This window comes from Papaver somniferum, chromosome 7 (genome assembly GCF_003573695.1).
Source record: "Papaver somniferum cultivar HN1 chromosome 7, ASM357369v1, whole genome shotgun sequence".
NCBI classification, from domain to species: Eukaryota; Viridiplantae; Streptophyta; class Magnoliopsida; order Ranunculales; family Papaveraceae; genus Papaver; species Papaver somniferum.
In genome coordinates this window covers 187,516,574-187,588,662 of record NC_039364.1, presented here as the reverse complement: position 1 = coordinate 187,588,662, position 72,089 = coordinate 187,516,574, and the positions used below count along the sequence as shown (strand labels likewise).

General features: G+C 37.2%; 4 protein-coding genes across 5 annotated transcripts; 2 read left to right on the top strand and 2 right to left on the bottom strand.

Annotated features, from left to right (window-relative positions):
• The first annotated feature begins 17,177 nt into the window (after positions 1–17,177).
• On the top strand, positions 17,178–19,473 carry LOC113299204 (plastid division protein PDV1). Its single transcript, XM_026548180.1, has 2 exons — positions 17,178–17,645; positions 18,657–19,473. The coding sequence occupies exons 1-2, from the start codon at positions 17,310–17,312 to the stop codon at positions 19,179–19,181; spliced, it is 861 nt and encodes a 286-aa protein (XP_026403965.1). The 5' UTR covers positions 17,178–17,309; the 3' UTR covers positions 19,182–19,473.
• Positions 19,474–20,113: 640 nt separating this feature from the next.
• On the top strand, positions 20,114–23,407 carry LOC113299203 (myosin IC heavy chain). Of its 2 annotated transcripts, XR_003334740.1 has the most exons (5): positions 20,114–20,431; positions 21,477–21,795; positions 22,123–22,281; positions 22,547–22,605; positions 23,103–23,407. XR_003334740.1 is itself a non-coding variant. In XM_026548179.1 (4 exons), exons 1-4 carry the CDS (start codon positions 20,188–20,190, stop codon positions 23,132–23,134), a joined length of 654 nt encoding a protein of 217 aa, XP_026403964.1. In that variant the 5' UTR covers positions 20,115–20,187; the 3' UTR covers positions 23,135–23,407. The 2 variants fall into 2 exon arrangements, 1 of the variants encoding a protein (XP_026403964.1); XM_026548179.1 differs by lacking the exon at positions 22,123–22,281 and having other exon boundaries at positions 20,115–20,431.
• Positions 23,408–23,726: 319 nt separating this feature from the next.
• Positions 23,727–27,533, bottom strand: LOC113299202 (probable inactive receptor kinase At4g23740). Its single transcript, XM_026548177.1, has 2 exons — positions 25,634–27,533; positions 23,727–24,643 (listed from the first exon to the last, which is right to left on the bottom strand). The coding sequence occupies exons 1-2, from the start codon at positions 26,871–26,873 to the stop codon at positions 24,003–24,005; spliced, it is 1,881 nt and encodes a 626-aa protein (XP_026403962.1). The 5' UTR covers positions 26,874–27,533; the 3' UTR covers positions 23,727–24,002.
• A 42,873-nt stretch (positions 27,534–70,406) lies between these two features.
• Positions 70,407–71,209, bottom strand: LOC113299201 (eukaryotic translation initiation factor 1A). The gene has a single exon (XM_026548176.1). It carries the CDS (start codon positions 71,049–71,051, stop codon positions 70,614–70,616), a length of 438 nt encoding a protein of 145 aa, XP_026403961.1. The 5' UTR covers positions 71,052–71,209; the 3' UTR covers positions 70,407–70,613.
• Positions 71,210–72,089: the final 880 nt, after the last annotated feature.

Genomic DNA, 72,089 nt, shown 5'->3' with positions numbered 1-72,089 from the left:
CGAATCCACGACTGGTCCCATGGAATGGCAATAAACAATTGTTCTGATTCTATGATCGAATCCACGGCTTGATCTCATAGAATAACAATAACTATATTATCTCATTACTCCGATTTCATGATCGAATCCACAACTAGTCTCATAAATGGTAATAGATAAATCTTAATTACTCTGATTCTATGGTCGAATCTACGATCCCATGGAATGGTAATGCTCACTTTATTATTCTGAATTCGTAGTCGAATCCTCAGTTGATCCTATGAATTAATAATAAACATCTTATTACTCAGTTTTGTGAATTATTCTCCACTGAATTCCACAATTAGTAATAAATAATTAACAATCGAGCGTCTGAGCTACCTCTAAGTAAGTCTCGATTCAAATGGTGAAAGTGTATTCAACGACGATACACTAACAGTCACCGCACAAACGAGTATTTCAAAATACAACGAAACGATGAACCTATGCAAAATAGGGAAGAAAATAATAAATAATTAAAATATTGACCAGGGTGCTGGGAGCACAGACACACGAACAACCGACCGTGTCGTGGCCAATCTCATGCCAGATTTATATTTTTAATGCATTTTTATTATTTTCCATGATTTGATGAAAATTCTCTCATTTTATCAAATCTCCTTCGTCTCGAGGAAACTCCTCGGTTTCATGGTATTTTAATAAATTCATAAAAAATAATATAAAACTAAGAAAAGAAGTGTGGGGAGTGACCGTTGTTCAACCGGCCATGCATTGGTCCCAGCCGGCCCCAAACCTCACGGTTCCTTATTATTTTATTATTATTATTATTTCTCTAATTTCATGAAAAAACTCCTTGATTTCATGGTATTTTGCACAAATCATCAAATAATAAATAAAATTATGAAAACTTGTGGGATCGGGCCACTAGCCGGCCGACCATGCCCTAGACGGTCCCACATGCCCCTTTTTTTATTATTTTATTTTATTTTTCCTTGAATTCATCAAATTCCTTGATTTCATGGTATTTCTCTCAAATTAGGAAAAATTCCCACAAATCATGAAAAATACTTAAAAAATATAAAAAATTATGAAAACTCGTGGGACCGGGCCCCTAGCCGACCGTCCAGCCCCCATGGTCTCACACGCCCGTGTTTTTATTATTTTAATATTTTTTGCTTCCTTGAACTCATGAAAACTCCTTCAATTCATGGAAACTCCCTAAATTCATCAAATTTCTTAAAATTTTTCATAAAATTATCAAAAATATTATAAAATTAAGGAAATGGCACCACGGGACCGTGGTCACGACCGGCCCACCATGCCTTGGCCTCGGTGGTCCCACGCCTCCTTATTCCTTATTTTATAATTATTTTCCATCATCTCATGGTGTTTTCCTCAGTTTCGTCGAAACCCTAATTTTGGCGTATTTTCTCGAATGGATGCTCAATTGCACGCCAGAAAATATTAAAATTCTCAGGACTGAGACGCAGACGCCTTGGGGACACGAGCACGCTATCTTTACCGACCAAGATTGGTTCTTTGGCTTATAGAAGCCGGTCCCATCAAGTTTCACAGTTTTGACCTAATTTGCACAATTGCACGTATTAGGTCCAAGACTCTTCCAAACACTTTGGATTTTCATGAAGTGATCATCAGGCGGTCATGTGACTACCCAGGGACAGTTTCATGACCCCATGGTCAGTCCCTCACGTCATAATTAATTAGGTTAACTCACCTAAGGCTCAGACGAATAAATGATTAAACCAGCATTTAATCATTCTTTCACCAACAAATCGTCAACTCTTCAGGAGTTCTTTGTATTTGCTCACGTGAGCATATGGACACTACATGGTTGATCCACGGTCCCATGTAGTCGTTCCCTCTTTCGTCCCATGGTTAAACGTCTGACGAACCATGAATTGATCATCAATTGATCAAATTAGGGTTTCTGAATCCAAGGATCATCATTCCAGATTCCAACCTTGATAATTTTACGACGACCTCATGGTCATTAATTTTATTAATTATGCTCGGTTCAACGACCAGTATTCTAATTAATATTTTTGGTACGCTGCCAATAATCCATTAGATGAGCAACACATGCTCAGACGATCAAATATTCAACAATTCATCACATGAGCAACACTTGCTCAGATGATAAATATTTGCTCAAACCAAGGAATATTGGTTCAACAATCAATATTCAACGGTCCATCGAATGAGAAATACTTGCTCACTTCATCGTAAGAACTATACCTCTGTCTCATGACATGTTCAATTCATGAGTTTCAGAACATCATGTTCAACTCAACAACTACATGGACTCATCGTCCCATCGAACCACGAAGTCATCAATTGACTAACAAACCACGAGACGTCAATCGTGTCACTTTGGGGGGATATCACTTAGGGTTTTGGTATGGAGGTCTACGGCACGTATGTTCAAACACATGATGGAATGTGAGCAAGTCGTGCAATCAGTTGATGGAATTCACGAGGTAGTGGGTGGAAAATCGACCAAGTCTCCACACGTTGAGCAACTGGTTTCAAACACGATCTCCACTTCCCCACTCCTTGATTCCATCAACTGTCACACTTCATGGGGTAATGGTGTCTAAAATTCCAACAATATAAATAAGTCTCTGAATCATGATTGAAAGATCAACATCAACAGTATCATCAGTCTCACGTCTCATCGAAAACACGAGATCATCAACTCATCAATTGAGCAACTACTCTCAATTGAGCAATTTCAATCATTCAGAGCTTATCATATTCAGAATTCACACACCCACAATCTGTGATTACCATTGATTACACACATTTCCCAGCTTCCCTCCTACAGATCAACCCATCCTCTCTTGTGACCGAATTTACTATGGAACGGTCATTGTCTTGATTTAGGCCGGAGTACTACAGATTTATCTCTCGAATCTAAGGCACCCCCTTTGCAGCGGTGCATCTGTGTGAGGTTTAACATTTCGCTCGGTTTGAGGAGTCTCATCCGTACGGTCGTCTCCTCAATTCCTTAAAAACCAGCAAATCGTTTTTCCCCATCTACAGATTGGCGACCACAATGGGAGATCTTTCTCTCGGTTGCAATCTCACAAATCCACAAGATGGATGGTCTTAGGTCTGCGTTAGTCACAGGTTCCAACGCAAACAACGCTAGCACTAGCAACAACAACAACGACAACGAGGATATCCCGGGAACGATTCCAGCCTCTAACACTGACGGTGGTAATGTTACTCCCCCTCACGTCAACGCGAAGGGTCATCCTTTTTTCGGACGACACCCTGAGGAAGTCAGAGGAAATCCACCACCTAGCATTGCCGATCTCATCAAAGTGCAAGAGACTCTCGCAAAGAATCAAACCGATATGGCTACAACACAGAAGGAACTATTTAATCAACTAAAGGCTCTCACTGATACAATGACAGGGAAGACCCAAGGAAAAGGAAAAGAGAAGGAAAAATCCTCAGACGTTGATCCTGAGGTAATTCTGATTCATACAGTAGATGATGAAGTCTGCAAAGCTGCAGACGATCCATCAGCGAAGGAGTCATCAAACTTCATCACTCCGGAAGATTTGGAACGTCTCTTGGAGAACCGTGGAAAAGACAATACATCACATGTCCATCGTCACCAACCTCCATACCCTGCTGCTACGCAAAGGATTGCTCTTCCAAAAGGTTATACCTCTCCAACCTTCACTCTATATGATGGAACAGGTAATGCTCGAGAACATGTCTCTCGGTTCCTGGAAGCCTTAGGAGAACATGAACATAACCATGTTATTCGCCTCAAAGAATTTTCAAAGTCCTTGAAAGGCAGGGCATACACCTGGTACAACAACATCGCATCAGGAACTATCAACAATTGGGGAGAAATGATTAACGCTTTCTACAGAAAGTACTTCTTTGTGTCAGAGCAAATTGCTCTCACTGATCTTGGAAGAATGTTTCAGAGAATCAATGAACATCCCGATGACTACGTGAAAAGATTCAGAGTCCAGGCCCTGGACTGTCAAGATCCAAATGTCACGGAGCAACAACTGGTAGACTTGTGTATCAACGGCATGATCCCGGTCTACAGAGCTTTATTGGAAAATCTTCGTTTCCATACCTTCTCAGAGCTTCACGAAGCGGCAAAGAGATCGGCAACTACTGCACCTGCTTTACTGGAAAGAGCAAAAACTACAAAAGTTGAGGAGCCCCGAGAGACCCGAGGTAGCAGGCGTCTGATCAACTAGAAGTACAACCTCCAACCTTCCATGAACATTGTTGCTGAAGGAAGCAGAAGGAAATCCGAAGCACCACAACAAAAGCATACTTCTCCAATCTCTCAGAATCTTCAGAGGTGCAAAGAAAGGATAACCAATCCTGAAATGCACAAACCTCAACCATGCATCAACAAACAAGGAGATGCACGACTGGGGACTGATTACCAGTCCATCTCAGAGGAAATGAATTCGAAAGAATGTTGATCTATGTTGACACCGTCATCAACATCATTCTACTGAAAACCCTCGGAGTCGCTGCCATCACTCTACAAGAAGCTACTTGTCATCCCATCATTAGAGCACTTGGAGAAATTTCGAGCTTTGACGAGGTTGAATCAAGAACCTGCAAAAGATGCATAAACATTCATCAAGAGGTTCTGCACTCAGGCAAGTCTCATTCCTTCCATGTCTATGTCAGTTATTTCCTCACATGATATCCTAGCATGGGGACTCAATTATGTCAGCAACTCTGCAATACGTCATGAATGGTAGCCTCACCGCATTAGTATTTCACCAAGTGGTTGAATCTGACACCGCTTCGAATCGAGCATCTCACCGAGACATTCACTACTGAGAGATGACGGAAGCATCGAAAAGAACACTTTGGGCATTTCTCCACAGACTTGTAGGAATGTCCACGAGTATCAGAAATCTCTGATGTCTGCACAAGTGTTGAATCCCTCGCAGCGGAATACTGAATCGACAGAAGATACACTAAGCCGAGACGATCAAGCATAAGAAATTCGACGCTTCAACGCTCAAGCCTCCAAGAATTCTTCAAATTGTACTCCCAATCAAAGAGTACACCCTTTTCATTGGCGCCTATGGCTTCAGCACAATACCTCGACGTGACACACTGGTTCAACACCGAAACGATCAAAGTATAGCTGAATTACAATCGATAAGCCTTCACTATCCTATGATAAGACTTCTGAAGCAAATGCAACATCATTCATCAATGGATGCTACAAACTCCTTCAACTCTGCTAAGTGAATGAGGGATTCACCGAGGACTTGATTTTATTGGAAATATCAATCCAATATATTTCAATAAATGTTATCCACATAACAAGTCATTGCAACCTGATGTGATTCCATGAAAAGTCGTCAAACGGAACCTCTGTACATCAAAAGCCCCTGCACGACTGGGGAACTTCCTCTCTTCACCAGTCATATCCGGAATGAAGATTGTTTCTGCTATCTACCGCGCAACAACATCGATTCCATGACGAAGCCACTTCACAGTAAAGTCATATTCAGGAGGATTTGGGTTGAAATCCTAGTACACCTTCATCTAAGGTATTCTCAACTCACTAATTGGTTCGTTCATGTAAAGGGTCACTGGATGAAAAGCAAAGACTTATCACTTTCAGTCTCTGGAGCAACTCCGTCCATGGTCTCAGCATCAGCAACTGTCTAAGGAGCAACATCACCGGCTTCATCAACTATCCATTCTATGAAGCGTTACTCTATGGATCATAATTCTTCAAGCCCTAATGATTCATATCAAGATGTGTAGACATGAAAACATGCTATCCAAAGCTTGCACGACAGACGAGCACAAACCAAATGCTTCTACAAGATGTTCTGATCACCTCTACAAATGAGGCGCAACATGCTTTAGGCCATGGGATTACAAAAACGTACCAATGGATGAGGAATGGGACAATGCTTCCTCAACAAAATATGTTCGTTTATGTCTCTTATACAACATACCAAAAGGGCGCATCAATCGGACATACGAGATGAAACATATGGCCTTTACCGTCAGGTCTACGACATCTGAAAAAATTGGACGGGATTACAGAGTACAAATGTGCACGCTTCGTTGGCTGACCTATGCAACTCCAAATTGAGTGATTATTTGCTTATGTGATAACTCAGTCTCTTAAATTCGAAAAATTGGGGTCAAGCACCAAATTCCGACGTCGTATGAGGTTCCTACAGCTTCCAGAGCATACAACATGCAAGCAGCGATTCTTAGATGGGATTCATAACCTCTACAGTCGATCAATGTCCACCATGTCCTTCCGCTAAATCCTTCATCAAGGTACCTCCAACTTCGACCACCTAGGTATTTACATCAATTTTTCTACATGGGTTCTCTATCTACGTCTCACCAAAAGAAGGGAAACGAAAGGGGGAGACTTGACAAAATACCTGACGGTCCACTGGTCAAGACGATCGATTTCACAAAGAAAACTAAAGAAAGTCAGCAAAATAAGGTTTCTGCTTTTCTGCATCCTCCAAGATTTGAAAAGCAGCTTTCTCCGCCTCCACCTTCTTGGTCAGCTCAGCAACTTCATTCATCTTCTTCAACACGGCATCACTGGTGGTGAAAGGAGTGTCACCTTCCACTGCTTTCCTGATAGCATCAATATTTTGATGAAACCACTTCAGATTGAAGCCAAGTTCTTAAGCTTTCTTCAAGTTGTACTCCCAATCAAAGAGTACATCCCGGGTGACAGTATTTCCAGCTGCGATACGGATATCATTTATAACACGCAAGATGGCTTCTACTTGCCTCATCAAGAAATAACTATGCTCCGGATCCTTGGAGTATCTCACCAAATGGAGGAGTAAAAGCAGTCCCTGCATTGGGATACTCATGCACTATTATCCGGTTCTCAGTCGTTGGAGCAACGTCAGCAATCATTGGAACAACTTCGGTTGGAGCAGCTTCTTCCATTCCCGATTCGGGTTCCACCATCTCACGCAAAATTGGAGTTTCGGTCACCTCCACGACATCAAAAACAAGTGTTCCATGACCTTGAGGTACAACGGTGGAGGTATCATTATCAACGGCTCCATGGTTGCTCAAACCATCATTGTTGGATCCATTATTCCCAACTTCAGCATTTGGCACCTAATGTGAAGATTACATGGAATTAGAATGATTCAAGCGTGGAAACCCAACACAACCATAAAATTCAGAATGTAAGTGAACTAACATCATATAATTTCCTTATTATGCACCCAAGACATGCGCAAATAGTGTAGAAGTCATGAAACACGTTTTCAAACAAGCTCAGCTGAAGAGATTTTACACTTCCCTGTATTCAACGGCAAACTGGGAGCAATTGGTAAGGAATTTAAGGATTGATCATATACCATTCTCTTTGTATGGATGTTTTCTACAACATATTGAAATTTCATAGCAATCGGATGAACGATCTAACAGAAGTGGCCAGAACATCGGACAACATGCAATCTGGAAAATTTCTGAAGGTCTCCTGGAAGTTCACTATTTCGCCTTTTTCAGGCCCTAAACATGCTCAAACTTCAAAGAGATTCTTATATAAAGCTTGTAAATTTCCTGGGCTTGAAGACACATATGCAAACCGAGAAAATCTGACTTCGGACAAGGATTCTACAGCGTTTCTAGTAAAATCTGAAGTCTGAAATTTTCTGGTGACGTATTTCGGCAAAGTTATCCATAAATTCACATGGATTTTCATTCATTCATTCAAGAATCAGCGATGTAATACTTCTTTGAATAAATTACAGGAGATATACTTACTAAGGGAGTCTCTAAATCATTCGAAGCCTCGACAATGCTAGAATCTCCATTGACAACACCGCTATCTCCATTCGGTTCGGGATTTCAGGAATTCTCCATATTCCCATGTCCCAAAGAAGAGTGCGCTTCATCAACATGCTTCTTATCTACAATGGTTTCTTCCTGGATTCATCAACAAAATTATTATTATTTCATTCAAGGAGATGCCGCGGTCACCTGCACGAAAGAGATATTTACATCGACTTCTTCATCAGTACTGCATTCCTGAATTGTTCGCATGGGAACAAGTTGAAGACCGTCAATCGATGGAGAAAAGGTCTGAAAAGAAATAAAAAAACCTTGGTCTCGTGATCCTAATTGCACGGGCAGGAAAAAGTCATGACACAAGGAGCGCTAACAACTCACCAAAGAAACGGTTGGGGACTGCACGTCATTTGCTAACATCTTGTAGTCCTTACTTCTGGGTGCTCCGCCCCGAAAACTTTCTTCCATTTCCGAGGAGTCTACATTGATCTGAAACCTCACTACACGGTCATCCGGTGGTATAGTTGATGAAATAACCAAGAGTACAACTCAGTATGAAGGATCTCTCACCATCATTCAGAGGTCCCAGAAGTACCATTTCTTGAAGTTGCACCCGCGGAGATGTCATCCCTGGAAACATCTTCTTTGAAAGTGTCATCATGGGAGTCAGTCATTCTTGCAAAGTGGCTGTGACAGATGCATAACATTCAGTGCATCATTCAAAGCGCAGGATTCAACAAAACAACGAATCATGGAATAAAGCTGCTCACATCAGCGTCTGCAAAAATGGTAACTTTCAACTCTTACATGTTTACGATTCCACTAACAGTACATGAGTTAATACTTCAAATCTTGTTCGTTTCTTCAAACCTGCTAAGACGAGCAAAATTATGACATGATTTTCATAAAATCGTGAACAACCCACGTAAATTTTACAATGTGAACATTCACTGGTTTCTCAAAATCTGGACAGACATCCATTCTACGATTGTGAAAACTCACATATAGACATTATTTTACCATGTATAATGGTCTACATTCAACAGTTGTTCAAAATCAAAACATGATTTTACAAACTATATAAATATTTAACGTGAAACTCACGTAAATTTGGAAAATATATCTATATATTTTTGCTCCCTCGCACGAGCATCTGTCTCTGAAGCGAGAGTATATTCTCAAAGATTTATGAAAGCTCGAGATAAAAAAATTTCATGAAAGCTCATAAACAAAATTTTATTACTAACAGACGCACGTCTATTTTTTCTTAAAAAAAAAAAAAAACTTTTCTCTCGTACGAGCATCCACCTTTGAAACGAGAGTTTATTCCACTTTGTGAAATCTCACATATTTATAAAATAAAATTTTGTTTTTCGTGAAAGCTCATAGACAAAAATTTTATCATTAGACTCAGGTCTATTTTGTTGTTTCTTAAACTAACGAACGAACGAGCGTCCGTTCTAAAACGGATTCCTTTCTTGGGCCCGACCCCCGAATCCTAAACGACCAAGGTTTCATCACCAAATCAGCGGTGCTACCACTTTATGCTCATCAAACGACACTCTAATCATGACATCGAATCCTTCATCAAGTCGTGGTTTTCTCATGCTCTCTAAATCCGGTAACGTCTCAACTTACGACTAAGTTCAATTACTGGTATTGTTATTTATGGCCGGAAAATCACCATTTAATGCTGACTGAGGAACACAACTTTCCTCAGTAAGCAGGGGACTTAATGTAGATGGTGGATTTTCGACAAGGGATAAAATCGTAAACTCATAATTATACGAAGCTCTGATCCAGCAATCAGACGTGAGTATTGAGACACGGGTCTCTCATCGAATTCTCAACGGAGAGTACTTTCTCTCGGAGTACATGTAGATATGTAGTCTCACGACTGGAAAACGGCATATCTCATGAATACTGAACACTTTCAGTGATTATTTCTATATAGTATCACGAGATGGACGACTCCTAGACAACTTGCTCTGCTAGTATAGAGCGATAACGTCTTCAGGAAAAAACAACGAGTTTACCCTGACTATATAAAGGATATGACTTACCGACAAGCTCATATCGGGATAATTAATGCTCCTAGACATCTTGCTCTACTAGTATAGAGCCATAAAGTTAATTATTCCTAATTAAGATTAATTCTGCCGTGACATTCACTACTGAATTCCCAGAATAATCTATTATTGCTCCTATTCCATGGTCGAATCCACGACTCGTCCCATGTAATGGCAACAAAAATTGCTCCTATTCCATGGTCGAATCCACGACTGTTCCCATGGAATGGCAATAAACAATTTTTCTGATTCTATGATCGAATCCACGGCTTGATCTCATAGAATAGCAATAACTATATTATCTCATTACTCCGATTTCATGATCGAATCCACAACTGATCTCATAAATGGTAATAGATAAATCTTAATTACTTCGATTCTATGGTCGAATCTACGATCCCATGGAATGGTAATGCTCACTTTATTATTCTGAATTTGTAGTCGAATCCTCAGCTGATCCTATGAATTAATAATAAACATCTTATTACTCAGTTTTGTGAATTATTCTCCACTGAATTCCACAATTAGTAGTAAATAATCAACAACCGGGAGTCTGAGATCCCTCTAAGGAAGTCCCGATTCAAATGGTGAAAGTGTATTCAACGACGATACACTAACAGTCACCGCACGAACGAGTATTTCAAAATACAACGAAACGATGAACCTATGCAAAATAGGGAAGAAAATAATAAATAATTAAAAATATTGACCAGGGTGTTGGGAGCACGGACACACGACCGACAGACCGTGTCGTGGTCAATCCCACGCCAGTTTTATATTTTTAATGCATTTTTATTATTTTCCATGATTTGATGAAAATTCTCTCATTTTATCAAATCTCCTTCGTCTCGAGGAAACTCCTCGGCTTCATGGTATTTTCATAAATTCGTAAAAAATAATATAAAACTAAGAAAAGAAGTGTGGGGCGTGACCATTGGAAAACTAGCCATGCTTTGGTCCCAGCCGGCCCCACACCTCACGGTTCCTCATTATTTTATTATTATTATTTCTCTAATTTCATGAAAAAACTCCTTGATTTCATTGTATTTTGCACAAATCATCAAATAATAAATAAAATTATGAAAACTTGTGGGATCGGGACACTAGCCTGCCGGCCATGCCCTAGACGATCCCACACGCCCCTTGTTTTATTATTTTATTTTATTTTTCCTTGAATTCATCAAATTCCTTGATTTCATGGTATTTCTCTCAAATTAAGAAAAATTCCCTCAAATAATGAAAAATACTTAAAAAATATAAAAAATAATAAAAACTCGTGGGACCAGGCCCCTAGCCGTCCGGCCACGCCCCCACGGTCCCACACGCCCGTGTTTTTATTATTTTAATATTTTTTTGCTTCCTTGAACTCATGAAAACTCCTTCAATTCATGGAAACTCCCTAAATTCATCAAATTTCTTAAAATTCTTCATAAAATCATCAAAAATATTATAAAATTAAGGAAATGGCACCACGGGACCGTGGTCATGACCGGACGACCATGCCTTAACCTCGGCGGTCCCACGCCTCCTTATTCCTTATTTTATAATTATTTTCCATCATCTCATGGTGTTTTCCTCAGTTTCGTCGAAACCCTAATTTTGGCATATTTTCTCGAATGGATGCTCAATTGCACGCCAGAAAATATCAAAATTCTCAGGACTGAGACGCGGACGTCTTTGGGACACGAGCACGTAATCTTGACCGACCAAGATTGGATCTTTGGCTTACAGAAGCCGGTCCCATCAAGTTTCACAGTTTTGACCTAATTTGCACAATTGCACGTATTAGGTCCAAGACTCTTCCAAACACTTTGGATTTTCATGAAGTGATCATCAGGCGATCACGTGACTACCCAGGGCCGGTTTCATGACCCCCATGGTCGGTCCCTCACGTCATAATTAATTAGGTTTTCTCACCTAAGGCTCAGACGAATAAATGATTAAACCAGCATTTAATCATTCTTTCACCAACAAATCGTCAACTCTTCAAGAATTATTGGTATTTTCTCACATGAGCATATGGACACTACATGGTTGATCCACGGCCCCATGTAGTCGTTCCCTCCTTCGTCCCATGGTGAAACTTCTGACGAACCATGAATTGATCATCAAATTAGGGTTTCTGAATCCAAGGATCATCATTCCAGAATCCAACCTTAATAATTTTATGATGACCTCATGGTCATTAATTTTATTAATTATGCTCGGTTCAACGACCAGTATTCTAATTAATATTTTTGGTACGCTGCTAATAATCCATCAGATGAGCAACACATGCTCAGACGATCAAATATTCAACAATTCATCTCATGAGCAACACTTGCTCAGATGATAAATATTTGCTCAAACCAAGGAATATTGGTTCAACAATCAATATTCAACGGTCCATCGAATGAGAAATACTTGCTCACTTCATCGTAAGAACTATACCTCTGTCTCATGACATGTTCAATTCATGAGTTTCAGAACATCATGTTCAACTCAGCAACTACATGGACTCATCGTCCCATCGAACCACGAAGTCATCAATTGACTAACAAACCACGAGACTTAAATCGTGTCACTTTGGGGGGATATCACTTAGGGTTTTGGTATGGAGGTCTACGGCACGTGTGTTCAAACACACGATGGAATGTGAGCAAGTCGTGCAATAAGTTGATGGAATTCACGAGGTAGTGGGTGGAAAATCGACCAAGTCTCCACACGTTGAGCAACTGGTTTCAAACACGATCTCCACTTCCCCACTCCTTGATTCCATCAACTGTCACACTTCATGGGGTAATGGTGTCTAAAATTCCAACAATATAAATAAGTCTCTGAATCATGATTGAAAGATCAGCATCAACAGTATCATCAGTCTCACGTCTCATCGAAAACACGAGATCATCAACTCATCAATTGAGCAACTACTCTCAATTGAGCAATTTCAATCATTCAGAGCTTATCATATTCAGAATTCACACACCCACAATCTTTGATTACCATTGATTCCACACATATCCCAGCTTCCCTCCTATAGATCAACCCATCCTCTCTTGTGACCGAATTTACTATGGAAAGGTCATTGTCTTGATTTAGGCCGGAGTACTACAGATTTATCTCTCGAGTCTAAGGAACCCCCTTTGCAGCGGTGCATCTGTGTGAGGTTTAAAATTTCGCTCGGTTCGAGGAGTCTCATCCGTACGGTCGTCTCCTCAATTCCTTAAAAACCAGCAAATCATTTTTCCCCATTTACACTCCCGGGTATCACTGGACACGGACCCTACTTATAAAAGTCGGGCCCGGTTCCTGACTGTTCCGGGTCTGGTTCCTAAATTTGTGGACCCAGAACCGGACCCGTTAAAAATCCCGAGCACCCGTTGGTTCTGGGTACCCATTGGGTATCAAGAAAACTATAAAAAATACTTCAAAAACTTGATATTTTTCTCTTTTTGGCTTGAATCTAAATTTTTTTTATAAAAAATTGTTATTATTTCTTCATGATGTATTAAATAAAGATTAAATGTAAGAAAAAAACGAAAAATGAAAAAAAATCCAAGCCAAAACTAACAAAATAATTTTAATTTTGCTAAAAAGATGAATAAAATTTAGAATAACCGAGTACCCAATGAGTATTACCCGTCGGTTCCTAAGTTGTTAATGGGCCCAACAGTAGGACACGGAACCGGAACCGTTTCTACAGGGTCCGGTTCCGGGTCCGGGTAATGGGTACCCATTAACAACCCTAAGAGCAGTTCATATGGACTCAACAAACTTGAAGTTCGTTGATTTTGCTCCCACTATGGACTCAACAAACATGAAAAAAGGATGTTCAGACCAACAAATTTGTTGGTTTGTTGAGTGAGTTGGATCATGTAGCGCGCGCTTGATGAAAGGCCAAGCGATCTTGTCTTTAACGTTGGTGCTTGAGCCAAAGACGCTGGCGCTTGTCGTTAAATCGCCCGTTCTTAGTTCAAATGCTAGCGGTTTTAGTAAACGCGTCGCGTTTTTCATAAAAGCGCCAATGACTCCTTCCATCCAAGATTTAAAACTCACACCTTCTTCATCACTACCTCAAGATTACGCAATTTCATACCATCTCTAATTTTTCTTTAGATTCAAACAAAACTATTCATATCAACTCAATCTACCACAAAAAAATCCAATTTCTATAAATTTCATTTCTAACAAATATGGCATCCTCACAACAACGATCACAACAACAAACACCACAAGAAACACCACAACAATCACAACAACAATCACAACAAAATACACCACAATCACAACCAAGAAACACAAAAATTCGTGGTGTCAAGTATACGATGGATGAAGACGAGTCACTTTGCAGAAATTATGTATTATATACATTGGATGAAAACAATGGTATTTATCAAGAAGAAAAAAACTTTTTATGATAAGATTTTACCAAAATTTTGTGAAGAAACAGGTAACCCCAGTAGACGTGATGTCGATGGGTTGTCTCATCGTTTTCACGTAATTTCAGCAGCCGCTAGTGAATATGTAGCTTTGATGACTCAAATGTGGCACAACAGAAAAAGCGGTGAAGGCGAACCGGATGTGGAACGAAGATGTCGGGAAGAGTGGAAAAGATCCCACAGATTAGGCTTCCAATATGAAACTTGTTTCACCATTTTGAGGGTGCTTAACAAGTTTAATCCATATGCTGGAAGGTAATCAAGTGCCTGCAAGATCACCACATGGTCCAATCTCGCAGGATTTTCAGAATGGAGGGCCTGCTTCCTCACCTGATGGAACTCCAAGTAGTCAGGAACAACACAACACTAATCTAGACGTTAACACCAACGTCAAGAGAAGAAGAGGAGGGGGTCAGAAAGCTGCAAAAGCAGCGAGAGACGCAGCCTAACGAGCATTAGAAGGAGGTTCAAGCGAGTTCAACTATGCTGATCACAAGGAATTCGAGATGCAGATAGAAGCAGATAGAATCAGGAACAGTGTCATTATTATAAATAATCAAAAAAAAAGTCGTCTTTCGAGAGAACAATACTACAGGGATTATAATTTAAACAAGTTACTTTTCTTGAACACTTCAATAATGAATGAACGACAACTTGCTGCATGGACTAAGGGAATGGATGCGGCCGAAGATCAACAAGTCGTGGCCGAATAACAACAAGTCGCGGCCGAACAACAACAAGTCCCTGAACAAGCCCTTCCTCAGCAAACCGACCAATATGTGAATGTGGAAGAAGACGAAGATGATGCCTCGGAAGAAAACGAAGATGACTACAGTCTTGCTAACTGATTTTAATATTCTTGTTTAGCTAAGTTTAATTTAATATTCTTGTTTAGCTAAGTTTAATTTAATTGTACTTGTTTATTTAAAATTATTTTTAATATAATTGCCTCAATTTTAATTTTAAGTGTATTCGTTTAAACAAACAAATTTAAATTAAAAAACATATTGATTAAAATAAACAACAACACTAAATTGAAAATAACACTAAATTGAAAATAACATCTATCTAGCTCTCCCTCTGCCTCTGCCTCGCCCTCCCGCATCGTCTCTAGCTCCTTTTAAAGCCCAAATGTGCTTAGTTAGATCTTCTCTTAGTTGTCCATAGATTCCCCGGTTTTGGAGTCTGTCAGTGGCAAGTCTATATTCTCTTCCCGGTCGCCCATGCTCCACCACAAGATCCGACACCAAATCTTCATCTGGAAAACTCGTCCAAGTTAGGTCACGCCTGGTTTCTTCAATGACCATGTTATGCAGAATGATACAAGTCAGCATAATTTTGTTCATTTCTTGAAAATCAAAAAAGCGTGTCGGCCCAGCTATGATGGCAAACTTCCTTTTCAGTATGCCAAAAACGCGTCCAACATCCTTTCTGCATTTCACTTGTTGGGTGTCAAAGTACTTCATATCCTTCGAAGTCGTCGGTCCAAAACCTATTTGTTTATAAGCTTGAACCACATTTGACCATTCCGGATAGATTCCGTCTGCTAGATAATAACCCTGAGTGTAGTGATGACCGTTAATGGTGAAATTACAGTGCGGCGCCATCCCATTCTTAAGATCTTCAAACAATAGTGACTTATACAAAACGTTGAGATCGTTATTTGAACACGGGAGTCCAAAAAAGGCATGCCAAAACCAACAATCATAGCTAGCTGAAGCTTCCAAAATTACAGTTGGTTTTGGAGAATGACCCTTATATTGACCTGCCCATTCAACTGGACACGCATGCCACATCCAGTGCTTGCAGTCTAGACTACCTAACATTCCTGGAAAACCCCTCGCGGTGTTTTCTTCAGTTATTTTTTGAACATCTTCCTGAGTAAGCTTTCTTAAAAAGGTTGGACCAAAATGCTCGACTATTGTTTCGCAAAACAATTTGAGATACTTAAAGGCGGTTGTTTTCCCAATACGGATGTAATCATCCGTGGAATCCGCTGGTACCCCATAACATAGTATACGGAGGGCCGCAATGACCTTTTGTTCGGGACTAAAGCCTCATACATGTTGTGCATCATACTGATAATTAAATAAAGGTTATACCTGACAAAGCTCGGCAATAATCCTTTGCGTCAAGTTGCGGCCCATGCGGGATCGTAGCTGAAAATCCTCATCGGAATAGATACAATCATGACTAAAATAATCATGCATCATCTTTTCGTGGTAAAAATGTCGATCTCGCCATGTCCATCTTCTAGTGCAACTTCATATGGCTCTAAAGGCTTTGGTATGATCCAAGATTGTAATTGCAACATAAAATTTCGCCTTTTTATATCTTGATTTGCATCTTCATCCATTCGATGCAAAAACTCCATACACATTTCTTCCTCTTCTTCGTACAACATTTCATCCATCTCCATATATTCCTCAGAAGAATCAAAATCAGAATTCATGGTTGAAAGTTGAAAGAAATTGAAATTAAGAAAAGATTGATCGAATGAAATTTTTTTGTGAATTTGTGAGATCAAACTCGAGCCGTATTTATGGAAGTAGAAACTAACCGGTAGAAACTAGCCGTCCCGATGACCGTTTAAAAGTAGTCGTTGGCGGCCTTGGTTCAAACGCCGGCGTTTCAACCACGAGCGTCAATGCTTGTCCCATAAACGTCAGCGTCTGCACTTCCTTCTCGCGCTTGCGGTCAACCGCCCAGTGTTTTACCATAGTAGAAAACCAAACTTGGCCATCCACCTGGCTCAACAAAAAAATGGATTTGAACATTGCCATAGGAATCGCACTGAGTAGTACCGTTCCCAAAATTTCCTTTCCATATTATAAATAAAAAATAAATAAAATAGACCCTGCTTAGTTATTTTCCCCTAATTGCCTCCCTCAGAAGCCAAGGAACAAACAAAGGTCATTTTTCTTGGTTCTCAGAGAACCGAAAGTCTCTGTCATGCTCTCCTCTCTTATTCTTTCTATTTGGAAACCCTAACTTAAAAAATTTAGGGCAGAAATCGATGATGAAATGGGAAATGGAGATCGAAGAGATAGAAGCAGTATTAGAAAAGATTTGGGATCTACATGACAAGCTAAGCGATGCAATTCATTCAATCTCGAGATCACATTTTCTTAATTCAATCAAAACCCTAAAGAAATCTGATGACGTTTACTTTGCTCGTGACAACAACGAAAAGAAGAAACCAACTAATAATAACGGCAACGAAGAACGGAATGGGTTTGTTTTCATGAAAGAATATCGACTTGTTGATGATGCAGCAATTGCCGAAGCTAAAAGTCTTAATGCCATTAGAGCTGCTCTTGAGAACCTTGAAGACCAGCTCGAGTTCTTTCATGTAAGTTCTTTTTTTTAAGCTGTTCTGTTGTTATTGTTTTGAATTTTGATTGCAGGTTATGGTTTCTTAGGGTTTGATTAGAGTGTTAACATGGCCCAACTAAGCATCTAAGACTTGTTTGTCTCTACTGTATCATATTGCCTTTCAGTGTTTTCTTAGCTCTTCAACTGGTGATGGCTATGTTACTGACATAAAAGAATTGGAATGTAAAGGTACCAAGTATGTTTCATGATAATTGGTTGTGTTCAGTTTACCTCGAATTTTGAAACATTTTATAACTTTGGTTAGGAAGTTTTGTTCAACCGTTAGGTTTAGGGGGGAAATAGGGATGCCCTGACTCTTACATGTCTCGTGGTAGGAGTAACTCTAATTGTACACAAAACCAAAATGCAACGATAATCTTATTAACTTTATATGTATTAACATTGATTTTTTTAAATTTTTATGTGGTACTCCTAAAGATATCATGCAGTTCTGTAACATAATTAATTTTATGAGATATTACATGTATCTCAATCTGGATGGAAAAACTAAGAGGTAATCGTTTAGTTTTTGTCCGTCCCTCACTCTGTAGCATTCAGGTCTTTTCATGTGTTTTCTATTTAGATGAATACTAGCATATGCTTTTCCTTCTGAGTGCAACAATTTAGATTGTGGTAGTCGCAAATAATCTGTTTAGATATGCAGTCCCTTCATTTGTTAGCAGTACCAATCCACAAAATCATTGTTTCTTTTTATTTCAAGATTGTTATCTTCATTTTGTCTGTTTGTTCCATCTGATAGGCCATTCTTTGGTTGTTCGACTTCCAGTTATTTCTCTGATTTTCTTTCCTATGAAATTTACGAAGAGAAGGTTGTTCTGACAATGTTCTCTGTATATATAGATATATAGAAAGAACTGAAAATTTCAGAAGGAACAAAAACTAATACAGACAATTAGGGTCTTATTGTACAGATGGCAGCTACATTTTTTCCGACACTTTAATTTGAATTTTTTTCACTGTTCCGCAGACTGTACAAACACAGCAGCGAGCTGAAAGAGATGCTGCAATTGCACGAATAGAGCAAAGCCGGGTTGTTCTCGCAATGAGATTGGCAGATCACCATGGTAAGCAATACAGAGTCATTGAAGAGGCTCTAGCATTCGTTGGTGGTGTTCATGATTCCACTCGCTTTGTCACACCTGAAAATCTGTTTGGGTCACCAAAAAGTCGATCTGGTGAGAACTTGGTGAATCATGAGGGGAAATGTTCGAGTATTGTACTCCGTATGTTATCTAGTTTTGTCTTCGTCAAGAAATCTCTTAAGTTGGACCAAATGGGTGGGATATTAGGCAGCGCTGCTTTGGTAGCGGGTAGCATGCTTGCTTTGCTGCATCTGCATCAGGTAAACTTCAAGAATAATTTTTCTGTAGAAATACCACAGTCGCAAGATGTTCTCTCTTATGGAAAACGGAGCAGTAAGAAATTTTCAGGTGAAAATTCTTCATCCAATGGTCGTGCCAGGGATTTGGATGTTTTTGCTGCTAGGGGTTAGTTGATACCTAAAATTTTTTGGTGAGTTGTGCATATTCATGTTGTTTTGACTGTTTAGCTTTAGGGTATTCTGTTGTAAGGGATTTCGTCGGATTGTGCTTCCACGTATTGTACGAAATCTGGACGGATGCAGGGCCGTATTAGGTCTATCACATTTCAGGTCATCTTTTTGCAATTTGTTTGTGCCTGAGCTCTGTCATTCAAGTTTACTGACCGCTGGCTGAGTGAATGTATATTCTGTATTTGAATGTTTAATTTTTTTAGTTCTATTTTTCTGAAGGAGAGCAAACCCATGTCTCTACTCTCTACATGGCACCACCATAACTGAATATATGAAGTTTTATTTATCTTCGTGGTTTGTCAACTTAACTAGCGGATAACCCGTGCCATAATGGCATGGTATTGTTATAAAAAAAGTTATAATTTCTTACAACCGTATTTTTGTGGTGGCGGTGGTGTGCTGGTGGCGCTATATACTCACTTTCCCTCCATAGCAGCATCAAAGTGTGGTAAGTTACCATCGGGAAAAAGGGGTAACGTGTGGTTATGTACATATGATATGCTAGGAAGGATCGGTTTGTCACATGCGGTTCTCTGATACTCAAGCTCGAGCACCACCCACCGTACTACCTTTGTTGGGATTAACCTTATACCTTCCCATGTAATGCTTCATTTAATTCACCCCCATCGAATTAGTTCTATTTGCTACTCACATCTGCGTATGCTACCCTTGCTTAAGGGTATTTTTAAGATCCTAATAAAGATGAGGGGTATTCTTTCAAATGTCTTTTGTCGGTTAATTTTTAACTCCAAGCATTATGATGCGCCCCTTAACAAGTTAGGGGTGTGTCAATACAACATCCCAAATCCACCAACCAAACCCAGACAAGCAGCCAGGTTGTCGACGTCAACATAATGACTAAAATCCCCCCAGCTAGTCTAGTTTTGTCATCCCCGTTATCAACAACTAAGTTTTCAGATCCGGAGAGTTTTGTTATCAGATATAAATGGATAAATTCAGATCGAGAAAAGTTCAAATTCAAACACCTGAAGCTGATAGAAATAATGGAGAAACAGAAACCCTTGAACCTGAAAACCGATCTAGACCATCGGAGAATAATGTTTCAGAAGATCAAGAACCTTTTATGGGTATGAAAGTTCGTAGAAGGGCTTCTTTACATAGAGATTACAGAGGGGATTATCTCGATGTTCCTTCTCAGTATGCACTCATGAAGATCTTGGATAAGCAAGGTATTATTTATTTATTTTCAGTTGGATCGCAGGTATTTTTTTTTTTTTTTTGAGTTGTTAGAAGCAATTTATGGTATGATTCTTTTGTTGTTGGATTGAGCATCAAGATTGGACTTTCCTAGCGTTTCAGGTCACAATGATAGGTAATTAATTGATAAGAAGAAACGCAAATATTTATAGGAACACCAAGATGTGATAATACCACTGTCTCACTATAGGATTTTTTTCTTTTCTTACACACACATCTATGTTGTAGGCAACATTTTCCACATATTTCTAATAATTCAATCAGATGGGAATGTGTTCATGATACAGTCTCGGCCCTAAGGTAACAATAATTATTAGCATATCAGAGGTTGTGGTCAAGTTGGTATTCTCCGGAGAAATTATGTATGTAGTGGAGGTTGCTATTGCATATCATTAGATGATGTTAGTCTTAGCACCTAGGCCTTTCCCGGGGAAACTATAACTTTGTCCAAGCTTGTGTTTTTGCCATCTGCAAGTGGGAAGTTGCATATCTACTTTATGTCCAGTCTGACTCTAGGTGGAATGAACCAATTTCCTGAGAGTGGTGTAACTGGAGATGTTGTGGCAACTTCTTGTATGGTTAATAGCATGGATTGAGATGAATGATAGCAGAGAATCACAATTTGATTTAAGATGGTGATTACTAGAAACTCTTGGATCAGATGGGTTGGGAAATTTCCAAAATAAAATTTAGAAAGTGGATCATGTGTGTCTTTTAACGTATTAAAATCTGCCCCTCATTTATCTTGTGTTTTAGTCACTGGTTATAAGTATGACGGGTTTTTCTTTGTTTTGTCTTGTGTCTCATGACATATTTGTCGTGTATATTGATTAATATGCTGTTCTTTGGCTTGTAAATCTGTAATCCTTTTGTTGGAAATACATTATCATTTATCATTCCCAAAAATAAATAAATTATTCCTGTATTTCTTCAAAGGATGCTAGCAACTCTTCGCATATGCTGGATGTCTTATTCTATTTACTTCATGGTTCTAATCTCTAACTTCTATTTCTGCAGGTGATCGGAAAGTTCTCTTTGCAGATAAGGTTTTGAAGTTCACTGGATCAGGGAAGATGAAGCGGCGGGTTCTGTTGATTACCGAATCCACTATCTACATTGTTAGCCCAGAGACTGGTGCGCTTAAAAGACGAATAGCACTTAATGCCGTTGAAAAGCTTTGCTTGAGTGAGCTAAGTGACAATTTCTTCGCAATTGTTATCCCTAGTGAGTTTGATATTCTTATGGCTAGCACTCGAAAGTCAGAGATTGTCACCGTGTTAGTAGATGCTATCAAAAGTTTATCAGATTATGAGCTTGAAGTGGCTTTTTCCAACACGTAAGTTATTCAGAAGGCTTTATCTATTCATGTGTTTGAAATTGACGAAATTCCAAATAGGGATCAGCCTCATTTAGTTTGCACCTTGTAATTATAAAAACAACGAAATTCATAACATAAGGTGAAGTTGTTGACAGAAACTGAGATTAGTACCCTGAAAGCAGTCCAAAATCTGAAAGGGGAGAAAATCCATTTTATTTTTCTTTAACTAGTTCCCTGATTCTGCACTAGGTTTCTAGTACTCTATCCACAGCACAATTCAATTGGTCTTCACTTTTATTGTATTTCTCTTGGCCGTACTTGAAAATGTACGATGCGCTTTTGCAGGTACAGTTGTTTGGTCTATTGACTTCATGATGTGTTGTGCGCCATTTATTATGTATTCTGGCTGCTGTTGTACCAAATGTTAGTTAAGGACCACCAAGAAATTGAACCCTTGTGTTTCACCGGAGTAGTTGGCGACTTTTGTGTACTAAAGAAACATATGTATGCCCTGAGGTTTCACATTCCTCTTTATGATAATGATTGCCTCAGTATATACAATTATTCTATCTTGAGTATTTTCATTTTTTTTTGTGTTTTAAACCCTCTCGGAAAAGATAGTCTTTCTTTCTTTGGTTAGCTGTTAACTGGAGATGGGTATAACCTTGTTCAATTATGATAACGTATATCATAACATGTTAATTTATAATATGATTTATTAAATACGTTTTGAGTGTTTGTATTGACCTTAGTTACACTTACTTTGCAGGTTTGAGTACCATGCTGCGGCTGATCTGATTAAAGAAGTGCTATTTGAGGAAGTTGAAGGTTTGTCATTACCTCTTTTCGGGATTACCATTTGTCTGCTGGTTTTGTATACACACTTACTTTGCAGTGAGCATCCGACTGTATCTAACTTTTGATTGCATGGTGCCTAAAAACAAGACCCATCTACTCAAGGAACAACTTTCCAAACATATTTGAACACTAGGGTCTAGAAAAGAACTTCAAGCATACGAGTCATCCAACAAGTTCCAAAGCTTAGTCTGAAACAACTGTTCATTAAGATATTGTTACTACCCTTAAGACCCTGAGCACATGCATTTTCGTAGCCTAAAGTGTGACTTTTTAACGGCCCTGTTGAGGCCTTAAGCTTCATGCCTGGACGGGTTGGGACCATCTCCAATGATAGAGAAAAAAAACTCGGTATCAGATATAAATTAGTCAGTAGGGTTTCATTTTATTTAGGCCTGATCTAATTTCCATAGGAAGTACCCATATTTGTGACTGATTACTAAAGCTGCATATGGTGTATGTAATTTCAGGTGGCATCAAGACAAGGATAGTGGTGAAGTGAAACACCAGATTCTCTTGGGGTGGTAACAATATGCGGTTAGGTTATACATGGGGTTGCCATTCTAGAAAAAATTAATGTAAAGGTAATCAATTCTTTATACGAAGATATAGCGATACACTTGTCTTCAACAAACAATCCCCCAGAGAAGTGTATTTCTAGTGTGATTCTGATTTCTGTGTGTGTAATACTATAGATTTCTGTGAGCTGAGTAATTTTGAGGTTGAAAGTTGAAACACTTTTTTATGTGAAAGATCCCAGAAGCTGGTTTACTTATCCAACATTTCCCTGATCAAATTAGGCAGTAGGCACTTTGCATTCGCAGTGTTGCACATCTGTGAAAGAATCCCGCCTACAAAGTAGCAACAAGTAGATAAGAATTTTGCAAGTCATTCGACAGTGTCAGCCTTAAAAGTCGAAATGACAGACCGAACTGAGCTGAACTGAACTGAAATTTGAATAGGAAAAGAAGAGAGAAAAAGAGAGTGGCAGTTGAGTTTTCTTTGGGTCTGTGTTAATATGACTGATTGGTGGACTGGGAAAAAAAGACTCCCATGTCCGCAATGAACGAGCGAAATTGTGGGGGATAATGAAATTAAAATCTCAATTGAAAATTTTCATATCCTGACTGAATACACGAGCAATCAGAACTAAATACAAAATAAATTATCACCAGAATCTCCTAATTTCATCCATGTAAAAAAAGATACAGAAACAAGCTGGCGTGAGCGTGAAGAATGTGTAAATTGCCAGACCACAAGGCAAGCCTAAACTAAAAAACTAATAATGAACAGGGTTTAGCCTCAGTGAGATGGATGAGGTTTCCATCTCAACCAATAGGATGATGATGAACTAGTACTTGAGTTTTATTTTAGTATCCACCAGCTGGTGGTCGTGGTGGCGAGCTCTCTGATTTGGTTTCTGACGAAGTTCTGATATCTGTATCAGCCCTTCGAATATCTTCCACCATTTTGACAACTTCCGACATTTTTGGCCTCTGCTCTGGCGTTCTTGCAACACAAGTCATTGCTATCTGTAACATTTCCACCATTTCTTCCTCTATATTAGGGTACCTCATTAGTTCGATATCAAAAACTTCAGCTGTCCATTCCTCGCGAACTACAGATTGTACCCAGCGAACTAAGTGAATTACCTCATCGCCACCTGTTGTGTGAACGGGAGATTTCCCGGTAAGGAGTTCAAGTAGTAAGACTCCGTAGCTGTAAACATCTGATGGCTGAGCTGCTTTTCGTGTGTCTACAACCTCTGGAGCTCGGTATCCGGCGGCGCGTGATATAGGTGGGGGAACTGGGTTCATTAGGGTTGTTAAACCCAAATCAGATACTAAACCGTAGTTTTGAGAGTTGAGGAATATGTTGGATGATTTAATGTTTCCATGAACAAGTTTCCCGTAATTCTGTGTGTGGATATGAGCAATCCCTCGTGCTGCACCAATTGCAATTCCAAGACGTGTATTCCAGTCTAGAGGAACTCTATCTCCTCCTCTTTTTCCTACAATGTTAGAAATTACAAAAACAGATGAGATGCGGAACTAAACTATAAACAGAGTAAAAGACTTCAAAGACAGGATAACTAAACCCTATGTATTAAAAAAAAATAACTAAAGGAACCAGGTACTAGTTTTCAGGGAAAGCAAGTTCTGTTTGAGTTACCTGCAACAACTGTTTTGGGTTAATTTTGAAGTAATACCGACTACCAATACCCAACAGTAAACACACTACTGACCAGTTCAAAGTTACTGACAAAAAGTACCTTGTGTGAATACTTAATTTGAAACTAGCCATTGTGTATATTTAGTGAGATCAGCTTACAGAGAACAAATGCTTGCCCATTGCAATACAGAAATTTCCATACAATCACCCATGGAATACTTGTCCAGGAAATTTAGAGCACTAACACAAATACGGAGTATTGAGCATTTCTAATAATGGAATTAATATATTGAGAAACCTAATAATACCATTGAGAACACCTTGACAATTTGTTAACCTTTTTTCTTCAGAAATGGAACACCTAAGTAGTTGCCAAAAACATCCGAAATCAACAATGAGTAACACCTAAGGTGAAGAACTCCGCCCTAGTTATAGATTTTCAGGCATCCAGTTTCAACTACGTCCTAAAAAGGGTCATGGAGTACTAAATTCGAACAATTACCACAAATGCAGGCTTAATGACCAAATGAAATAATATAGGGAATATAACTTCTATGAGAGCAAAGTTAACTATTGAAGATACAGAAGATTTCTTAACTTGTTTAACATTTTCAACAGCAAAATAAACAATAGTGGAAGTTGTGGAGCATATATTTAAATCATATGCAACATGCCACACTCAATGATTCAAAGAGGGCAACAAGATTAGGAACTGAATATTAGTAGGGTGTGTAGAACTATTCCTATTACAGAAGCACTATGCGTGTGTGTGTGTGTGTGTGTGTGTGTGTGTGTGTGTGAGAGAGAGAGAGAGAGAGAGAGATCATACCATGTAAGAGAGCAGATACACTTCCTCGACTGTAAAAATCATACACCATAAGCCTCTCATCCTTGGAATAATAGTAGGCTCTTAGTTGAACAACATTTTCATGGCGAATTCTCCCAACAACCTCCAACTGCTGCTCAAATTCTCGCTTTCCGACACCCACTTCCTTCAGTCTCTTCACAACAACAGTTGTTGCGTCCTCAAGCACTGCCTTGTAAGCAGTACCAAATGTGCCTTTCCCAAGAACTTCAGCTGAAGCTGTTAACAAATCCTCTAAATCAAACGCATAGTTACAGCCTTCAAAGAACACAAGTCTGACATTTCCATCTTGACTACCTGGAGCCGTAGTTTTCCCTTGAGATTTTAACCCTTTGTGCAATTTCCCTGAAAACCCACCACTTTCATCATCTCTTTTGAAACAGCAAACAAACAGCACAAACCCAAATACTATCAGAATCAGCAGAACAGAACCGCCAATTATAATTCCAAGTAATGCGGTTTCACTAAGCTGTCTTGAATTTGTTGACTTTGGAGGAATTGGTATAATGGGTGATTGATATGGATCGATGGGTGTGGATGAATTACCATAAGACACATTATTACCATAAAATGAATACTTAGGAAAAGCCTGCAGAGATTTTGGAATAACTCCAGTCAAACTATTATTAGCCAAGAGTAGTTGCTGAAGATTTGGAAGATTGAAATCAGGAATTTCACCTGAGAGAGAATTATTAGCAAGATTCAGAGCTTGTAAATGAGTAAGATTCGATAGTGAAAAAGGAATGCTGCCATCAAAACTATTATGAGAAAGATTAATAATAGTAAGATTCTTCCAAATAGAAAAATCATTAGGTAATGAACCAGAAAACTTGTTAAACTGAAGGTAAAGAAGAGACAAGTTTTTCAAGTTGATAAAATCAGAAGGAAAAGACCCAGTAAGACCATTAGATCTGAGACTTAAGATCTGAAGAGCAGTAAGTCTACTGAGTGTATTTGGTGGAATCTGACCGTTTAATCCAATCCCAGGTAATCTGAGGGATATGATTCTTGACTTATCCGAATTACAATTGACTCCAGTCCAGTGGTTGCAGACACTGGAATTCTTCTCCCAATTTAAGGTTCTTGAATGAGGGGTTTTACTTAGAAAATCTAGTAAAGCTTGTTTATCTTCAACTGGATCTGAATTAACTACAACTAATACAAAAATGAAAATCACAGAGACAAGAATGGAAGAAGTTTCCATTCTATCCCTTCTCTCTCGAACGAATGCTGATGAAAAATAACTGAGCTGGTTCTTTTTTTTCTGTCTTTCACTCGATAAGCCTACTCCAAAACCCCAAAATATACAGCAGCACGTATTTCAAGGCAAGTGTCGGTTAAAGTTAAAGCTTTACTGCAAATTTTCTCTTTGAGCTTTATACTTTAAACAAAATCGGGTCAACAAACGAAGGAGGGAACCTGCACAAATTTCACTAGAAATACATCTTCTTTTTGTTTTTTTGCTTTTGCTTTTGCTTTTGCTTTTCTTTCTTTATCCTCCCAAATCGCTAAATTTTGATTTTCAAATACTCAACACTGTTTGTTCCTCGAAATGGTAGAATTCAGATCGAAAAGAACTTCCCAGTTTCCTAGTTTAACGGAAGAAGAAGCACTAGCTAGGCTATGGAGGGAGAGAAACTTCAAGGATCAGTGGTGATTTCTATTGCTTTCTATTTCTCTCTGGAGAAGACTTGTATCCAGGTTGTGGTCACTGAAGAAGCATTGAGTAGTTAAGAATATATCCCATAACTATCTATCCGTCATTTCCGCCATTAATATGGACACTAAAGAGATGGGGGAGATATATAAATAATAAATAAACCAGAAAATAGCTTTCTTTATCTTTCTTTTTTACTTTATTTATCCACATCGGGTTTTTTTTAGGTTGCGATGACTTGGGATTCTTTTATCGGTTATGAATCTCATGATGAGACCATGTTTATGAACAGATCATTGTCGTATCATTACTCGCTAACGGTTATTCGCAATTCGACGCGTGGGAGCCTCCAGGAAGATGGACAGTTTTGACCGTTAGATTTTCGGTGGACAAGATGGGCCGGACGTATAGTTTGGAAACTCTCCCTTTTAAATTCGGGGTAGAAGAAGAAAGCTGAAAATGTTAAAGGCGTTTTTAAGCAACTGCCCGAAGAAAGGCTGGAACAAGGTTTGAAAAACGGGTCACGGTTCAGGTTACGGGTATTAGACGCGACTGTTATAATGCGTTTTGACGGTTGTGAACACGTTTTGGGCAAAAAACGCGTTATTTAGAGGAAAAACGAGTTTTTTGTATGTTTTTTCATAAAAACGAGCGTTATAACGGTTAAATAGAAAATTAATAAAAATTATGATCCGAAATTCGTATGTAACGGTTATAACGTGCGTGAAAACGTTATAACGTATCTAAAAAACGTTGTGAGTTAAAAAAAAAACTTTTTTTTAATATTCCCTCCGTCCCTAAATAGATGACCTATCCATTTTTAAATTTTGTCTCACTAATAGATGACCTATATCATTAAAAAATGGGATATTTCTAAAACTACCATTTTCATTGATTATCGTTAGTATAAGAAAAATGTATAATTCCATAGTCATGTTTATATTCCTTACATAGGTGTTATAAAAGGCTTTTCATTATACAAATTACGAAAGTGTGATAAAATTCATGACGGTCAATTACAACCACTAAAATTTTGTCGGTAGCAATTATGCAATACATGCATAAGTAATATGAAGAAAGAATCAAAGAATCATCAATCCAATTTAAGAAAATCCATAACCTAGCTAGGTAGACTTGCCCCTTTGTTAGATGGCAAAATTTCCATCAGATGCCAACAAGTAGGCAGGGTTTTAACTCGTCAATAGGGTACTAATTTCTAAAACTCAATCACTGAATGCTTAAAAACAAAATAAGCTAGGCATGTGCATGGTTAGTCGGGTAGAGTCAATCAAACCATTAATAGATTCAACTAAAATTCCACTTCTATTCAAATGATATGATTATTACGTCCAAGACTCCCAAGTCATATACCTCCACTACCACTGGATGATGATGCATATATAATTTTTTTATCTCACTTTAAGTTTTAACTTTTAACAAAGAAATGGACTTAGTTCACTTGAAAATTAAAGTTGATGCAATTAGGGGAGGCAACGAATACTTTGGTGTTGAGTATCCATCCCTCCAGAAGATTGCAATAAAGATATCTTATGGTGCTCAGTATCCATCCCTCCAGAAGATTGCAATAAAGATATTAAGTCAAACAAATACATCATCTGGATCATAGAGGAATTGGAGTGTGTTTGAAAGAATCCACACCAAACTACGAGAATCGTTTACTTTCATCGAGAATAAATGATCTGGTGTATGTCCAGTACAATTTGAAGTTGGAGCAACAAAGAATTAAAGGTAAAGCAAGGCGACATAACATTGATGTTCACGACGTTCATAGTCTACTGAGGGATGACAATATGCTTGACTGGATAGCGGGGGAAGACGAAACACCAGTTTTACCTCAAGAAGAACAATGGTTAAATATGCTGGAAGAGGAAGCCGTTAATATCCAGAGCATGTCCCTCTACCATACAACTGGCATGATCCCGAAGTTCAAATCTCATACGAAAGGTTACCAGTGAGTGACTTTGTTTATGACTTTGGTAATCTTTCATTTGGAGACAACAAGGTTATGAGAATGTGAATCAGATATATGATTCTCGTTGCACTTCTGATCGCTCTGACCATGGTGTTCAACATATGAACGAAGGATATAATTCTAATATTGATAACAATAATGAAGTGGGTAACAATAATGTTGAAGGAGGTTATGATGACGATAATGTAGTCTATTATGATGATGATACTTATGCGAACGAAGATAGTCAGTATCCCCACGACGATGACTATGATGAGGAAAGGAACCACCGAGAAAATGAAAAATACATGAATAAATCAAAAAAAGGTGGTGGTCGTAGTTGGTTCGCGTAGCTTTTTAAATGATGAACACTGGTTTAACGATCTTATGTTTTTTAAATTTGAAGTTTTTGATCATGTAGTTTACTTTCCCTGTATTATTTAAAAAAAAAAAAATTCGAAATGTTAAGCTTTCAATCCAGAGAAATGAAAAAAACTCAAAAAAATGGTAAGAAAGTTATTTACACGATTATAACGTGCGTGATAACGGGAAACAGTTCTAAAAAACGCACGTTAAAATGTTATTTAGAAGAAAAAACATTCAATCTAATTTTAGAAAAACGGTTATAACGTGTGTGAAAACTGAAAAACGGTCTTAAAAAACTGCCATTATTTCCTATTTATCGACATTATAAAGACACGGGGTTCGGGGACCCTCACAACCACGGTATATGGGTATGACCGTTTTAACGGCCGTTTTTCGGTAAAAACGAGTATTTTTCAAACCTTGGGCTAGAGATCGCTTCAAAAGTTGGTATGTGCCAAACTGAAGGTTTAGATAAAAAATAATTATTATTTTTTTTGAAGGAAAAAAAACGAACTTTTGATTAATAAACTGTAAACAATTCGTACATCAGATTCAAACAAAAAATACTAGTACAAGTGATGATGAAAATTCATATCACAAAGGAACAAAAGTACACCATACATACTAATTGTATGTAATTCCTCTTGGAATTACGACAAATGTTTTTGAAATTAAATTCAACCATTTTGATTTTGATTTGTGAGTCTTGAAACTCTGATTCTCTATTAAAAAGAAGAAAATCGCGCATGACTTGTGTGTCTTCAAACTCTGATTCTCCATTAAGAAGAAGAAAATCGCCCATAAAATTGTAGTTACAACCAGCATCCATTGATCTTGTATAAAAGGATTCACACCATGTTTGAATGAAGTATCTCCTAAAATATACTTGAATATATACCCACACTTGAACAAATTGTTGCAGAATATATCAAACATCATTGTTAATACAGATAGGAAAACAACTAAATGGCCAATATAAACCATTAGCGATGAAAAAACATCTAAATAGCAAGAACTACATGCCATTGATGATTGATTATTGAAACAAACTACAACCTAAATCACTTAAGAGAGTGATGGTTTATTTATTCATAATTTACATAAGATTCTGATATGCCTGGCAGATCTGAAATATCAGATCATACCAAACAAATCAAGGAAAATCAGGAAGAAACTGGGGAAATTAAACACTGTTTTGGGAAGTTTCATAGAGAAAAGATAAGAAAACATAAAAAAAAAAAAAATTATTAGAATCAAGGGTGGAGGCAGGAATTTTGAATAAAGGTGCAAGAAAAATACACAGAAAAAAATATTTCATGGCACATCAAAGATTGTGTAGTGTGTATACTAGTAATTTGATAGTATGTTTTCAGATAGTTATTTGCCGATTGTCGTCTCCTCCGGTAAGATCAACCTACCAGTCAAAAATACATGCTTCTTCGACCAGACAATATGAACTAAATTTTTATATATAAAACATTTAATAATAAAAATAATGGAACAGATTTCAAGAGCTATGTCATAATTAACGAACTAACAATTACTTGAAGCAATAAAAAATAGAAGAAAAAAAAGTTCATTGAAATATTGTATTGTAACACCTGGTAGTGTGTAATAATAAAAAAATATACACCGTAAGAGACATGTCATCTAGTTAATTCCTGGATCATGTATTTCTCTCTATTTTTTTTATACGCATCATGTCGAAATGTCTCAAATATCCACACAAATAAAATCCCGAAAACCACCTTATATGCAGTATTATTATCCAAAAAAGCGGCTTGTATGATTTACCAATATAAGCCAACTGTTATAATATTCAACAATGCCCGTGACGTGTTGCCATACCTTGAAATCATGTTCTAATCATGCCATACTGCGAAAATTTTCTTGTTCAATATATGTGATCAAACAGTTATTCAAATACTCATCACTGATATGGCTTCACTATCTTCATAACGGAAAACACTCGCTCAACGGTAGTTGTAGAAACCGGCTATATCAAAGACAATGTGACAATAAGTACACAAGAAGATATTATTTTATCTGTTTTTGTCTCAATAATCTTCTTGGCAAGCCCACTAATTTTAACCAACTCAAAAAAAATCACCACTAGAAAGCACATCACGAAGAAAGGTGTCTTGTTGTTGTTCAAGAATCATGAGATACATTCAGAAAAATCAGATGGTTATAGTTTCGCAAGACGAATTAACGCACTTGTTAGAGCATTGCTTGGTCGAACTCGCATGCGTTGTTATCTCAAGCATGTTCGTCAATGTTAGTGATCAAAACTATAAGTCTTGATTTCCAGTCTACTATAGCTAAGGTCTCGGACTAGGATCGAAAGTGTAGTTGAGCTCAAGAACTTCATGGAAATCATCATACAAGACGAAGGACTATTCAAGGAACCGGTGGATCTTCACCGACTAAAAGGTACGTGGAGACTTGAACTTATCTATCACTCAAAAGTCTATTTATCTCTTATCCTGAGACAAAAGTCATTTTGCTATATAGACTTAGATTATACACATTTGCTATTTCGAGCCGAGATTATCTCTCCTATCTATTTCTCGAAATATGTGTTGGTAAGCTTTCGCTTTAGCCAAGTTCATCTTTACCTAGTGATGAAAGTCGTGACAAGTTTCAATCACTTTGAAAATTGCTTACTTTGACGAAAAATAGTTTGTGAATAACAACTATAGAATATCAACGTCCTATAAGAATGTTTCAATGATTGAAATGAGAGTTTAGATAATATAAACATTGGAGGATATAAGCATTGTTGTGGAAACAAATATATGTATAAGTCCTTATTCCTTGAACCGAAGTTTGCGAACTTTGTTGATCAAGAGAACCGGAATAGTGGCGTGAGCTAAGTTCGCGAACCTAGTCCGCGAACTGGCGAAAGTTCTCGACCCGAGAAATTTTGCTGGAGTTTGTGAACTCCGTCCGGGAACTTAAGTCCGCGAACTTGAGTAGGTTATATCTAAAAACGATGTTTGTGAACTTATTCTTATATAAACTAAGGAATGCAAATTGCAAATCGTGGCTATATAGTTCATAAACCGGTTCGAGTGAATCAAATCGTTTTTGCTTCGATTGTGTCTTGTGTAGTTACATAAGATTTCCTTACAATTGAACAACTCTCTAACTAGTTCATTTGAGTCACTTGAACTAGTTATGGTGAAGAAGAATATGGTTGATGTGAAAGTGATCATATGGCTAACCATTTGGTTAACTATTGTTGAACCAACAAATGTACATGTTTGGGTACGGTTACACAAACCTAAAATCGTGCATTTCATTTGTTTGTAACAAGATAAGTTTTCGATCCAACGGTTGAAAGATATTAGCTTGAATCTAATCAGGTTTTCATCTAACGGTGAATATTGAATGCTTTGTTACCAAGCTAACATTGATTACAAATCCTGATTTGAAAGACTATATAAGGGAGAACTCTAGCAACTGGGAAACCTAATCCCCACACCTTCTGTGTGATACTAGTTGTGCTAAGCTAGAGTCGATTCTCCTTTAACCTTTGGTTTCTTCTTCTAAGCCAGGTTAACGACTTAAAGACTTCATTGGGATTGTGAAGCCAGACCGATACTACTTTCTTTTAGTTGTGTGATCTGATCTTGTTGTTTCTATCGTACGAGTACAATTGTAATAATTGGCTTGAGATTGATATCTCCGATAGGCAAGATATAAAAATAATCACAAACACTTCGTTTCATCGTTTGTGATTCCGCAATATCTTTTTTCGCTGCGTCGATTAAGATTATTGTGAGGTGATTGATAATACTAGGCCATTCTTTGGGAATATAAGTCTGGGTTATCAATTGGTTCCTGTTCACCTTGATTTATCAAAAGACGGAACAAAACTCGTAGGTATATTCGTGGGAGACGGATTTATCTATTACCGTAGACTTTTCTAGTATGATACAAATTTGTTTATTAAAGTTTTCGACTTTGGGTCGTAGCAACTCTTAGTTGTGGGTGAGATCAGCTAAGGAAATAAATTACGTAGCATACTGCTGGGATCAGAGACGTAGGAGCATAACTGTACCTTGGATCAGTGTGAGATTGATTGGGGTTCAACTACATTCCAGACCGAAGTTAATTTGGAGTAGGCTAGTTTCTTTAGCGGCTTAATATAGTGTGTGTTCAATCTGGACTAGGTCCCGCAGTTTTTCTGCATTTGCGGTTTCCACGTTAACAAAATTCTGGTGTCTGTGTTATTTCTTTTCCGCATTATATTTTGTTATATAATTGAAATATCACAGGTTGTGCGTAGTTCAATCAATTAGAATATCCGACCTTTTGGTTGTTGATTTAAATTAATTGACACTTGGATATTGGTCTTTGGTACCATCCAAGTTATCTCTATAGTATTTGATAAAGACTCGCAGATTTCTATTTGCTTGAGTATATATCAAATCGAGAGATTGAGATATAAACTCTTTGATATACTTTTTATTTAGATTGAGTCTGACTATGTAGTTGATTCTATAGAAAGTATATTGAAGGTTGTCCATACAGATTGCTAAGCGAAATATTGGGTGTGGTTGTTGTACCCCCACTTTTTCAATTAGTATCAGAGCAGGAAAACACGTTCAAGACCTTACAAGTCTGTGTTTGTAGCGATCTGACTCTATGGACAGAGGTGATATCTCAATTAACGTACCACCAATCTTCGATGGCTCTAATTACTTGTGGTGGAAAATTAGTATGCGAGTTTTTCTTCAAGCACGTGATTTTCAATCATGGGTATATGTTGTTAATGGCTATAATGCTCCCGTCGTGGCAGTTGGAGATGTAAACGTTCCCAAGGATATTGGTGAATACACCCCTGCCGAGATTAATGTCGCAAAGCAAATTTCCGACGGTTTGAATGCCATTATACATGCCATTACCCCAAATCTTCAGCACCATGTGTCAAATTGCACGAGGTCTAAATATACGTGGGATATCTTAGAAACCGTATTCGAAGGTAACTCCAGTGAAAAGGAATCTAGGCTTCAAACCTTAATTCCGATTGGGAAAACTTTTGTATGGCAGATGAAGATACATTTGATGAGTTTAATCACAGAGTGTCTGAAATTGTTAATGCATCTTTTGCATTGGGTAAGACTATTTCTGAAAAGGACATTGTGATGAAAATTCTCAGATCGCTGCCATCTAGATACGACTCTAAGAAGCATGCCATCGTTGAGGGAAATAACCTTGATAATTTCTCCAGAAATACGTTGGTTGGGAAGCTTAAGATCTTTGATCACGAACATTCATCCAAATCTAAGGATGTTGCGTTCAAAGCATTAAAGGACGCTAAATTACTCGATAAAAGTAAAAAAGTGTACATCTCTGAAGATGATCACTCTGAGACGGATTCATCAAATGAAGATCTTGACAAGTCGGTCTCGATGATCACAAGACAGTTTAGGGACCTTCTGTTGAAGAGAAGTAAACGGTTCTCCAGAGATAAGACTAAAGCATCAGTCAAACCTCATAATCGTATTCCTCCTAAGAACAGGGAAACAGATGAAATTGATGACGAGGATATGCCTCGGTGCTTTAAGTGTAAGGGATTTTGTCATTTTGCAAACGAGTGCCCAAATCGTAGAAAATACACCGGGAACAAAGGTCTTGCTGCAACTCTTGATGAAATGTCTGACAACTATGATTCTAATGAAGACGAGAAATCAAGTGTCGCACTTCTTGGTGAAAATATTGATTTTGATAAATGTATCAATACATACATCAATCTCGATATTCTTTAGAAGAAAAACCAACTAATCTGGAAGAAAAAATTGACCCATTCTTTGGAAACTCTATTTGTAATGTTGCAGGTTCCACCATGTGTCTAGCTGTGTGCACATCTCAGAAGCCTGCCTTTTATCCTAGTTTGACGTGCTCGTATTGTTCTCTAAAGGGTCATAAACTTTCAAGGTGTTACAAGTAAAAACACCAATTGAGGCACGTCAACAAACTTCAACGAAGAGCAAATCAATTAGCAAATAAGCTTAAACTTGCTCGGAAGACCGCTGAGGTATGTAGGATTTTATCTTCGTCTAAGACGTTAGTTTCCAAGGATAAACCAAGACCATTAGAGAAGAAAGTATGGTTGATTCATTTTGATAGACAAAAGTCTGTGGATTCCTCTCAAGAGGAAAATGGTGGACAAATTGTTGTTTACCACAACACAACTTGATTGTGTTGTTTTGGTAATATTTTCTCATGTGCCTGATCAAAAGAGACAATGATTCTGTACCTCTCAGGCTTTAGGAAAAGTTTTTTTCTCTTCTTTTCTTAGTATTGTTCTTCCCTGTCTATCAACAAATGAGGGTTATTATCGACAATTATACTCTTTATAGGGTTGTGAGTTGGACGTGTACGAACCTGTTTAAAGGTCTCGAAACCCTACATTCCTTTTACTTTCGTCAAAAACTCTTTTTATCTCAATACTACTTGTTGAGTTCAATTTGTGATTTCCTCTCACAAACCCATACGTTATGGATACTCCAAGCATGATGTCTTCTAATGGAAAAGATGTTAATATGATTTTTAAGCCATCAATCATGAAGGAAAAAGAGAAATCTCCATTATGTCCTACCTTGAAACGAAAAAGAAGGAATGTGAGGAAGCAAAGAGTCGTTCCTTCAAACTCTCAGAAGTTTTCTGATGTTCTTGAAGTGTTGAAGGATATGCGAAAGGAGATTCAACAAATAAAGGCTTTTATGTATAAGACTCATGAGATTCAGAAGTCCCTGGTTCGACATCATCATCCAAGAAGGTTTATTGATATAAACTCCTAGCTTAATGAACCTTATGTCCCAATGGTTGTTGACGAAAAGGAGTTCGGGGACGATAAAGAATTCTTCAAAGGTCTTATTGCCTAGTAAATCTTCTATTTTTCTTGTTTTATTTAGAAGAATAACTAGAGTTTGGAATAGCCATTATTGTGATTACACATAGCTATGTCCAACGTTTTCATCTTCATGTTTTTAGATTTATTGGTTTAAATTCTAAATTTGTTTGGAAGATGATTTTTGCAGTATTAATCTTTATAGTTTTATATATTGCGATATTGTTATGGGGTATGTGTGTTTACGTCCCTGAACTATGAGTGTCACATACCTTGTCAAAAGTAAAGTCTTTCATATGTCGATATGCATGTATTGATAAAAGAATGAATAGACTGTTGACAAATACAAAAGTTAAGCCTATTATGTCAATTATTGATGGAAGACAGGTTAAAATCTTTTGTTTGCAAGGATTATGTCTATTGAATGTCGTTATGCGAATAGTGATGGAAAATAGAATGAATACTTGTGTATTCCGCAATATTGATCTTCCTTGATCCATATTTTTATGTATTATTGTGAGGCTCCGTAAAGTGTCTTATATTGAGCACTAAACGGCCAAGTTGATTATTTTTATTATTAGCTTAGTTGTTATTCCGTGAGGTACTTTATGTCGAGCATATTCAACTAAATTAATCATCTTGTTTGGTTATTTAGTTGTTGCTCCGTAAGTTTTCTTATGACGAGCATGACCAATTAAATTGATTACTTTTGTGATTAGTTTGGTTGTGTATTTCGATTAGATTAATTATGGATTCTCTTGTGATTAATTTAATTGTATATTTTTTGATTCTCCATAAGTTCACTTATGTTGAGCATTTTCGATTAAATTAATCATGGGTTCTCTTGTGGTTAATTTAATTGAGTATTTTGGATTCAAATTCATACTTGTATGTGATTTGTTATGTCCAAATAAATCCTTATTTTCTTTCGAAATTAAGGTCGCTCTTGTTGTTCTTTCGGGAATGACATATTATGGGGGAGAGTTCTTAATTGAACTTGTGGTTAATTGCCAAATCTTTGTGGGGAGTGCGGTTGTGGAATATTATAGGGGTTATCTTGTATCTTTATAAACTCCTTGATGAATGCATTTAGTTTTGGATTTATGATTGCATCTAAATAAGATGATATGTGTTTCTTTCTCTTGGTCATGAAATGTCTCTTTCGTAAATTTCATTAGGATCCAGTTCTTGTACCTTTGCCAATTTTATTGACAAAAAGGGGGAGAATTAATATGTAGTTCACACTACAAATACATATGGTTTTCGGATCATTATGTAAGGGGGGGTGGTTTCCATGGGAGATGGAGTATTGACTAAGGGGGAGTGATACATATCACCATAGTATTGTTGTTGAAGTTGTGATACAATTGAACTTTGACGATGTGTAATAATACTATGACACTGTATAACAATGATTGAGAACTCTTGTTTTCTCGTTGTTATAGATACGAATTTTCAACAACGATGATGCTGAACTTACCACCTTTGGGATCATTGGAGTACTTGGAAGTGACGAAGATTTCAAGTAATGTTGAAGATTAGGCATATGGAAAAGGATCTACAAAAGTTAATTTATTTATTTTTTGTATTCCATATGTATTGATAGTTTTGTCACTAAAATTGACAAAGGGGGAGATTGTTAGAGCATTGCTCGGTCGAACTCGCATGCGTTGCTATCTCAAGCATGTTTGTCAATGTTAGTGATCAAAACTTTAAGTCTTGATTTCTAGTCTATTATAACTAAGGTCTTGGACTAGGATAGAAAGTGTATTTGAGCTCAAGAACTCCATGGCAATCATCATACAAGACGAAGGACTACTCAAGGAACCGGTGGATCTTCATCGACTAAAAGGTATGTGGAGACTTGAACTTATCTATCACTCAAAAGTATATTTATCTCCTATCTTAAGACAAAAGTCGTTTTGCTATATAGACTTAGATTATACACATTTGCTATTTCGAGCCGAGTATATCTCGCCTATCTATTTCTCGAAATATGTGTTGGTAAGATTTCGCTTTAGCCAAGTTCATCTTTACCTAGTGACGAAAGTCATGACAAAGTTTCAATCACTTTGAAAGTTGCTTACTTTGATGAAAAATTGTTTGTGTCCTCTAAGAATGTTTCAAAGATTGAAATGAGAGTTTAGATAATAAAACCATTGGAGGATATCAGCATTGTTGTGGAAACACATATATGTATAAGTCCTTATTCCTTAAACCGAAGTTTGCTAACTTTGTTTATCAAGAGAACCGGAATAGTGGCGTGAGCTAAATCCGCGAACTGGCGAAAGTTCTCGACCCGAGAAATTCTGTTGGAGTTTGTGAACTCCGTCCGCGAACTTAAGTCCGCGAACCCAGTCCGCGAACTTGAGTAGATTATATCTAAAAATGATGTTTGTGAACTTATTCTTATATAAACTAAGGAATGCAAATCGCAAACCGTGGCTATATAGTTCATGAACCGATTCGAGTGAATCAAATCGTTTTTGCTTCGATTGTGTCTTGTGTAGTTACATAAGATTTCCTTGCAATTGAACAACTCTCTAACTAGTTCATTTGAGTCACTTGAACTAGTTATGGTGAAGTAGAATATGGTTGATATGAAAGTGATCATATGGTAACTATTTGGTTAACTATTGTTGAACCAACAAATGTACAAGTTTGGGTACGGTTACACAAGCCTAGAAACGTGCATTTCATTTGTGTGTAACAAGCTAGTTTTCGATCTAACGGTTGAAAGATATTAGATTGAATCTAATCAGGTTTTCATCTAACGGTGAATATTGAATGCTTTGTTACCAAGCTAACATTGATTGCAAATCCTGATTTGAAAGACTATATAAGGGAGAACTCTAGCAACTGGGAAACCTAATCCCCACACCTTCTGTGTGATACTAGTTGTGCTAATCTATAGTCGATTCTCCTTTAACCTTTGGTTTCTTCTTCTAAACCAGGTTAACGACTTAAAGACTTCATTGGGATTGTGAAGCCAGATCGATACTACTTTCTTGTAGTTGTGTGATCTGATCTTGTTGTTTCTATCGTACGAGTACAATTGTAATAATTGGCTTGAGATTGATATCTCTGATAGGCAAGATATAAAAGTAATCACAAACACTTCGTCTCATCGTTTGTGATTCCGCAATATCTTTGTTGCTCCGTAAGTTTTCTTATGACGAGCATGACCAATTAAATTGATTACTTTTGTGATTAGTTTGGTTGTGTATTTCGATTAGATTAATTATGGGTTCTCTTGTGATTAATCTAATTGTATATTTTTTTGAGTCTCCATAAGTTCACTTATGTTGAGCATTTTCGATTAAATTAATCATGGGTTCTCTTGTGGTTAATTTAATTGAGTATTTTGGATTCAAATTCATACTTGTATGTGATTTGTTATGTCCAAAGAAATCCTTCTTTTCTTTCGAAATTAAGGTCGCTCTTGTTGTTCTTTCGGGAATGACATATTATGGGGGAGAGTTCTTAATTGAACTTGTGCTTAATTGCCAAATCTTTGTGGGGAGTGCGGTTGTGGAATATTATAGGGGTTATCTTGTATCTTTATAAACTCCTTGATGAATGCATTTAGTTTTGGATTTATGATTGCATCTAAATAAGATGATATGTGTTTCTTTCTTTTGGTCATGAAATGTCTCTTTCGGAAATTTCATTAGGATCCAGTTCTTGTATCTTTGCCAATTTTATTGACAAAAAGGGGGAGAATTAATATGTACTTCACACTACAAATACATATGGTTTTCGGATCATTATGTGTGAGACATTTTTTTTTATTAAAGTCTTCGACTTTTGTTCGTAGCAACTCTTAGTTGTGGGTGAGATCAGCTAAGGGAATCGAGTACGTAGCATACTGCTGGGATCAGAGACGTAGGAGCATAACTGTACCTTGGATAAGTGTGAGATTGATTGGGGTTCAACTACATTCCAGACCGAAGTTAATTTGGAGTAGGCTAGTGTCTGTAGCGTCTTAATACAATGTGTGTTCAATCTGGACTAGGTCTCGGGGATTTTCTGCATTTGCGGTTTCCTCGTTAACAAAATTCTGGTGTCTGTGTTATTTCTTTTCCGCATTTTATTTTGTCATATAATTGAAATATCACAGGTTGTGCGTAGTTCAATCAATAAGAATATCCGACCTTTTGCTTGTTGATTGAAATTGATTGACACTTGGATATTGGTCTTTGGTACCATCCAAGTTATCTCTCTAGTATTTGATAAAGACTCGCAGATTTCTATTTGCTTGAGTATATATCAAATCGAGAGATTGAGATATAAACTTTTTGATATACTTTTTTAATCTAGATTGAGTCTGACTATGTAGTTGATTCTCTAGAAAGTATATTGAAGGTTGTCCATACATATTGCTAAGAGAAATATTCGGTGTGGTTGTTGTACCCCCACTTTTTCAGCACCTTTGTCAAAATCTGAAAAAATTTCACTTGGATTCAAATGCGACATACAAAGAAGCAACTCAGTGTTCACTTCATCAAATTGGTTATCAAGCGCTACAATTTACATATCAATGAAATTGTTAAACAAACCAACTTGAAAATGATGTAGATCTGTCTCTTCTTGTACATTACGTCTACCGAATCTCTTAATTTACCATACAAGATGAATTAAACTAAGCACCCATAAATTAACATAAACCATATTCTTAGTTTTGTTTAAAACTCAAAAATTGGATTGAGAGAAAAAGGTACCTGATGTAATATACAACAACCTAGTGATCAGAAGTACAAGAAACATCTAATCCTAGCTCTTATTATCGTGATGTGATTGAGAAAATAATTTTTTTCTTAAGAGAACAAGGTATCAGATCAGACTAATTAGAGTATGGGACTTATATATATATATTTTTTTTCTTCTTCGAATATAAGTCTCTCGTGTGTGAACAATTATGGGAGAAAGTCAAATTGAACTTTTCTTTTGGGCTTAGGGGTCCAAATATTGAGATTTTAGGGGTGCAGTTTTATGTTTTTTTTTTGGCTTGAAAGCTACTAGACTTCGTATTGATTCTGAAAATCAAGGGGTGCAACTGCACACCCTTGCAACGTGTTTCCTCTGCCTCTAATCAGAGTTATTTTTATCCCAAGCTGCCGGAGAGTGAGCTACATTGTTACATGTTCTTGGTTAAAAAGAAAATATGCAAGCTACATGACTAGAACTAAACAGACAAATATCTTCAAATAAAGCATTCGTTCGTTAATTGCCTTCAAAATTTCCCTGGAGAATTGGTCAATTAGATTTTTTGCATCACTTTCCACGATAAAGTGAGTACTTTGTTGTTCCAATGCTTTCTTCCAAACTGCCGAAATAACCATGGTATCTGCTTCCTATGGAGAATGGACTTCAAAAGTGATAGCAAGACAAAAAGATTGTTTGCCGGAATAGTCATGCATTATATAGCCTGCACCATTAACCAAAGATATATGATCGAAAGCACCATCAATATTTACTTTGATCCAAGTAAAAAGAGGAGGCTTCCATGTATCAGCACCAATGGCATTAGAATAAGGTGAAAGGGGTATATCAGGGTTCCTAAAAACAATCATGGCTCTAGCTCTAGAAATAACAATAGAGGGATCCTCCTTTTTCTCATTGAAAAATTAGATTGTTCCTACCATTCCAAATAGACCATATAATAGAAGAATTTTTTATTTTTTTTGATTCGTCAGAAAGAGAGGTAGTAGCATTAACTATCAAATAAGGGATAATAGGTGTTTAGTACTCAGGTTTAGACCAACACTAGGCTTTGGTCTAACATTTTTTCAACGTTAGTGCTTGGTACCTGGACTGGACGTTGACCCACGTTGACCTAATTGGTCAAGTATAATCTGTAATTCCTAATGAGATCAATTGAAGATTATCTAATATGAAAGTAATATGGGTGGGAATAATTTCTCATATGTGATTGAGAATTTAGGCTTTTCTGAATTAGGGAAGAAACTGTGGAAATTAGGGAATTTGTGGTCAAGAATCATCATCGGATTGGGAATAATAAGGTGATGATATTGAAAAAAAAAACATGGGATTCTTTGAAGGAGAAACAGATGTGAAAAAAAGATGACCACTGCCATTGAGTTTTGAAATTGAATGATTTTGTCAGATTGGGTTTGAGTTGAATTTGAAATTGGCAGTCAACTGCTAGGGTTTCGAAGGTGGTGCTGTAATAGATTAAGAATTGTGGTTACTTCCATGGAAAATTTGAAGAAAACAAGATGCGTTGTGGATTTGATCGAAGTTTGCATAAGATTTGGTGTTACTGGAATTGATCAGTGAAGGCTGGATTTGAAGAAAGCAGCGAGAGAGCCATGTTTCTTCTTCTATGTCTGTACATCTAAAGGAATGAACCTAGCTTGCTTCCATTGATTTTCATGGATAAATGGTTGATATAATGAATGATGAAAATTTATGAAACATTAGGAGATGTGGGTTAGTTTTGAATTCAAAATCTCAGTAGAAATCAATGGTAAATTGATCTTTTATACTTGATTGATTAAACTGGTCATACAATTTCAACTTAGAAGCTCTGATTCATCATGGGTTTGTATTCAATTTGGCAATTAGGGTTCTTCAATTTTGGAAAGAACCTCAATCTGGGTTTGATGTTTGAAGATACTGTCATGGAGATGGGACCGATAAGAGGGATGAATGTTTGATCTTGTGAGTTTGGGTTGCTCGATTTACAGAAGTTGGTTGTGTTTGAATGAAATGGTGGTTGCAGCTGATTTTGAAGTTGAATGAAGAAGCTGTTGCTGCTGCTGCCGATAAAATGGAGGAAGAAAGATATAGAATTAGGGTTAATTGATGTGTAAATCAGGACCGTAGACGAAAATATTTAGGTCTAACCATCGGATCCTAGACCCAATTCAGGGATAAATTTGTAAACTCATATTTTTATAGTATTTTTATTTTATAAAATTAGCTAATATCTAGTCCTAAACGGTCAATGCAGGTCAACATACAGTCCAGGTACCAAGCCCTAATGTTGGACAAATGTTAGACCAAATACTAGTGTTGGTCAAAACCAGAGTACTAAACTCCAATTATCCCATCAAATAAAGCCAATCAAGCAACATAAAGTTATGGAAGTTCTGAACAGTCAAACAAATAGAAGAAGAAAACCAAACAAAAGTAACAAAAGGGCATAAAACCAAAGCGCGCATAACAGTTTCATTACATGAAAGACATCTGGGGAAAATTATAGTGTCAATAGGCATTCTAGTCCATAGAGTAGTTCTAGTAGGTAAGGCTTTTCTAGGATTTCCAAATAAAAAGTTGAATGCGTTGTGAGACTCTGAATTTTCATATGTACTTCTAGAGTGTTTCTTGGGGATGGTTTAAGACCTCTGAGAATAGTAGTGAACAGCTGGCTTAAGGGAATAGTAACAATCTTCTCTACAGAAACATTATCAAAATGGGTGTTCAACTAAAAACATTCCAAGATCTAGTTTCAGGGTCAATGAAGGAAGACACTTTTAAGTTGGGTGAAGGAGGGACAAGGGGATTAGGTTTACAGAACCTAAGGTAGGAATCCAAGTGTCACACCAATGATCAATAAACTGACCATCACCAATAATCTAAGAAACGAAAGGTTTAACGAGCTCCTTAATGGTATGGAGACATCTCCAAGTCCAGGAGCAGGTAGAAGGGCATTTAGTATTCAAAAATTTAGTATTAGGAAAGTATCTATCTTTAAGAATGGTGCCTAAAACAGAGTTAGGATTTTCAACAAGTTTCCAAGCATTTCTAGCAAGCATAACAAGATTATTTAATTCAACATTTCTAAAACCTACACCCGCTTCACTGTAGGGAGGGCAAAGAGTATCCCAACCAAGCAAATGAAGTTTCGATCTTTGGGGTCTAAAATTCCCCCTACAAGAATTTAACTACAAAGATGAGAGCCCATTTTCTACAAAGACCTTTAGGAATGAGAAAAACTCTCATTTGGTAAATAGGAATGGATTGACCAACATGTTTAACTAGAGAAGTTTTTGGCAACTTGGGATAAGAGTTTATGAAACCAAGACATAATTCTAGCATCAACGGATTGCAAGATACTCAAATGAGTCTGGGTTTTTTATTTCTGGAAACTAATGGGGATGCCCAAATACTTCTCTGTCAGATCTACGAAGCTCATATTAATGATACAAGAAAGCTGTTGAATTAGAAGAGGAAGCAAATCCTTACTAAAAAAAATTCAAGACTTATCAGAGTTGATTTTCTGACCAGAATCAGAACAATATATATGCAAATAGTCTTTAATGGTAGTAAAGTCTGAAACAATATCTTTACAAAAAAAAAGTGAACAATCATCAATGAGTAGTAATGGCAAGAGCATTCCTATACACCTTAATTCCTTACACTGGATCTAAACTAGTAAGTTTATCAATGTAAGAAGAAAAATCTTCATGACAGAGAATATAAAGGATAAAGGATCTCCTTGTCTAAAAGACTCTTTTAGGTTTTATCGTACCAGTTAGGACAATATATTGAGTGAAATATAATAAGAGAAATGGCCAGATATTGGATTATGAGGGAGATCATGTGTTCACATAGACCCGTCATCTTGAGAACTTTCTCAAGAATTTTTTTATTCAAGCTTATCATAAGCTTTGGACATGTCAAGTTTGATAGCAGCTAAACCTTCTTTACCATGATAATGGTTCACTATAAAAACCACCTCATTAGCAAGGAGGATATTATCTACAATGCTTCTCTTAGGCGTAAAGGCACTCTGATTTTGAGCAATCAACCCATCCATGAGAGGTTTAAGTTTATTAGCAAGAGTTTTAGAAAGAATTTTATAGGCAAAGTTACATAAACCTATGGGTTTATATTGAGATACAACCTCAACCATATGAGTTTTAGGTATAAGGGGAATGTTAGTATACATGGACAATTCTAAAACAGGTTTGCACCATATCAATAACAAAGTCCCAAAAAATATGCCAATGCTTTGAAAAACAAAAACGACATGTGAAACCATCTGGTCCCGGAGCTTTGTCCACCCACCCACCCACCCACACATTTGGGAAATGACATGCTTAATCTTTTCATGAGATAGGGGTATGTTTAAAATATTATTGTTATACAAGGAGAATTTGTAAGGAAGGTTAGCAAGGAATTATTCTTGGAAAGATTGAGGATTGGAATGGTAAAGGTTTTTTGAAATAATCAACAAAATAGGTACCAATACTACTTTTATCAGTAAGGATATCTCCAGGGTTATTTTTGATCCAGCTAATGGAATTTAGTTTTCTTTTATAAAGATTGACCCTATGAAAATATGGATTATTTATATCTCCTTCAAAGATTCAAACCTCTTTGGACTTATCCTTCCAGTAGAGGTCTTCCAAAGAATACATGTAATTTAGTCTAGCTTTGAGTCTAGAGACATGCATAGTATTAGAAGGATCAGAGGTCTGGATTTCTTCAAGATCTTCTCTAGAGGTAGATATATTGGATTGAATATTACCAAAAGAGTTTTTGTTCCATTATCTTAAACCTTCCTTGGTATTAAGCGATTTAGCTTTCAATTTATAAGTTTGTGATCCCACTACATGAATAGACCAGGAGTTAGATATAATGTCTCTATAAGTGGGGTATTTTTTCCATATATCCATAAAATGGAAGGGTTTAAGCATACAGTCTCCATCAAAATTAATGACAATATACATGGGAGAATGATCATTAGAATCCATAAGTAAATTATTAACACAGAGATTTGGAAACAAAACTTCGGCATCATGGTTGGTTACGCATCTATTAAGCCTTTCAAGAATCAAATCAGGACCACTTTACATACAAGACCAAGTAAATCTAGGACCAGAATATCCTGGATCATGCAAATCAAACACATAATAAAAAGTCTTAAGATTCAAGAAATCATTATAATCCAGTTCAAGACTACCACTGTTATCTTCAAGACCTAAGAGGCCTATAAAGAAAGGAGGTTCATTGCCAGGGATAGGATGAAAGTTGTTTTTCTTAGCCAAAAAGTATCCTCAATAGTTTGGTTTGGTTCACCATAGATAAAATGTATGTGACAGAGTTTGGAATGAATAATGTTATTGGTGGTAACATAAATAGCTCTTGAGTTGGACGAGATGATATCAAGAAATTATTTCATTAACAACTGAACATGATGATCTCACTAATTTTAAGGGAAATATTAACCCTCGTTCCAATGCTAAAAAACACACCCGGGCTGCTAAATCTGCTTTCTAGTATTGTGGTTGTCCTCACAGAAAATCCGGAATCTCCAGAACCCAACCATAATACCTTGTGCCCACCAATTACTAGTACTGACCACCTTCCACCAATCATTGAACCTAACCAACATGATCACTCTCATGATCTTGTCAAACCATATGGTCATTTCCATGCTCCAGCTGGTCAATCTCCATGGTAGATCATAATGTCCGCAATAATTCTCTTCATGAGGCTGCTTATTTGTATTTAAACGCAACACAGGGAAGTCAAGTAAGTGGTGATCTATTGGTTCTCAATCTAATGGTAGTGCTCTTCCTACCAATCAGGTAACTTCTTCTCCGAATCTCTTTACTTCTGTAAACTCTTCTAGTCATAATGTTACTACTACTACCCCATTAAACCCCGTTAATAATGCCAACTTGCTTTGCTAGAATATTATAGGTCTAGGTAAAAAATATGCTAATAAAGAATTGAGTATTCTCCTGAAGAACTTGAATTTGGATGTAGTGTTCCTCTCTGAAACTAAAATGAAAATGATACAACTGCTAGAAAATTTAAAATTTTAGGTTTTCCACGTGCTTTCAATGTTCTCTGTATTGGTAGAAGTGGTGGCCTGGTGCGATCTTGGAAATAGAAATTGTCTCTAGAAAGAGGAGGAGGACGAGATGGTATAGCAGGAGTCTTGAAACTTTTAGTTGAAGATTTGGGATAAAAAGAATGATTAAGTTGTTGTTGCTCAGAGATAATAGGTGTTGGAGATGTTGGCTTGTAGATGACGGGAAACCCATTCTCGGTATTAACCACAACCTGATTTTTAATTTGGACCACTTCATAAATTTTCAGGACTCGAGATTTGTTGGTGAAAGGACCCATATTGAGTTTTCTGTAGATGGAGTTATCATCCAGAGGTGAAGAAGTATCCTCAATGATAACAACTTTTTTTTTTTGAGCAATGAACTTCAGTATTCTTCAACTTGGAATTCTCACTGACAGGTTGATAAGCCGGTGGGTTGATTAATGCTTCTATAGATTTAGAGCTAGAAGAGACATGAACTGGTTGTGGAGGCATCCATCTTGATGCGATAATTATGGGAGCAAGACTTCTATGAGATGAAGATTGATTAGATTCACCTGCTTGTTGAACCACTATTGGTTTAGATTTAATGCAAGTGATTTCCTTGTGATCAATAACTTGGGAGGAGTAACAAAAATATCTTGGCACCATAAGTATCTACAATCTATGAGAAATGGATCGATTCTTCCTCTAGTCACCAGAGGAATAATAGTAGGAAGAGGTTTTTGTACAACAATTCTAACACAACCCTTGATATTTTCTTTAGGGGATGGTTGTCGTATGGTTTTTTAGCTTCAACACATTCTGTTAACTTGAAAGTTAGTTTCTTCAGATCTTCGAACTCAGTGCATTCCTTTGGAACATTGCATAATACTAACCACATGAGCTCTTCTGTGAAAGCAGTTCAATTGTCCACCCTGATAGAGGAACTACACGAAGAACAATGAGGTACCCACTAGCATGTTACGGTCTTGTTCATTGACTCTATTGAAATCGACTTCAGCTAGAAAACGTATGAGAATCTTATTCTTCTGACCAATGAAATTAGTAATTGTTGGAGTCTGGAGAATAGGCCGTTGTTTACAAATATAACTCTTGACTGAATAAGTGGGAACTAAGAATTCAATGCAAATATGACCAATCATACACCATTTCCATTTATTATCATTTTCAGCAACGACAACAGTTTTATCTATGAAAAACAGTTTAGTGGGAAAGGAAGGGAGTTTATTTGGTAGGATGAGTTTCTCAAACATTTGGTTAGAGACGTCTTGTATTTCTTTGCATGTATAACAATATTGCTGAGGTTGTAGTTTCTAGGTTTGGTTTTCTGTTGAGGAGGGGTTTAACGGGGAATTGAGTTGAGTACTTATCTGAGGACAGATGATTAAAGATATACGAAGAGGGGGAATAAATAAACATACAGATAAAATGTTTATTTAAAATGAGTGGTAAGGATGATATATATGTTGGTGATGCAAGATAAAAAATGATATATTTAGTCACATGCGCGAAGATCATGATATGTCACTTGGGTAAGCTAGACTATCTGTAGACAAAAAGCCAAATAATTCTTAAAAATAGGCTTACCAGAGAGAGAGCTAAAAATGGGACAATGGCCAAGAGCTTGGAATGGTATAAGGTCAAAGTTCTTTTGTATAGCATGACAGCTGAGTTACCACAAGATAGTATGTGCCTTGTCACAAACAATAATCCGTTTGAGATGTTGAATGTTGACCCTTGATAGAGCACGTTGGTCAAAAGTGGGGAGTCCACATCTCATTATGATGAAGGCCAAGAGCTTGGAATGGTATAAGGTCAGAGTTCCTTTGTATAGTATGACAGCTGAGTTACCACTGGATAGTATGTGCCTTGTTACAAACAATAATCCGTTTGAGATGCTGAATGTTGACCCTTGATAGAGCACGTTGGTCAAAGGTGGTGAATCCACATCTCATTCTGGTGAAGTCATATGTCTTTATGATATATCGATGCATGTCACACAAGGTAGATGAGCATTTATGATAGTTGTATTTGTATGACCAAATAATAGAGTTACACAAGACAACTATAATAACTTTAGAAATTTAGGTGAATTGAGGAAAGGGTCGGGGTGTATTTTAGTGACATATGATCAAAGTTGCATGGGTCTAACCAGATGAAGGACGGTGTAACGACGATGAGGGTTGGGTAGATGGATAGGGTTTTGAACAATGACAAGACGCATGAGCCAGACATGTAAACCGCAACAGACCATAGTGTCTCTCAACAGGTGTTGCAGTCTTTTAATCTGCAAAAAATCAGTAGAGATTATTAGTGTTACACTTAAGGCCATGCAAATGGGTAATTAACTAGGACTCCTCTTAATGACAGTGTCATGGAAATCTCTGGGATAAGAAATGTCTAGATACTCTTTGAGAATGGGAATTAACAAAGAGTAATGATGATATTTTAAAAAATGCGCCTGGAAATGAATTAGCATGGTCTACCAAGAGACGGGACGTTTAACCATGCGCTATAAATGGGAATTTATGGTTAATGTACCCGCTTTACAAAAGAGAGATAAAGAGATAATAACACCTTTAACACTAATTATACCGAAAAAAGAAAGAGTTTTTCCAGAAATTAAAAAAATTTGAGATAGTTGATTTAGGTACCACTGCAGGGAATTAAAATATTGGAGATTAACCGATTAATTCATCGGAGATTCATCATGTAAAGAGAGTCGTTGAAGCATTGTCAAGCAATGAAATCGAGAGGCTAATTCTTTTCCTGAATCGGGAGTTGAACGGAAAGAAAGAGCAGTATGAACGTTTAAGAATTGAGAATAATGAGGAGTTTCAGTTGTGGGTAATAAAGTGTGATGCAATAGGTGCGCGTAAGACAAGAGAGGAAAAACAAGATGAGCTGCCATTGAAGAAAAGTTGTAAGTGCAATAGAGAGTGACAGTGAGATAAGGAATAGTAAGAAGTTGAAGAGATATAGGAGGGAAAAAAGCATTAGTAAATCATCAACATACCCTGAGGAGGCCGCACGAGAGATTGAGAGGCATATGATTGTGGAATATATGATGTATCGTTGCTATCTTGCTGAATAAGAATGCCCAGAATGTTCTTTTGCACTATGTTAGAGACATTGAATGTGCATTATAACATAGAAGAATCTCTGGTTTGGATGTTGATGGTAATCCGACTGCAATAGAGGAAGGTGAAGATGAGATGGATGAAGGTGATGAAGATGAAGTGACAAAAGAAGATGGTAAGGAGGAAAACAATGGTTATGGTCCCGCTGCTCTTTCAAGCAGTGAAAGTAGCCGTGACTCTAATATGATGAGGATGAGCTCGATATAAACAGTGATAATGATCAGTAACGATCATCAGAGAAGCATCAAGGAACCCTTTGTATAAGAAATCTTGGAGATTAACTTCGTAGAGATTTCTATTACTTTTTCATGAAAAATAACAAGGGTTCTGATGTGCTTTAAGCTGCTGATTTTAATAATTGTGGTAGGTTTTTCTGTCCATCGTCATGTGAAACTGATACTTATTTTTCATGGTTTTCTTGGAAAGGTTTTCTTGAGAAGGAAACAGAATGGAAAATTAGAGGTTTCTGATGATGGTCAGCTAAAGTTTTTAGAGCAATTGTACAGTTTATGAAGTTTATGGTGTAAGTATGGCTTTGCTTTGGTTTTTTCTTTAACATGAATGTTTTGATTTTGTTTAGTTTTTTTTTGGGATGAAGCTATTATGTGATGTGATAGACCAGTACTCAGAATACTAGTGATTGTCTTGAAGATGCATGATTTGGCATCTTTATAATATTAGGTTGATTGTTATGAGTTCAATTGCATAAAGGTAAAGGAAATAACCATTTAAGTGGTTCAATCTTAAAGATCTATGTCCACCGTGAGTTTTTGGTGTTTTTCCATTAATAGGGGTTTGGAGTTACATAGATTTACTTCATTTATCTAGTTATAGGAGAGAGAGAGAGAGTTTTAGAGATAATGAGTTAGAGAGAATAAGATCCTTTCTTTGCAAGTAGATCTTTATATTAACTACAAGGCGGTTATCTATAAATACTTTTGTCCTTCGCTTCCGCGTCTTGACTCGTGTTGGTAACATCATCAAGACTTTACTTTGCTGCCAAGCAATCTTTCAAGACATGAACTTGATATTTATCTTCCATCTAGATATCAATTCCAGGTCGAGCTCGTAGGTAAAGGTCGAGCTGACAAGTGGAGCTTGAGCTCTCAGTTGTTGGTACATGCTGAAAAAGCGGGGGTCTAACAACCTCACCCAATATTTCGATTAGCAATCTGTATGGACTAACTCCAACATACTTTCTAGAGAATCAACTAGACAGTCATACTCAATCTAGATAAAAGTATATCAAAGAGTTAATATCTCAATCTCTCGATTTGATCTATACTCAGCAAATGAAAATATGCGAGTCTTTATCAAATACTAGAGAGATAAACTTGGATGGTACCAAAGACCAATATCCAAGTGTCAATCAATTTAAATAAACAACCAAAGGTTGGATATTCTAATTGATTGATCTTAACGCACAACCTGTGATATTTCAATTATATAACAAAATATAACGTGGAATAGAAATAACACAGACACCAGAAATTTTGTTAACGAGGAAACCGCAAATGCAGAAAAACCCTGGGACCTAGTACAGATTGAACACCACACTGTATTAAGCCGCTACAGACACTAGCCTACTACAAACTAACTTCGGTCTGGACTGTAGTTCAACCCTAGTCAATATCACACTGATTCAAGGTACAGTGCACTCCTTACGTCTCTGATCCCAGCAGGATACTACGCACTTGATTCCCTTAGCTGATCTCACCCACAACCAAGAGTTGCTACGACCCAAAGTCAAAGACTTTAATAAACAAATCTGTATCACACAGAAAAGTCTACGATGATAGATAAATCTGTCTCCCATAGATAAACCTAAGAGTTTTGTTTCGTCTTTTGATAAAATCAAGGTGAACAGAAACCAATTGATAAGCCGGACTTATATTCCGGAATAACGTCCTAGGATTATCAATCACCTCACAATAATCTAAATCGTATGGTAGCGAAACTAGATATTGTGGAATCACAAACGATGAGATGAAGATGTTTGTGATTTCTTTTTATCTTTCCCTATTGGAGATATAATCTCCAATCAATTATTCAATTGAACTCGTACGATAGAAAATGGAAAGATCATATCGCTCAACTACAAGAGAAGTAGTTTCGTCTTGCTTCACAATCCCAATGAAGTCTTTCAGTCGTTAACCTACAGGGTCTCGAGAAGAAACCTAAGGTTAAAGGAGAATCGACTCTAGCAAAACCAACTAGTATCATACATGAGGTGTGGGGATTAGTTTTTCCAGTTGCTAGATGTCTCCTTTATATAGTTTTCAAATCAGGATTTACAATCCAAGTTACCTTGGTAACAAAGCATTCAATATTCACCGTTAGATGAAAAACCTGAATTAACCAAGCTAATATCTTTCAACCGTTAGATCGAAACTTAACTTGTCACACACAAATGAAATGTATTTCATTTAGGTTTGAGTAACCGTACCTAAACGTGTACACTTAGTTGGTTAACAAATAGTTAACCAATGGTTAGCCATATGAGCACTTCCATATTAACCATATTCATCTTCTTCACATAACTAGTTCAAATGACTCATAAGAACTAGTTGAAGAGTTGTTCAATTGCTTAGGTCTTTATGAATAGACACAATTGAAACAAAATCGGTTTGATTCACTTGAATCAATTCATGAACAATATAGCCACGGTTTGCAAAGATTGCATTCCTTATTGATTTATTGTTGAAGTTCATGAACTTTCGATTTGAGAAATATAACCAGCTTGGGTACGCGTACGGGTACGTGTACCATAGCTATCGGATTTGAGTTTAGAAACTCAGCAGAAATTTCCGTTTCAAAAACTTTCGTGGGTAAGCATACGGGTATGCGTACCTAAGGTGACTGGTTTTACAGTTTGCAAACTTACAAACTCAGTAGAAATTTTCGGTTCGAAAACTTCCGCTAGTACGCGTACCCAACCTGTCTCCTTCACCAATACCATATGCACACATATGCACACACTTGGTTTCCGGCACATGGATTTATACATTAATATGCGAACACACTATATATGATTATATCCATAGTTGGTTACGTAATCTCAACTCTACATTTCAATCATTGAAACATTCTTCTATAATGTTATAACAGTCGTTATTCACAACTATCATCATCAAAGCTATTTTCAAGATTGAAACGTCATCATGAATTTCGTCACGGGTTAAGATGAAAAGTGGTTAAAGCGAAAGCTTACCAACACATATTTCGAGAAAAAGATAGGCGAGTAAAGTCGGCTCGAAATAGCAAATGTGTATGTATGAAAACTATCATACTTATACAACTTTGTCTCAAGAGTAGGAGATAGAGTAGACTTTTGAGTGATAGATAAGTTCAAGTATCCACATACCTTTTAGTCGGATGAAGTTCCACTGGTTCCTTGAGTAGTTCTTCGTCAGATGATCGCCATGGAGTCTGGAGCTCAACTATACTAAAGTGTCCTAAACCGAGACTTAGCTATAAGTAGTCTAGAAATCAAGACATATAGTTTTGACAACTAAACTTGACAAACATGCTTGAGATAGCAACGCATGCGAGTTCGACCGAGCAATGCTCTAACACATGTTATATTTTGTCTTCAACATATTTACCTCCAGTTTTGTATAAACTAGTGTTTATGCGTAACTTATTCGAGTTGAACCTTATCAGGCCTAGGTAACCGTAGATGCATATTTTTTTCATCTACAAGTTGCACTCGATTAGATGAGATAATTCTTCGATCTATGATTTTCTTTATCAGATTAAATAAATTTCTAACTCTTTGGCTGAGATTAGTGAAGCAGTACCAGATGATGATCTTGTTATGTATACTCTATCTGGATTAGGCAATGAATACTCTCATTTGTTATCACTGTACAAAATAGAGAAGTCCCTTCTAGTTTTGATGGATTACGATCTAGACTAATTAATGATGAGTAATAGCTTAAGAAACAGGAGAATGAAGCTTTTTCTCCTTTAGTTGTCGATCCTAGTAATTACGCTTTCTTTGTGAGGAAGTACAATCCAAATTTCAAGAAACCAGCAAATACTTCATCATCTTATCCTCCAAATCCATCTGCTTCTTCTTCTGGTTTTCAATTCAAAAAATGAGAGTTCAATCCTGTAAAGAAACTGATCGCTATCGCATGCGTCAAAAATAATATTACTTTCTCACAACTTAAAATATAAAATATAGCAAGGGTAAGAAAGGATCGTTCCCACAGAGAAGGCTAGGTTGTCAATATGTTTCGGTTTCTTAAATAAACAAGGGGGGATTTCTGATTTTTATGTAAAGGAAAATAAACTAAAAGCAAATAATGAAATAAACAAGCAAATCAATAAGATGAAGATATTGGTCAAAGATTAGTTTTCATTCACAAACATGAATTTGTAACAATAACTAGAATTGATATTTAATCTCAACTTTTATCAAAAGTCCTAGGATACCTTGATCGCAAGAATATCCCGCTAATTTCCTCTTGTCATCAGCAAACACATTAAAAGATGCGAAAGTGAATTCTTCCTAGAAAGCAACCTAAAGTGTAAAAGCACAATTAAGTTTAACTCCCTAAGAGTACTAAGTTCTATGAAATAAGACTAATCAATGCAAACGAACGTGTAAAAGCACTAATCCGTTTTAACATAGGTTATGATCCACTTGTGACTACTAGGATGTATCACTACAAGCAATAATCACAATAATACTACTTGTATTCAAGGTGTATCACGTATAATAAACCCTAAACAAGCAATAAATATGATTACGAGTTCTACCAATTTACAACTTGAAAAATCTAACAATCAATCATACATGACGATATTTCTAGCGGATCATAATCGACAAAACATGGAGACAAAACTAATTTATTGAATGAAAACTCATATTTGAAAATCCAACTTATTCCTTAACCGATAATAAAATCTAGGTACTCATGGAATAGGAGTTCATCACAAGAAGAAAAAGAAAACTCATGTTTTTAACCCTAGAACCAAGAGTAGAAGAAGAGATAATAGATCCAAGAGATCCGATATAAATGAGAAAACTTCTCTTTTTATAGGTGTCCCAGTAGTCAAATTCCATCCCCTGCCAATTTGTTGCCAAAACTAGCCAAGTCTGGCCGTGAAGTGGAACCCAACAGCCGCATGGGCCCTCATCAGTTACTGTAGAAGCCCAGCCTAAGTCCACCCGAGTCAGCTACTGGATCAGCTAAGTCAACTCGCTGAAACGGAACTCTTACCGAGTTCCCCCTGTATCCGACCGATCCCAGGCCAAATCCAGGCCTTTCCCATCGAGTCCTCCCCTGCAATGTTTCCTACACATTCATCTAACATTCCCATTTATTCAATTTCTTCACTGAAGTTTGTTCTTTCCCTGTACTCAGCTGCAGGCACCACCAATTCAATAACAACACCATCGATCCATGGTTCGCAGCAACTCCATAACTATCATTTCTCAATTTCAGCTCCATTACTCACTACACATCAACTTCGTTTCCTGCTCAGAACTCATCACAGCAGCAGCATCTCAGTTCAGCTTCACGATCCCTTCTCAGTACAACCAAGCCAACAACTCCAGCTGCACTTCCTCTTGGTATTCTTGCAACTAAGTTTCAGCTTCTATTCTCACTGCACATTGCCATAAAATCATTCCCCAACATCAGCTCAAGACATTCTTCACCTGCTAGACCAATCCTCACTGCTGCCTTCACATCCAAGCTTCTGTTGCCCATCCATCAGCAGCCAACACCATTTGTTCTCTCGAACTCAACACTACCACCCACTGCAATCGTCTGCAATCTCTCCTGCGACTTCAAACACCTTCTCAAGCTCACAACTGCAACATATCAGTGCCAGACTTAGACCTGCATAACCCTTGACATCACTATCTCAATCTCAAGCCAGTTCTCATCTCCAAAACACCCCTAACACAGCATCAGCTTCATTCTGTAGCTCCAACTCAACTGCAAACCAACAGCTCCACCATAACCCTGTAATAGCTTCAAATCATCTCCAATAGACCCCTAGCACACTTAGCAGCAACTCAGCAACAATCACTTACAGCTGCAACTTCTCATCTCCCAGTTCTTCTCAACTGCAGCAGCACTGCCTCATACCACCATCAACACGGCATAGCTCCTCTGTCCTAACATTCATCTAAACCCATAATTCCAATTAACTCATGCCGTTCCATTCAACCATAATCAGCCATCTCTTCTCTTTCTTCGATTGACCTGACATTGAATCACACATACAGAACTTCAATTTCTTCCATTCAATCCCAACGGTATCCACCAAATCAGCAGTACCCAGTTCTTCATTTACTGCTCAGCTTCTCAATCAAAGCCCTCTCGAATCGAACCCTAATTGATCTCAGCAAATCCAGAATCATCTTACCAGCTTGAGTATGAGGAACCCATTGACTTCAAAAGTACCATACTTAAATCTTCTTCAGCTTCTTTCCAACCGGCTTTGAATTTCAACTCGAAATCTATACCAAACCCATTCACTCAATGCAGCCATAGAACTCAATTTTCCCATTGTTATTCTCTGTCTCAGAAATCTCGAGCTACTTTCTTTCAATCGGCAACAACAAACTCGTTCAGATTTAAATCATGCCTAACCACCTATCAGTTCTCAGCTTCGAATCCCATATCTAACTACTCCGGCAGCAACAATTTCACCATGAACAGGTTCTCATCTCACACAGCAGAAGAAAACCAGAAAGGCCCAAAAACTAAGACAGGCCGGGCAGGCCAGGGTTAATATTTATGAGCCCGTAAACAATTTCAGGCCGGGCAGGCCGGGCAAAAGTAGATAATTTTCTATCCAAAGACCATCCAAAGCCCACTTTTTATACGGGCAGGCCAGATCGGGCCGGACATGTCATTATTTTTTTTCAGTTTAAATTTTCAAATGAACGATATTAAATTTATTTATTTTTAATATAATATACTTTACTTTCTAACATTGCATACCGTAAGTGATAGTATTATTTTATATTTAAATTACAATGACAAATTTTAAATTTTAGCCTATAATAATTAATTAATTAGAGTACAGTAAACTTTCTAATAAGAAAATATATTACCATTAATGTTTTGAAAAGGTTAATTATAAGTAAAAACAATTATATACTTTATTTTTCTTGACACAAAATTGACAATTATAAAATTGTAACGTTTAAGTCTTTTTAAGAGGATATTAAATGATTAATGGCACATAGAAGGCTTTCAGGCCGGGTACCAGGCCGGGTATCAGGCCGGGCATCATAATTAATTGCAAAGTCCGGGACCGCCCAACAAATTAATCCAGGCCAGACCGGGTGGCCCATGACGGGCCATAACAGGTTTTGGGCTACTTCGGGTACAGGCGGGCTCGGGCGGGTACACGCAGGCTGAGTATTTTCAGGTATTACTTACACCCCTAGGCAGAAATGAGGAAGACTAGGTCTATTCGACCTAATGTAGGACCATGGTGTACGGACAGGAATTTAGGCACCCCTCACGTTAGGATAAGGGCCACCCAGCTGAAACATCAATTTCCCTTCAACTGTCGGTCCTGCGAGACTGACAGTTCAGTTTTCGAACTTTCTCATAAGAAGTTGTAGTGAACTCATTCTTTCACCGCATGACCTTAGCCGGCTCCACTGCTCGCTTGTGAATACAAATGGTTGATTTCTCCTTCTTTTGCTAATAATGACTCCAAAATACCTAATCGACTCAAAAGCAAACATAAGATACATAATTTACACGACAATAACAAAGAAAGTATAAATACTAGATATAAAATTAGGTGTTTTAGACACCTATCAAATTCCCTCACACTTAGACTTTGCTAGTCCTCGAGCAAATCAAACAAAAAAAATCTAAAAACATACATACAACTCCGTGTCGCTGAGGATACAGTTATTCTTAGCATGAATAACAGGCCTTTGAACCCCTAGGTGTCCCTAGTGGACGAGTTTTAGTCTCGTGGAGGTTTACAAGAGGTCTACCTACAAAACATATATTTTCAACTCTATCTACCTGTGACAAATGTATGAATGAATCCAAAATGGTTGCAAGAGGAGGTACCTTGTTATGAATCCAAATTAATATATATAAATTAAGCTCTGTTAAGAAAGTCGAACAGGCCACAATCTCGGAAGCTAACAAACCACAATCACATATGAATAGATAAAGAAGATGGAAATAGATATAGATGGTTGCAATGTAGACTAAGAGATCGGTGTTTCCCAAATTTGTCTGAAGGTCGCTGCCAATGATGAACCTATGAATCCTATCGGATTGAGTTACTGGTCTGAATTCTAATATCAACACACTGACATATACAAGGGAACCAGCAGTCAATAATCTTAAATCTAGATCGACTCACTGGCAAATACAAGGGAACCAAGAGTCGATTTTATTGCACCATAACCATTTTTTTTTCTTTTTCTTTGTTTTTTTTTTTTTGAGACAATGACATCATGATTGGATCTTGTGGATCCAAGCGCATGTTTCTTGTCAGCAGATTACATGATAGTTCTCTTGGATCCTGCACTCCACGCTTGCTTAGGCGACGGAGACAGGGTAAACACACACATATTGCTATCCAAGTGTCATTTTTATTCCGTTTGGTCAAATTGGTCTGGTCTGGTCTTTTTTTTTTTTTTTTTTTGAATAACTCAATAACTCTATTTCCTCCTAGCAGTGATAACAATTCGATATTGGTGCCCCACCAAATCACTTAGAGAAACAATAGATAAATAAGGAAAAATAAAAATAGAACGTGATATGGTGACGACTCCGAGATATGGTGACAACTAACATGTTATTTATTTTTATATTTTGTTCGTTTTCATATGAATAGACTCTACAAATGGGTTCCTCAACTCCTACAACCACGATGTTTCCATAAGTGTAAAGCACAAGTGTTTATACTTCGGAGTTTATCATCTTTTTTTTTTACTTTTTTTAAAAAAAAAAAAAACACAAGGGAAAACTAACAAGGTTAAAAACTCCATATAAGAACACTCCCCCACACTTAAACTTTACATTGTCCTCAATGTAAAATTTAATCAATCAAAGTAAAGTTCAAGATGGAAAATTCATAACAAGATATATATACACCATAAGAAAATAAAATGCATAATAAAAAATGATACTCCAACTCATAGCTATTTCTGAACAATAGAGGATAAACACTAAACAAGCTATTTAGTTGGCATCTAATCCCAACTCAGCCAATATATATACCTCATCGTCAAGAAAAAATTTCATCTACTTAGAAAGGCTAGTGTTTATTCTAAATTGTTCAAAAATCTCTAAAAGTTGGAGTTTTGATATGCAAATATCCAAAATAAGAAAATAAAGATAAAAGACTCGAGAAATAAAAAGATAGAGATAGATACACAAAACCAGTGGGTTGCCTCCCATTTAGCGCTTGGTTTAAAGTCGTCAGCCCGACTTGCGCGACTAATTCCCCATACACCAATAATCTGAAAAGTTGGGGATCCTTCCATGTAACCTGTTTTACAAATAGTAACTTCACACAAACATTAGCACAACAAAGCAAAAGTGAAGTTATAGCCCAATAGAAGTTTTTCCCACACTTATTCTTGTCCACACTTGGAAGTGTATAAAGAACATAAAATTCAGGAACTTCTATGGTTTATTCTTTGCAAACTTGCATAGTATGAGAATCAAATGTTTCTAATGGTGGAAATCGAGAAACAAAGTCATTCAAAAATATTCTCGAAGCACATACATTCAAACCAACAAGAGGTAAAGGAGGAGAAACAACATGCAAAGGGTTAGACAAACCTTGCACAATCTCTTGTATCACGATATCCTCTTCATCCTTAAAAAACTCAAGTGAATTACTCACCTCTTTTATATCATGGTCCTCTATCAAACCTTGCAACCATTTTTCGTCCGTTTCTGCCTTAACCAAAGTATCGACATAAACATCATCATTACAATTATTTGCAAGCTCAATTGGGTCTTCCACAATATTGGTCGTGTCGGTTTCATTCTCAACACACTCTTCTTCGTTGTAATGCACATACTCTTTTGCGGCTCCAAATTTCACTACAAGGAACTTTTTTAGAAGACTCAAAAATGCATCATCCTCAAGCTCCACCCTTTGAATAGGCTCTTGATCATTATAAAGATCAATGCTTGAGTAATCTACACAAGTGTCAACATATTCCTTTTCGTTTTCATTAGATTCAAACCTTGTTGCAACGAAATTCTGTAAAACACTAGTTTCATCATACTCATGTACCTTTTGAATAGGTACTTGATCATTATAAAGATCAAGAGTTGAGTCCTCTACACTAGTGTCATCAAATATCTCCAAAGGTTGGTCATTTTCAACACACTCATCTTCATTTTCAGACTCACCGTAATAAGAATCTTCATCGGTTTCCCATCCTTTATCACGATGCCGTTGAAGCTCCATATGAATGGTCCTACTAATTTCATCGACAAGCTCTTCCGAGTTTCCATCATCTTCCAACTTGTATAATTTCTGTGCAAGTTTTCTAACGTTCACACGCTTACCACCATTGGCTACAATAGGTTCTCTTTCTCATGACTCTTCCCTTTGAATGAGTCAGTGATCATAACTACGATCTAAAGTCGGGTAAGAAAAAGTGTTGCAGAAATTGGTTTGTGTTACATTCCCTTTATCACTGTCAAGTTGGTCTAGTCCATTTATAGCACTCATACATCTCGGATAAACAAAATAAGAAGTAGAATTGTCCCACCTAGGTGCTTGACTTACATACTTACTACAAGGTTGTTGTTGGTATGTATGAAAATCACCATAAGCTCTTGGATATTCATCATAGCCAATAAATTGGTTCCGATCGTATTCCGTAGATGGTGGGCAATCGTCATAGTGTTGAGGAGGTTGAAAACCGTATCCATTGTTCCAATATGCTCCTTCCATAATAGGTACCTGAAACAAGAATTCTCAAACCAAGGTTAACAACCAGAAGATAAAAACAAAAACAAAACCAAAAATAAGAAACCAAAAACAAGTGAGGCAGCGGCGCCAAAATTTGATCGCTATCGTATGCGTCAAAAATAATATTACTTTCTCACAACTTAAAATATAAAATATAGCAAGGGCAAGAAAGGATCGTTCCCACAGAGAGGACTAGGTTGTCAATATGTTTCGGTTTCTTAAATAAACAAGGGGGGATTTCTGATTTTTATGTAAAGGAAAATAAACTAAAAGCAAATAATGAAATAAACAAGCAAATCAATAAGATGAAGATATTGGTCAAGGATTAGTTTTCATTCACAAACATGAATTTGTAACAATAACTAGAATTGATATTTAATCTCAACTTTTATCAAAAGTCCTAGGGTACCTTGATCGCAAGAATATCCCGCTAATTTCCTCTTGTCATCAACAAACACATTAAAAGATGCGAAAGTGAATTCTTCCTAGAAAGCAACCTAAAGTGTAAAAGCACAATTAAGTTTAACTCCCTAAGAGCACTAAGTTCTATGAAATAAGACTAATCAATGCAAACGAACGTGTAAAAGCACTAATCCGTTTTAACATAGGTTATGATCCACTTGTGACTACTAGGATGTATCACTACAAACAATAATCACAATAATGCTACTTGTATTCAAGGTGTATCACGATTACGTATAATAAACCCTAAACTAGCAATAAATATGATTAGGAGTTCTACCAATTTGCAACTTGACAAAACTAACAATCAATCATACATGGCGATATTTCTAGCGAATCATAATCGACAAAACATGGAGACAAAACTAATTTATTGAATGAAAACCCATATTTGAAAATCCAACTTATTCCTTAACCAATAATAAAATCTAGATACTCATGGCATAGGAGTTCATCACAAGAAGAAAAAGAAAACTCATATTTCTAACCCTAGAACCAAAAATAGAAGAAGAGATAATAAATCCAAGAGATCCCATATAAATGAGAAAACTTTTCTCTTTTTATAGGTGTCCCAGTAGTCAAATTCAATCCCCTGCCAATTTGTTGCCAAAACTAACCAAGTCTGGCCGTGAAGTGGAGCCCAACAGCCGCATGGGCCCTCATCAGTTACTGTAGAAGCCCAGCCCAATGTAGTCAATATCGGCCGTATCGGCCGATATATCGGGGATATTTCGGATATCGGCCCAAAACGATACGATAAGAAGGATATCGGGGATACGATATTCGACCGATAATATCGGCCGTATCGGTCGAATATCGGCCGTTTCGGTCAAATATCGGCCGTATCGGTCGATACGAAATTTTCCTACATTTCCTGATATGAGACGGTATTGGTCGTTTTCTATAAAGTTTAAGGGTAATTTTGGCGAAGAAAGTCTTCCGGGTGGTAGTAGAGGTGCATGTAGCTCTCGAAGCAAGTCTACTAAAGTTACTCTTTTGTTTTTTTGATAAAATTGATGTTATCTATTATATCTTATCCGAAAATGTGTGGAGAAATGTTTAATATAAAATTATAGTCTCTAAATCTATGACCGATATTTCAACGATAATATCCCCAATATAAAATTGTACCAGTGTATCGGTCCCGGCCGAGATGAACCGATATCCGATATTAACTACATTGGCCCAACCTAAGTCCACCCGAGTCAGCTACTGGATCATCTGAGTCAACTCGCTGAAACGGAACTCTTACCGAGTTCCCCCTGTATCCGACCGATCCCAGGCCAAATCCAGGCCTTTCCCATCGAGTCCTACCCTGCAATGTTTCCTACACATTCATCTAACATTCCCATTCATTCAATTTCTTCACTGAAGCTTGTTCTTTCCCTGTACTCAGCTGCAGGCACCACCAATTCAATAACAGCACCATCGATCCATGGCTCGCAGCAACTCCATAACTATCATTTCTCAATTTCAGCTCCATTACTCACTACACATCAACTTCGTTTCCTGCTCAGAACTCATCACAGCAGCAACATCTCAGTTCAGCTTCACGATCCCTTCTCAGTACAACGAAGCCAACAACTCCAGCTGCACTTCCTCTTGGTATTCTTGCAACTAAGTTTCAGCTTCTATTCTCACTGCACATTGCCATCAAATCATTCCCCAACATCAGCTCAAGACATTCTTCACCTGCTAGATCAATCCTCACTGCTGCCTTCACATCCAAGCTTCTGTTGCCCATCCATTAGCAGCCAACACCATTTGTTCTCTCGAACTCAACACTACCACCCACTGCAACCGTCTGCAATCTCTCCTGCGACTTCAAACACCTTCTCAAGCTCACAACTGCAACATATCAGTGCCAGACTTAGACCTGCATAACCCTTGACATCACTATCTCAATCTCAAGCCAGTTCTCATCTCCAAAACATCCCTAACACGGCATCAGCTTCATTCTATAGCTCCAACTCAACTGCAAACCAACAGCTCCACCATAACCCTGTAATAGCTTCAAATCATCTTCAATAGACCCCTAGCACACTTAGCAGCAACTCAGCAACAATCACTTACAGCTGCAACTTCTCATCTCCCAGTTCTTCTCAACTGCAGCAGCACTGCCTCATACCACCATCAACACGGCATAGCTCCTCTGTCCTAACATTCATCTAAACCCATAATTCCAATTAACTAATGCCGTTCCATTCAACCATAATCAGCCATCTCTTCTCTTTCTTCGATTGACCTGACATTGAATCACACACACAGAACTTCAATTTCTTCCATTCAATCCCAACGGTATCCACCAAATCAGCAGTACCCAGTTCTTCATTTACTGCTCAGCTTCTCAATCAAAGCCCTCTCGAATCGAACCCTAATTGATCTCAGCAAATCCAGAATCATCTTACCAGCTTGAGTATGAGGAACCCATTGACTTCAAAAGTACCATACTTAAATCTTCTTCAGCTTCTTTCCAACCGGCTTTGAATTTCAACTCGAAATCTATACCAAACCCATTCACTCAATGCAGCCATAGAACTCAATTTTCCCATTGTTATTCTCTGTCTCAGAAATCTCGAGCTACTTTCTTTCAATCGGCAACAACAAACTCGTTCAGATTTAAATCATGCCTAACCACCTATCTGTTCTCAGCTTCGAATCCCATATCTAACTACTCCGGCAGCAACAATTTCACCATGAACAGGTTCTCAACTCACACATCAGAAGAAAACCAGAAAGGGGCAGAAATGAGGAAGACTAGGTCTATTCGACCTAATGTAGGACCATGGTGTACGGACAGGAATTTAGGCACCCCTCACGTTAGGATAAGGGCCACCCAGCTGAAACATCAATTTCCCTTCAACTGTCGGTCCTGCGAGACTGACAGTTCAATTTTCAAACTTTCTCATAAGAAGTTGTAGTGAACTCATTCTTTCACTGCATGACCTTAGCCGGCTCCATTGCTCGCTTGTGAATCCAAATGGTTGATTTCTCCTTCTTTTGCTAATAATGACTCCAAAATACCTAATCGACTCAAAAGCAAACATAAGATACATAATTTACACGACAATAGCAAAGAAAGCATAAATACTAGATATAAAATTAGGTGTTTTAGACACCTATCAGAAACCATTCTATAGTTATATTCCTTGTCAGATTTGCAACAAAAGTGGTCATTTTGCAAATAGATGAAGATGTAGATATGTTGTTTCCAAAAATGTTACTACTACTGTTCAAAAAGCTTTTGCAGGCATGGAAATTGCTTATCCAACTTTCAATCCATGGACACAAGATGAATAAATTGCTCATTCTTGGTCCTGGATAAATTTTTACTCCTTCAACAGGTCATTGGAGTAGCAATGAACATGGCCATATATGGATTCCTGATTCAAGAGCTACTAGTCATGTGACTAATGATTCTACTCTTATGAATGACTTTGAAGAATATGCTGGTGAGGAGCATGTTATGGTTGGTGAGCATATTATGTCGGATTTGGAACAAAAGTGGTCAATTTGCAAATAGATGAAGATGTAGATATGTTGTTTCTAAAAATATTACTACTCATGTTCCAAAAGCTTTTGCAGGCATGGAAATTGCTTATCCAACTTTCAATCCAGGGACACAAGCTGAATCAATTGCTCATGCTTCTGGTCCTAGATAAACTTCTATTCCTTCAACAGGTCATTCGAGTAACAATGAACATGGCCATATATGGATTCCTGATTCAAGTGCTACTAGTCATATGACTAATGATTCTACTCTCATGAATGACTCTAAAGAATATGCTGGTGAGGAGCATGTTATGGTAAATTTTTACCAATTACTTTAACTAGTTCCAGCTCAATTCTTCCATCTGGTTGTTATATTTCTTTTACTTCAAATAATGTTCTTTTTGTTCCTCGTATCAAGCATAATTTTCTCTAAATTGCTAAGTTCAATCTTGAGAATAATAGTTTTTTTGAATTTTTTCAATGGGGTTATGGAATAAAGTCACTTCTCAATAATGCTTATGCATCAGAATCTATATCCAGTTCATTCTTCATTCACAAGGAAAACTAAATTTCATCCTTCTGCTTTTGTGTTATCTATTTCAACATTTGTAGCTCTTACTTCTTTAGTAGCTTCTTCAGCTATTTGGCACTATGACTTGGCCATCCAAGTTCAAAAATAGTGACAAAGCTTCATTCCACATGTGCCATTCAACTATTAAATAAAAACTTTGAGTCATTTTGTACTTCTTGTCAACTTGGAAAGAGTCATAGTTTTCCTTTTCTAGTTTCTCCATCTCAGTCATGTAAGCCTTTGGATCTTGTGTACTGTGACATTTGGGGTCCATCATCTATGTTTTCTCATTTAGGATTTAGGTATTTCATCATGTTTGTTAATGATTTTAGCAAGTTCAATTAGATTTTTCCTATGAAGTGTAGATGAAAAAGCTTAAGTTGATCTACACTTCATAGGAAATTTCTTGACACCAAATGTCATCTCAAAGGACCTTTAATGGAAAATTTATTGGACGCCACTATTAAAGAGTTTCAATGCGATGGTGCTTGTGAATTACTCAAAGGACCTTTTAGAAAATTTCTTGACACCAATGTCATCTCATTAAGAATATCGTGTCCAGCTCTTCAACAACAAAATGAAGTTGTTGAGAGGAAAATCAGACAAATCACTAAAATGGGAAACACTCCCTCTTTTAATGCATATGCCCAAGAAATTCTGGTTTGATGCTTTTATGATTGCTACTTATCTTATAAATAGAATTCCAACTAAGCTGCTGCAATACAAATGTCCCTTTCAGGTTGTTTTTGATAAAACTCCATATTATAAGACAAACTTAGTCCTAAGTCTACTCCATATATTTTTTGGGTTATAGTTTGTATCATAAAGGCTACAGATGTTATGATCCTTCTTCTAGAAAAGTGTATACTTTTGTGAATGTGATCTTCAATGATGTCGTGTTTACTTTTACTACCCCTACTGGTTCAACTGTTACTTCTGCACTACTTGCAGCTCAGACTCCATCCTCAGCTACTCAGTCTTCATCACCTGTATCAACTTCTAGTGAGTCAGTTTCTCCTTCAGCTGTTCTGGATACTTCTACTGTTGCATCATCACCACCTGAGGTATTACCTCATATTGCTTCTAGAATGCATACTAGATCAAAATCAGGTGTTGACAAGAAAAAGGCTTTAGGTCCAAATTTTGTTGCTTATTCTCGTACCAGACATCCCACTCATATTGCTTTAAACGCTATTATCAAGAAAAATCCTTTAACTGCACCAAAAACTTTCAAAGAAGCTGTAAAACATCAAAAATGTGTTGTCTAAATGCAAGATGAATATGATGCATTATATTCCAACAATACTTTTGAGTATGTTCCTTATGTATGAATGTTCTAGGTTGTAAGTGGGTCTACAGAACAAAACTTAAATCTAATGGTACTCTAGAAAGATTTAAATCTAAATTAGTAGATACGGGATTTCATCAAGTGGATGGTGTTGAAACTTTTAGTCATATGGTTAAAGCTACTACTATCAGATGTATACAGAGTCTTGCTTTGAGTAATAATTGTTCAATAAATGAATTAGATGCTTCCAATGCATTCTTGCATGGAGATCATCATGAAGATGTCTATATGGAGCAACCACCTAGGTTTGTTTCAACTGAATTTCCTTCTCATGTCTGCAAGCTTAAGAAATCTTTATATGGTCTGAAACAAGCACCAAGGGCTTGTATGAAAAACTGCTTAGTTTTCTGAGAAATTATGGATTTTTCAGGTCTGAGATTGATCACTCAATGTTCATTTATTGACAAGGTACTAATCAGACGATTCTACTAGTGTATGTAGATGATATAATCTTAGTTGGCTCTTCAGATATTGTTCTTTCTTCTTTTGTTTCTTCTACGAAAGATGTTTTTACCATGAAAGAAATAGGGGCCTTAAACTATTTTCTTGGCATCGAAGTTGTTTTAACTCCAAGCACTCCACATTTGTTACTCACTCAAACTAAGTATTCTTTAGAATCGCTTAAAAAGTTCGACATGTTGCAGTCTAAGCCTTGTAAAACTCCAGTTACTCAGGGTAAAAGAGCTTCATTGTATGATGGAACTGCTTACTACAGACAAATTATGGGTAGTCTTTAATACCTCACTTTAACCATGCCAGATATTAGTTTTGCCGTAAATTACATCTCTCAAGGCAAAAATTACATCTCTCACTTCATGCATCAACCTGCAGATGTTCATCTTCAATTAGCCAAAAGGATATATATTGGGCTCTCTTAGATCTGGTGTTACTCTTACCGGTGGAGATTGTACATCAGATAATCTAATGCAAGATATTGTGTCTTTTTGGGTTCAAAATTGGTTGCTTGGTCTTCAAAAAAGAAACAGCCTAAGATATCCAATTCTCTGAAGCAGAATATAAGTCTCTTGCTGTTGTTGCTTGAAGTTAGGCGGGTCTCTTATCTACTTCATGAGTTGCAGGTTCCTTGCAAGTATCCTTGCACTACATTTGCCTGATAATGTTGGTGCAGCTCATCTGGCAGACAATCCTGATAAGTTGATTATCACACTGTGAGAAGTTCGGTGGCTACTGGTTTCTTAGTAGTGAAGTACATTCCTACTCTCTTACAAGTTGCAGATGTATTCACGAAAGGTTTATCCAAGAGTTTATTCTTCAAGCTACATGCACTATACTAGTCCTCGGTGTGAGGGGTGCTGTTAGCACACACACTGTGGCTGTACTTCGTAATTCTCTCCGTGCTTGGTCTTTCTTGCTATTCAAGTATGACTCGCCTCATATTTATGACTGTCACTTTCAGTACAACCTCCTCTTCTCTTCTTCATTGTATTTGCTTTATAAGCAACTAGAAAAATCCAACGATTCCACGTGGAAAGTTAAGAATCATTGTATTTGCTTTATAAGCATTCCACGGGGAAAGTTAAGAAAAAGGTCACGGAACAAGAATACTGAGCAAACAGCTAGTGCTTAGTGCTGTAGACGGTTAACCCGCTCACCTACTCACTCCTGACAAAAGTGAGTGAAGGGAAACTGACAGAACATGAATTTAGATCAACGCTCAATCGGGTACTTGGCCATCTGTAAAAACAAGCTCTGTTCTTTATTCTCCCTCTTGTTTGGTGAAGGAAATTACAAGAAAATTTTCAAGCGCAAATCACAGACGATGCAGAAAAGGGGCAGCACATGAAAATTGACAGATTCACCAAATGACAATCCACTATCACTGAAACCCCTCGCCGAGTAACAACTCCAACTAGCAATGACAGTGAATTTCAAGAGGGCACATAGGGTACTCACAAGAGGGAGGATGTGAGGCCTAGAGCTTACTACTAAATAATTGTGCCTAGAAGTTGCTAATCATGCACCATATAAATCATTAGCAAGGACAATACTACAAGCACAAGTACCATCCTATCGTTAATCCTTATCTCCCAAGGAGTCTATCATAGTCGCGCGAATGAATTCAAGTAAACAGTCCTATACTAATAGAAATTTGCGGCCTACGCACATGCCATATTGCAAAAATCAACAGTCACATTTCACAATCCAAACCAAGCGATTCAAACCCAACACTTCTATTAAACACATATTTCACACGTGAATAAGTAGGGAAAGAGATGACAACTCAAAGTTAACCAGCAGAATATCAAATTATGACGGATGCTAACAAAGTTCAAGAAACAAATACACTAAGCAATCTACAATAAACAATTGATATATAGCACAACTGATATATAAATAGTGGAAGCTCTGATAACTCAAACACAGAGAAGCACTAGGTTGTAAGATAACACCAAATCCACTTTCTTCCTCTCCTCGGTCAGTACATTGCATCTAGACAATGATTCTCCATCCCCGTCACTTAATTTTTTTTGTAACTTTCTGTGAGATATAATCTTGTCTCACAAAATTGGACAAATAGTTTGCCTTCAGTTTTTAAGAATGTGCTAGGGATGGACAAAAGGTGACAACTGAATGCCAAATGAACCACCAAAGAGAAACACAGATGCATCAAACTAACCCAAAAGCATAAAACTTTCAATTTAACAGTAACAAGAGCCCTAAAACCTCGAAGGCATGCAGAATAATCTTTTTCAAATATTTCAATCTATACTTCTGGTAAGCATCCATTTAGTCTCCTAACTCTGTTTCAAAAGAAACACTCACACTGATTGCCAGCATATAATCCAGAACAGAACTCTAAGAGCTTGTATTTCTATGTTTCTCTTCATTGTGACTCCCCACCCAATGAACTTATGTTACATAATCATAAGAAGCCTTATATGAGGTGCACAAAATTTCTACAAGCACAGAGACCATCAATAGACAAACTAACCTTACAAACTGTCTCAAATTATTCACCATAGAGAAATATATATTCAGCAAACTAACCAGACAGCATTTCCAATTTAACAATAAAAAAAGCCTTAAATCTCATATGCATACAGAAAATTCCCTTGCAAACTGAATTTGACTGAAACATATGAAAAGAGAGAGCTAATAACCAAAGTGGTTATTCATTATTACTGGAACTCTTCATCGAGCAATAAACCTAATGATAACACCACGTATAATTTATATAGAGTTTAGTGATTCATAATATCAGTAGGCATACAAACACACTTAAGCAACTTAAAAATCCATGTATCAAAATAACTTGAAATTTAAAGAGAGTTGTTGAAAAAGAAAAACAAACCCTAGATTTTATCGATATCCTCATCTTCAAATTCGATGTAATCAGAACCAGCACCTTCATCTTCATCATCAAGTCCACCGGTAATTCCTTCATTAAGTCTGGTATTCTCAGGCAATTCACCATAAGCTTTCAAAAGTCTAGCTTCATCAGGCATGTATTTCAAGATGACATCAGCTTTATCATCTTGATAATCTCTTAATCCAACCAAAATTATATCACCAGCAGCGATCCAGACTTTCTTATGCATCTTTCCTCTGATATGACTAAGTCTTTTGGTACCATCGATACACATAGCTTCACATCTTCCATTACCAAGCATCCGGAGAACTTGTGCATATTCTTGTCCATCTTCTTTGAATACAAGTTCTCTTTTCTCATCGTCTGCTTCGTTCTTTCCTCTCTTTCTGTTCTTACCTCCCTTTCCTTTGTTCTTCGGCATCTTCGCTGCTTGACCTGTGAAACCCTAGACGAGTTTTCCTTTTCGATTGAAGAAACCCTAATTTTCTGTATTCTTTCTCGAGTCTTCTTAGCGTTCTCTCTCTTGCTTCGATTGTGAAGATGCTTGGTTAGCGTTCAAGTTGGGTGCGTGGGAAGATGCTTGGTTAGCTTTCAAGTTGGGTGCGTGGGATTCTGGTGTGTGAAACGGCGGTGGTAGACATCTCTCTTTTATTTGGACGACTTTGCCCTTTTAGGATTTTTGGATATACAGTAATTTGATAAGACGACGACCTAATAAAACCTTCCATGGATAGTGTACTATCTAATTAATTTTTTTTTTTTTTTTTTTGTATGGAGGAAGGGCTCTAAATAGCCCATTTTATTAAACTACCTCAGTTAATTGAGGTTTGCAGAAATACAAGAGGGGGGAGAATTTTCATTCCACCAGTTATTTACATTGTTATGCATTGCATATTGACATAAAGAGTGAACCAAGGAGTTGACATTTTTAGGCACATGTTGAAACTTCACATCCTCAAAGGAATTCACAGCATCCTTGATTTTTAAAATTTCAGAATGAATACTCCAAGGAATGTTTCTTACTTCACCTAGAACTGCATTAGTTACATTAGCAGCATCCCCTTCGATCTCTATTTTACTGAAATTGAATCTGAGTCCCAACTTCATTCCTAAGTTACAAGCCATCGCTTATGCCAGTAATGAAGATGTTACCATAAACGTTGTTGAAGCACAACCTAAAAATTTACCATTTTGATCACGAGCCACTGCCCCTGCAGCACCATTGTAAGGAATAAAAGCTGCATCCACATTAATTTTTACGTACTGAGGAGCTGGCGGAGACCATTGCTGAGAAGAAGGTTGAGAAGTCCGATTTTCTGAAAAATTCTCCATGCAAAGTTAAAAATCATGAGTAGACTTTTTAATAATTTCAGTAATTGAAAAGTTCCTTCTAGAGAAGATTATATCATTTCTAGTTTTCTACATATTCCAAACGATACATAAACGTTTAATGAAGTTA

Excerpts from the sequence above, each read along its gene's own strand:
- LOC113299204 (XM_026548180.1), top strand. The coding sequence starts at position 17,310 with ATGATGAAATGGGAAATGGAGATCGAAGAGATAGAAGCAGTATTAGAA. Across the intron at positions 17,646-18,656 it reads ACCAGCTCGAGTTCTTTCAT|ACTGTACAAACACAGCAGCG; the intron begins GTAAGTTCTTTT and ends ACTGTTCCGCAG.
- LOC113299203 (XM_026548179.1), top strand. The coding sequence starts at position 20,188 with ATGGATAAATTCAGATCGAGAAAAGTTCAAATTCAAACACCTGAAGCT. Across the intron at positions 20,432-21,476 it reads GAAGATCTTGGATAAGCAAG|GTGATCGGAAAGTTCTCTTT; the intron begins GTATTATTTATT and ends CTATTTCTGCAG. Across the intron at positions 21,796-22,546 it reads GAAGTGGCTTTTTCCAACAC|GTTTGAGTACCATGCTGCGG; the intron begins GTAAGTTATTCA and ends CTTACTTTGCAG.
- LOC113299202 (XM_026548177.1), bottom strand. The coding sequence starts at position 26,873 with ATGGAAACTTCTTCCATTCTTGTCTCTGTGATTTTCATTTTTGTATTA. Across the intron at positions 24,644-25,633 it reads TGTATCTGCTCTCTTACATG|GAAAAAGAGGAGGAGATAGA; the intron begins GTATGATCTCTC and ends CTAACATTGTAG.
- LOC113299201 (XM_026548176.1), bottom strand. The coding sequence starts at position 71,051 with ATGCCGAAGAACAAAGGAAAGGGAGGTAAGAACAGAAAGAGAGGAAAG.